This window comes from Petromyzon marinus, chromosome 65, assembly GCF_048934315.1.
Source record: "Petromyzon marinus isolate PM22_M1 ecotype Great Lakes invasive population chromosome 65, UKy_Petmar_22M1.pri1.0, whole genome shotgun sequence".
Classification (NCBI taxonomy): domain Eukaryota; kingdom Metazoa; phylum Chordata; class Hyperoartia; order Petromyzontiformes; family Petromyzontidae; genus Petromyzon; species Petromyzon marinus.
The window spans coordinates 6,077,208-6,149,296 of NC_133731.1; the positions used below are offsets into that span (position 1 = coordinate 6,077,208).

Sequence of the window (72,089 nt, forward strand, 5' to 3'; positions counted from 1 at the left end):
TTCGCCGGCCTAGCTAGCCAGCTGCCGGAGTTACAAATGTGTAAAAAAAAAGCAAGCACAACATTCGTTATAATCTTGATCTTAAGCTCTCGTGACTGAAGGAATCCATACTCTTTGGTTAATTTGGTAAACTCACGTAGGTAGAAAAATAATAATAATAATAATACATCACGACGTTTCGATCGCCACGCGAGCAATCGTACTCAGGTCTCGATCGCCACACAAGCAATCGTCCTCAGGTGATAACACAAGCAATCGTGCTCAGGTGACGACACAATCAATCGTCCTCAGGTGAGGACACAATCAATCGTCTTCAGGTGACGACACGAGCAATCGTGCTCAGGTGACGACACAATCAATCGTCCTCAGGTGAGGACACAATCAATCGTCCTCAGGTGAGGACACAAGCAATCGTGCTCAGGTGAGGACACAATCAATCGTCCTCAGGTGAGGACACAATCAATCGTGCTCAGGTGAGGACACAAGCAATCGTGCTCAGGTGAGGACACAATCAATCGTCCTCAGGTGATGACACAATCAATCGTGCTCAGGTGAGGACACAAGCAATCGTCCTCAGGTGAGGACACAATCAATCGTCCTCAGGTGAGGACACAATCAATCGTGCTCAGGTGAGGACACAATCAATCGTCCTCAGGTGAGGACACAATCAATCGTGCTCAGGTGAGGACACAATCAATCGTCCTCAGGTGAGGACACAATCAATCGTCCTCAGGTTTCGATCGCCACACAAGCAATCGTCCTCAGGTGAAGGCGATTTGCTTGTGTGGCGATCGAAACGTCGTGATCTATTATGTTTTCTACCTACGTGACTTTACCGAAAGAACCAAAGCGTAAAGATTCGTCATTCGAAGAAAACAAAACATAATACAGAATGAAGTGGTCAAAGAAGACGATATCAAAACGATACATGTTGCCGTCTCAAAGTTTAAACTTACAAATCGACCACGCCCCCTGCCCCCCACCCCCACCCGCATCAGCCCTATCTGAAGTGAAGAAGACACAGTCTGGGTAAGAGTTAAACATCGGTAGGCTTTACAGAAACATATTCAACTGCGGGATAGGGTTACCACCCGTCCCGGTTTTTTCCCCCTCCCCCCACCCCCCCACCCCGGATCGTCATCGTACTGTGACGTCAGCCACTGCTGTCACAACGTTGCTGACAGTTGTGCAACAACACCAACAACAACAATAATAATAATAATGGCGATAATACCCCACTCAATGCAATGACTTATCGCGCCGTTCTCTCCCCACTGTTCGTGAGACTGTCATCATCGCCACCGTCGTCACGAGCATCATCGCTCTCTCGTGACGTGTCCACGTGTTGTTGTCGGAAGCCAGAAAGGTGGCAACCCCATGGTGGGTTCTAGATTTAAAGCTTTCGTGACTGCTAGGATCCATACTCTTTGGTTCTATTGGGTAAAGTCACGTAGGTAAAAATAAAAAAAACAAAAAATCACGACGTTTCGGCCACAACACAAGCGGCCTTCATCAGGCGAAGGGACGAGACTGTCTGGAGGACAGCGCTGGAGTGGAAGAAGCCACGCTTAGATCACGACCTTTAAGCTGTGTGAGAAGAAAAAGACCACGCGCCTTGACAAAGGAATTAGCATATAATTTAGCATTGAAATGGCTCATTGAAATAGCTAAGTTAAAGTATACACATCCGCAGAGGTACCCCTTGACAAAGGAATTAGCGCTGGAGTGGAAGAAGCCACGCTTAGATCACGACCTTTAAGCTGTGTGAGAAGAAAAAGACCACGCGCCTTGACAAAGGAATTAGCATATAATTTACATTGAAATGGCTCATTGAAATAGCTACGTTAAAGTATACACATCCGCAGAGGTACCCCTTGACAAAGGAATGAAACACAGCACGGCAGTTTGCGTTGCCATCACCGAGGGGCTTGGAACATCGGCGCACATCCGCGGGGCGTGATAAAATCACGCGTTTTTTTTTTTGCACATCGAGTTGTCATTTGTACGGCAAGTTTCCGTGGGTACGAATGCAGGGGTAGGTTCCACAGCTCAGGGGTGGGGTGGGGTTGGGGGTTGGGGGGGGGCGGTTTAATGGGAAAATATTTTCAGGAGCTCGGGGCCAAGACGGATTTCGTCTGATATGAATTCCCGTTCTCTCCGAGTTCATTTTGTTGCAGCAATTTTCAAAGCAACGAGATGCGTTAATTCATTTTAAAATGTTATTTTCCTTTCTGAGCGATGTTTTTCTTTTTTTACCAAAACAAAAACAACGTACATTTAAAAAAGGTACAAATTGTGAGATTATAAATATTTTTATATAGTCTATTATATTATAAAAGAAGCGGTGGACAATTTCAGCAAACACTCTGACGATCCATTGTGGTCGATCTGAAACGATCTCCTCTGCTGTCAACCATCGGAAACGGAAAATCTACGACCATCAATTACTCACGGGCATTGTTAACGTTCCAGTTACCACGAAGTTCCGTGTTGAGATTAATTTGAACTTCGACATTAACGGTATGGATGTACTGATGTTTTATTGTATTCACTCTATTCAGTCGCATTTTTGTTCGTCTCGTTATGTTCAATTTAATTAAGCGCCGAATATTGGACGTTATTTACGCCTTCGGGACAGGGTTAATGTGACGCAACGTTTTCACTTTCTCCCACACAAACACAGCACCGGGCAGAACCTCGCTAAGCAATCAGAGCGAGCGCTGATCGAATCAGGGGGTCGTCAAGATATCACCGTGTGTGTGTGGTGTGAAATGAAAATGAGAATAGGTGTTTACCCTTTCTGGCAATAAAACAGGTGTTAAGATGTTCAAACCTCGAATAGAAGCCTTTCGCGAGGAATCATGTCTGCATTCACCGCACACACCGGTACTTGTGGTGAACATTCAAACACACATGGCTCTGATAATAATTTCTGGGCATTGTCTTTGACACTGATTGGCCCACAGCAGAGGCAGCTACAGCCTCCTTCAGGGCCCAGTCTCACCACCAGTGTCAGACCAGAGAACGACGCATGAAGACGACCAGTACAGAGACAATGCCACTATCAGAGGTATTTATAGCTCCGTTACGATGCCATATTGCGACCAAAGACCTAGCGCCATCTGTTGGGTACGAATTATTATTGTTGTTTTATTTTATTTATGAACGTACGAATTCTTAGCCTTGAGATTTTTTTTGTGGCAATTTTAAAAAAAAATTCGCATGAAACGTGGGGGAAAGCTGTTGTCGGCTTACGGCTGTCATGATTTTCCCCCGAGAACCACAACTCAAAGAAACCCATGCGCTCATCCACCCGTGGAACAATGAGTCACGGCACAATAAAGTTTATTTTTAATTTTCTTTCGGCGTTATATCGCGTGAATGTATAATTGTTTTTTTTAAAGTGGGTTAACCACACATTTATATTTACGCGTAAAGCCATTGCATTTTTTTCGAATTTTGCGGGGGGAATGATCGCTTATTTTGCTTACGTTTGAGTTTGACAAAGTGGACTAGATAAAAAACAAATCTAAATGCGTGTGTGTGAAACCACAGTGTAAGGACTAACGCACACACACACACACGGCACGGCACGGTTCCGCTGGTCAGCGCAACATTGCCACCAAGGTGGAAAAACTGGTGGAGATCACGACCACGAACCCGGCCATTCGCCACTAAGTGACGGTGATGCCACCATGGCGCCTGTGCCAGGCTAGGTGCATTTTGAGGCTGCCACGTGAAGTGTCGAAGGCCTCGCTGCTGACGGGGGGGGGGGGGGGAGGTCACGGTGCAGACCCTGCAGGTGCCACGGGTCGACCGACTGAGATGACTGGTAGATGCACCACCAGCTGTACCCCCTTACTGTGCCAGGCTAGGTGCAGCAGGTCTTGGGACAGACCCTGCAGGTGCCACGGATCGACTGACTGAGATGACTGGTAGATGCACCACTAGCTGTAGCCCCTACTGTGCCAGGCTAGGTGCAGGAGGTCACGGGGCAGACCCTGCAGGTGCCACGGGTCGACCGACTGAGCATGACCGAGAGATGCACCACCAGCTGTACCCCCTACTGTGCCAGGCTAGGTGCAGGAGGTCTCAGAACAGACCCTGCAGGTGCCACGAATCGACTGACTGAGCATAACCGGTAGATGCACCACCAGCTGTACCCCCTACTGTGCCAGGCTAGGTGCAGGAGGTCACGGGGCAGACACTGCAGGTGCCACGGGTCTACCGACTGAGATGACCGGTAGATGCACCACCAGCTGTACCCCCTACTGTGCCAGGCTAGGTGCAGGAGGTCTCAGAACAGACCCTGCAGGTACCACGGGTCGACCGACTGAGCATGACCGGGAGATGCACCACCAGCTGTACCCCCTACTGTGCCACACACACACACACGACACGGTCCCAATGGTCAGCGACACATTGGTACCGAGGTGGCAACGGGTGGAGTTGCCGACCTTTTAGCTTCCACTCAGCACAACAGCCACAATAATAACAACAACAACAGCAGCAGCCCAGACGGGGTCGTTTGTCATCGACTAATTAACGAGCTGCTGGTTTTGTATTATTATTGTTGTTGTTGTAACCTTACACAATGGCCGTGGTGACAATTATATTGATGATGATGATGAAGTCAGAGATGTTATTGATTCTTATGATGATGATGACGATAGCTAAGGCCGATGATGATGATATTGATGAAGGCGACGATGCCGCTCCTCCGTGTGATGGAGAAGCCAAAGATGCTGCCGCTTATGATCTTGATGATGATATCATAATGATGGTTAATCATGATAATCGATCACGATCAACGATATTGGCAGTGATGATGATTTAGGGTTATGTTGTATTCGTATAAAAGGAGGGGGGGCATCCCCTGCATGCCCCCCCCCCCCACCGGTGGTTGTCAAGGGAGTCTACCTTGACAACCACCGGGGTGGGGGGCGTGGTGGGGGGCATCCCCTGTGTGTATGTGTGGTGTGTGTGGTGTGTGTGGTGTGTGTGTGTGGTGTGTGTGTGTGTGTAAGTCGTGTGTGGTGTGTGTATGTGTGGTGTGTGTGGTGTGTGTATGTGTGGTGTGTGTGTGTTAGTGGTGTGTATGTGTGGGGTGTGTGTGTGGTGTGTGTGTTATTGGTGTGTGTTAGTGGTGTGTGTAGTGTGTGTGTGTATGTGTGATGTGTGTAGTGTGTGTATGTTAGTGGTGTGTGTGGTGTGTGTGTGTGTTAGTGGTGTGTGTGGTGTGTGTGTATGTGTGGTGTGTGTAGTGTGTGTGTAGTGTGTGTGTGGTGTGTGTGTGTTAGTGGTGTGTGGTGTGTGTATGTGTGGTGTGTGTGGTGTGTGTATGTGTGGTGTGTGTGGTGTGTGTGTGTTAATGGTGTGTATGTGTGGTGTGTGTGTGGTGTGTGTGTGTGTTAGTGGTGTGTGTGGTGTGTATGGTGTGTATGTGTGGTGTGTGTGGTGTGTGTGTGTTAGTGGTGTGTATGTGTGTATGTGTGGTGTGTGTGGTGTGTGTGTTAGTGGTGTGTTGTGTGTGTGGTGTGTGTGTGTTAGCTGTGAGTGTAGTGTGTGTGTGTTAGTGGTGTGTGTGTATGTGTGGTGTGTGTGGTGTGTGTATGTGTGGTGTGTGTGGTGTGTGTGTGTTAGTGGTGTGTATGTGTGGTGTGTGTGTGTGGTGTGTGTGTGTTAGTGGTGTGTGTTAGTGGTGTGTGTAGTGTGTGTGTGTATGTGTGGTGTGTGTAGTGTGTGTGTAGTGTGTGTGTGGTGTGTGTGTGTTAGTGGTGTGTGGTGTGTGTATGTGTGGTGTGTGTGTGTTAGTGGTGTGTGGTGTGTGTATGTGTGGGGTATGTGGTGTGTGTATGTGTGGTGTGTGTGGTGTGTGTGTGTTAGTGGTGTGTATGTGTGGTGTGTGTGTGGTGTGTGTGTTAGTGGTGTGTGTGGTGTGTGTGTGTTAGTGGTGTGTATGTGTGTATGTGTGGTGTGTGTGGTGTGTGTGTTAGTGGTGTGTTGTGTGTGTGGTGTGTGTGTGTTAGCTGTGAGTGTAGTGTGTGTGTGTGTTAGTGGTCTGTGTGTATGTGTGGTGTGTGTGGTGTGTGTGGTGTGTGTGTTAGTGGTGTGTGTGGTGTGTGTGTGTCAGTGGTGTGTGTGTGTGTATGTGTGGTGTGTGTGGTGTGTGTGTGTTAGTGGTGTGTGTGGTGTGTGTCTGGTGTGTGTGGTGTGTGTGTGTTAGTGGTGTGTGTATGTGTGGTGTGTTAGTGGTGTGTGTGGTGTGTGTGGTGTGTGTGGTGTGTGTGTTAGTGGTGTGTGTGGTGTGTGTGTGTTAGTGGTGTGTGTGGTGTGTGTGTTTGTGGTGTGTGGTGTTTGTGTGTGTGTGTGTGTGTGTGTGGTGTGTGGTGTGTGTGGTGTGTGTTAGTGGTGTGTGTGTGTTAGTGGTGTGTGTGTGTGTTGTGTGTGTGTGTTAGTGGTGTGTGTGGTGTGTGTGTGGTGTGTGTAGTGTGTGTGTTAGTGGGGTGTGGGTGTGTGGTGTGTGTGTTAGTGGGGTGTGTGGTGTGTGTGTGGTGTGTGTGTTAGTGGTGAGTGTAGTGTGTGTTAGTTGTGTGTGTGTGTTAGTGGTGAGTGTAGTGTGTGTTAGTGGTGTGTGTGTGTTAGTGGTGTGTGTGTAGTGTGTGTGTGTGTTAGTGGTGAGTCTAGTGTGTGTGGTGTGTGTTAGTGGTGTGTGTGTGTTAGTGGTGTGTGTGTGTTAGTGGTGAGTGTAGTGTGTGTGTGTGGTGTGTGTGTTAGTGGTGTGTGGTGTTTGTGTGGTGTGTGTGTTAGTGGTGTGTGTAGTGTGTGTGTAGTGTGTGTGTGTTAGTGGTGTGTGTGTAGTGTGTGTGTAGTGTGTGTGTTAGTGGTGTGTGTGTAGTGTGTGTGGTGTGTGTGTGTTAGTGTAGTGTGTGTGTTAGTGGTGAGTGTGTTAGTGGTGTGTGGTGTGTGTGTGTTAGTGGTGAGTGTAGTGTGTGTGGTGTGTGTGTTAGTGGTGTGTGTGTGTGGTGTGTGTGTGTTAGTGGTGTGTGTATTAGTGGTGTGTGTATGTGTGTGTGTGTGTTAGTGGTGAGTGTGTGTGTGTGGTGTGTGTGGTGTGTGTGTGGTGTGTGTGGTGTGGTGTGTGTGGTGTGTGTGTTAGTGGTGAGTGTGTGTGTTAGTGGTGTGTGGTGAATATGTGTGGTGTGTGTATGTATGGTGTGTGTGTGTTAGTGGTGAGTGTGTGTGTTAGTGGTGTGTGTGGTGAATATGTGTGGTGTGTGTATGTATGGTGTGTGTGGTGTGTGTGTTAGTGGTGTGTGTGTGTTAGTGGTGAGTGTAGTGTGTGTGTGGTGTGTGTGGTGTGTGTGTGGTGTGTATGTGGTGTGTATGTTAGTGGTGTGTGTGTTGTGTGTGGTGTGTGTGGTGTGTGTGTGTGTTAGTGGTGAGTGTAGTGTGTGTGTGGTGTGTGTGGTGTGTGTGTGGTGTGTATGTGGTGTGTATGTGTTAGTGGTGTGTGTGTTGTGTGTGTGGTGTGTGTTAGTGGTGTGTGTGTGTGTGTGTGTGTGTGTTAGTGGTGAGTGTAGTGTGTGTGTGGTGTGTGTGGTGTGTGTGTGTGTTAGTGGTGAGTGTGGTGTGTGTGTGTGTTGTGTGTGTGGTGTGTGTTAGTGGTGTGTGTGGTGTGTGTGTGTTAGTGGTGAGGGTGGTGTGTGTGTGGTGTGTGTTAGTGGTGTGTGTGTGGTGTGTGTTGTGTGTGTGTTCGTGGTGTGTGGTGGGTGGGTGTGGTGTATGTGTTGTGTGTGGTGTGTGTGTGGTGTGTGTGTGGTGTGTGTGTGTTAGTGTGGTGTGTGTGGTGTGTGTGTTAGTGGTTAGTGTGGTGTGTGTGTGGTGTGTGTGGTGTGTGTGTTAGGTGTGTGGTGTGTGTGGTGTGTCTGTGTTAGTGGTGAGTGTAGTGTCTGTGTGTGGTGTGTGTTAGTGGTGTGTGGTGTGTGTGGTGTGTGTGTAAGTGGTGAGTGAATGTGGGTGTGTGTGGTGTGTGTGAGTGGTGTGTGTTAGTGGTGTGTGTGTGTGTTAGTGGTGTGTGTCTTAGTGGTGTGTGGTGTGTGTGTGTGTGTTAGTGGTGTGTGTGTTAGTGGTGTGTGGTGTGTGTGTGTTGTGTGTGTGTTAGTGGTGAGTGTAGTGTGTGTGTGGTTTGTGTGTGGTGTGTGTGTGTGTGTTAGTGGGGTGTGTGTGTGTGGTGTGTGTGAGCAACTTAACTCCACGTGCCCACTGGGTGGCAGGCTACCGCATGGGCGATACGAACCGATGAACCTGACCGGGTCCTGAAGTCGGGCTGCGTTGTGCTGTGAGCTGCTGCTACTGCTGTGGATCGTACAGGCTCCTGTTGCCGATAATGTTAACTACCTCGCCTGGTATACAGGAGGTCGTGGGTTCGATCCTGATCCTGACGCCTGCTGCTGCTGTATATTTGGAGTTTGCGTCTCTCATCATCATCACGGTGGCTATGAGATGTTAACTACCTCGCCTGGTATACAGGAGGTCGTGGGTTCGATCCTGATCCTGACGCCTGCTGCTGCTGTATATTTGGAGTTTGCGTCTCTCATCATCATCACGGTGGTCTAGGAGATGTTAACTACCTCGCCTGGTATACAGGAGGTCGTGGGTTCGATCCTGATCCTGACGCCTGCTGCTGCTGTATATTTGGAGTTTGCGTCTCTCATCATCATCGCGGTGGCTAGGAGATGTTAACTACCTCGCCTGGTATACAGGAGGTCGTGGGTTCGATCCTGATCCTGACGCCTGCTGCTGCTCTATATTTGGAGTTTGCGTCTCTCATCATCATCACGGTGGCTAGGAGATGTTAACTACCTCGCCTGGTATACAGGAGGTCGTGGGTTAGATCCCGACACTGACGCCTGCTGCTGCTGTATATTTGGAGTTTGCGTCTCTCATCATCATCACGGTGGCTAGGAGATGTTAACTACCTCGCCTAGTATACAGGAGGTCGTGGGTTCGATCCGGACCCTGACGCCTGCTGCTGTATATTTGGAGTTTGCGTCTCTCATCATCATCATCACGGTGGCTAGGAGATGTTAACTACCTCGCCTGGTACGCAGGAGGTCGTGGGTTAGATCCCGACCCTAACGCCTGCTGATGCTGTATATTTGGAGTTTGCGTCTCTCTCTGTGGATTTTCCTCTGGGTCTTCCACTCTCCCCCCCCCCCCCCCCTACAAATTTAGACTCAACAACTTCACGCGTTTCTGAGTGTTTGGCTGCTGCTGCTGCTATAAATTTCCACGCGACGATCATGACGAAGATGATGATTACACTCCGTTGAGCTCTCCGTGTGCGATAAGCCAGCCGCGTCGCCTTACCCGAAAAAAACTAAAATAGTTCCGTTTAAAAATCATCCCCCCCCAAAAAAACAACAATAAGACGTGGATTTTTAGCCGCACCTAATCATGATGTGGTGGAGTGTCCCTTCGCTATATCTAAACAAAATTGGGGGGGGGGGGCGGGGTGGGTGAGGAGTGGTTGGGGGTGTCGAAGCCACGTCTAATTGTGGGTGTCTCTTAGCCGCGTCTAAAATATTTTCGCGGGGTATCTCTTATCCAGATCTAAAAGTGTTGGGGCAGGAGGTTGTTTGGTGTTTGGTGGTGGTGGGGGAATTGGGGGGCGGGTTATCCGGACACACACGCTACCCCTGTAGTGGCTGCGTCTCTGGGTGATCGCCACACTGCTCCGGTTTCATTGCCCGCTCGCCTGAGCGATTGGATTCATCGGTGACCCCAAAGTCTCGGAGGCCACGGTGGGTGGGTGGGTGGGTCGCCTCGCACCGGTGGCGTGGCGTCGCGGGGCAGTGCCGGAATATCCCAGGAGCAAAAGTAGCCACAACATATGTTGTAGTAGCTACTACATATGTGGGGAGCGATAGTGTAGCGGTTATCGCGCTGCGCTATGAACCTGGCGACCCGGGTTCGATTCCCGCTCACGGCCAACACCAATGACGATTATCTGAACCGGTCCCGGGCCTCCCCTAGGTCGACTCAGCCTCAAATGAGTACCTGGTGCGGTGTGTAAACATCGTCACTAGGGAGACAAAGGCGGTCGGGCGTGGTGCTGGCCACCCACCCCCTCGTGTACCGTTCCGGCCTTCATAGGTGCTCGCTAACAGCACTTGCCCCTACAGTCTGTTAAGGCTATACGGGGGATCTTTGTCTTTGTTGTTTGTGTGTCAGTGTGTGTGTCAGTGTGTGTGTGTCAGTGTGTGTGTGTCAGTGTGTGTGTGTCAGTGTGTGTGTGTCAGTGTGTGTGTGTCAGTGTGTGTGTGTCAGTGTGTGTGTGTCAGTGTGTGTGTGTCAGTGTGTGTGTGTCAGTGTGTGTGTGTCAGTGTGTGTGTGTCAGTGTGTGTGTGTCAGTCTCTACGCTTGCGAAACGTGGACCCCCCTAATGGAACATCTTCGCCGGTTAGAAACATTTAGGCTGGCCTGCCTACGATCCATCCTGGGTTTAACCAGCCTGGATTGTGTGAGGAGCTCACAAATCCTTGAAAGATCTGGGCAAGGTCCCATCGGTGAGCTCCTCCGGCGGGGAAGGCTGCGATGGCTGGGTCATGTAGCCCGCATGCCCAGCCACCGCATGCCGAAACAGCTTTTGTTCGGCCGGATTGAGGGGCTAAGCGGGCGCGGCACGGGCTAGAGAAGAGATGGAGTGATGTGGTACAGGAGGACGTGGAGCTGAATGGACTTGCCGATGACTGGTACCAGCGGTGTCAAGATCGGCCTCTGTAGAGGAGGCTCGTGAAGGACGCTACTGGGCAGTTGGAGGTAGTCGCCCTCCAACAACAACGGAGGGCGGAGGAGCGACGCTCAGAGCAACGAGCGGAGCGCCGGGTGGCTAAAGCACAGCAGGTTGGCACAGTAGGGGGCACAGGTGGTGCATCAGCCAGTCATCTCAGTCAGTCGACCCGTGGCACCTGGGTCTGCCCCGTGACCTCCTGCCAGCGGGCGTTCGACACTTCACGTGGCCTCAGGGTGCACATAGCCTGGCACAAGCGTCGTGGTGACGTCACCGCCACTTAGTGGCGCATGGCGGTTGTTGTTGTTGTGTGTCAGTGTGTGTGTGTCAGTGTGTGTGTGTGTCAGTGTGTGTATGTCAGTGTGTGTGTCAGTGTGTGTGTGTCAGTGTGTGTGTGTGTCAGTGTGTGTGTGTCAGTGTGTGTGTGTCAGTGTGTGTGTGTCAGTGGAGGTGGTGGTGGATGGTGGTGATGGTGGTGGTAGTGGTGGTGGTAGAAGTGGTGGTGGTCGTGGAGGTGGTGGTGGTGGTGGTAGAAGTGGAGGTGGTGGTGGAGGTGGTGGAGGTGGTGGTAGAAGTGGAGGTGGTGGTGGTGGTGATGGTGGTAGAAGTGGAGGTGGTGGTGGTGGTAGTGAAGGAGGTGGTGGTGGTGATGGTGGTAGAAGTGGAGGTGGTGATGGTGGTGGTGGTAGAAGTGGTGGTGGTGGTGGTGATGGTGGTGGTAGTGGTGGTGGTAGAAGTGGTGGTGGTCGTGGAGGTGGTGGTGGTGGTAGAAGTGGAGGTGGTGGTGGAGGTGGTGGAGGTGGTGGTAGAAGTGGAGGTGGTGGTGGTGATGGTGGTAGAAGTGGAGGTTGGTAGTGGTGGTGGTGGTAGTGAAGGAGGTGGTGGTGATGGTGGTAGAAGTGGAGGTTGGTAGTGGTGACAGCACCGGCGACGAAACCGACGGTAGCTGGTGGCGAGCCAGGTCGGTTTTTTGTTTGATTTTGCCGTCCTCCCTTTCGCGAGCATTTGGAGCGAAATAAAAACGGGTCACGCGAGCGCCAAACAAACATCCCCAATCCCCCCCCCCCCCCACCTGTATAGCCACAGCAGACTGTTGGAGCACAAGCGCTAGTTCGTAGCTATGGGAGACGTGGAGTCAAGAAGGAGTCGAGGAAGGGACGCCACTGTGGGAGACGTGGAGGGCGCGTATTAAACTGTTCCATCGTTTCCACCCTTCCAAAGACAAACTAAGATCGATCCCCGTATAGCCTCAACAGATTTGTTTGGGGTGCGAGTGCTGTTAGTAGCGAGTAGCACCCCCCCCCTCCACCCACCCACTCTCCCCCCACCCTCCACCCACCCACCCTCCCCCCACCCTCCACCCACCCACCTTCTCGCGGGTGCAAGTTTCGCGATCGCCACTCTCGCTCAGGCTCGTCCAAGAGAAACGGAAATCGAAACGTGGAGCACGCGCGAAATCTGCGACAGATCTTGGGCTCCCCCAATCCCCCCACCACCACCACCACCCGAACCCCCCACCCCCCCCACCACCCCCCACCCCCCACCACCCTCGCCTTGGCCGCCCGCGAGATTCCGTCTTGAAATAGGGAATGGTGCCACGCGATTTACGGCCTCTGCGTCGTCTTGAATGGCCCGCACGCGGTGAGACGTGGGGTCGACGTGGAGTCGAGGAGGAGGATGGGGAGCCACGGTGGGAGTTGTGGAGTCGACGTGGAGTCGAGGAGGAGGATGGGGAGCCACGGTGGGAGTTGTGGAGTCGACGTGGAGTCGAGGAGGAGGATGGGGAGCCACGGTGGGAGTTGTGGAGTCGACGTGGAGTCGAGGAGGAGGATGGGGAGCCACGGTGCGAGTTGTGGGGTCGACGTGGAGTCGAGGAGGAGGATGGGGAGCCACGGTGGGAGTTGTGGAGTCGACGTGGAGTCGAGGAGGAGGATGGGGAGCCACGGTGGGAGACGTGGAGCGCGAGGTTCCCCGCATGGCCCGCGCACGCATGCACGTTGAACTCTTACGTACGGCGTGAAAGAAGTTCAACGCACACACACACATACACACACATACAACAACAACCGCCATTCACCACTAAGTGGCGGTGACGTCACCACGACGCTTGTGCCAGGCTATGTGCACCTTGAGGCCACGTGAAGTGTCGAACGCCCGCTGGCAGGAGGTCACGGGGCAGACCCAGGTGCCACGGGTCGACTGACTGAGATGACTGGCTGATGCACCACCTGTGCCCCCTACTGTGCCCCCTACTGTGCTTTAGCCACCCGGCGCTCCGCTCGTTGTTGTGAGCGTCGCTCCTCCGCCCTCCGTTGTTGTTGGAGGGCGACTACCTCCAACTTCCTAGTAGCGTCCTTCACGAGCCTCCTCCACAGAGGCCGATCTTGACACCGCTGGTACCAGTCATCGGCAAGTCCATTCAGCTCCACGTCCTCCTATACCACATCACTCCATCTCTTCTCTAGCCCGTGCCGCGCCCGTTTAGCCCCCTCGATCCGGCCGAACAAAAGCTGTTTCGGCATGCGGTGGCTGGGCATCCGATGGGACCGTGCCCAGATCTTTCAAGGATTTGTGAGCTCCAGCCTGGTTAAACCCAGGATGGATCGTAGGCAGGCCAGCCTAAATGTTTCTAACACATACACACACATACACACACATACACACACATACACACATACACAAAGATCCCCCATATAGCCTTAACAGACTGTAGGGGCAAGTGCTGTTAGCGAGCACCTTACACACACACATACACACACACATACGCACACACATACACACACATACAACAAAGATCAAAGATCCCCCATATAGCCTTAACAGACTGTAGGGGCAAGTGCTGTTAGCGAGCACATACACACATACACACACACATACACACACACATACACACACACATACACACACACATACGCACACACACACATACATACACACACACATACACACACATACATACACACAAGCCGTGTGGTGTAGACGTGGGACCTTTACCTTCACTGGGGGAGCCGAACCCGACTGTCGGGCAGCGACGCATTGAACAGCGCTCGGCGTTATTCGAATCTCAGTGACAAAAGTCGGCCGTGGCAAAACGCGGCGCCTCTGATTCCTAGCCCAATGAAGGACACGTGGCGACCTCGGGCGATACGGCGACAGCTCAACAACGATGTGCGATGTTGCTCTGAGCGGTGGTTGTCCGGTGGTCGATGGTTAAGGCCCGGTCCTTGCCATAGGAACGTGGAGTTTCCACCTGTAAGGTGAGGCTCATCCGACTCTCAGCAGTCGTTGGCCGGTGGTCAATGGACAGACTCGGTCCTTGCCATAGGAACGTGAAGTTTCCACCTGTAAGGTGAGGCTCATCTAACTCTCAGCAGTCATTGGCCGGTGGTCAATGGACAGACCCGGCCCTTGCCATAGGAACGTGGAGTTTCCACCTGTAAGGTGGGGCCGATCTGACTCTCAGCAGTCGTTGTCCGGTGGTCGATGGACAGACCCGGTCCTTGCCATAGGAACGTGGAGTCTCCACCAGTAAGGTGGGGCCGATCTGACTCTCAGCAGTCGTTGGCCGGTGGTCAATGGACAGACCCGGCCCTTGCCATAGGAACGTGGAGTTTCCACGTGTAAGGTGGGACCGATCTGACTCTGAGCAGTGGTTGTCCGGTGGTCGATGGACAGACCCGGTCCTTGCCATAGGAACGTGGAGTTTCCACCTGTAAGGTGGGGCCGATCTGACTCTCAGCAGTCGTTGGCCGGTGGTCGATGGATAGACCCGGTCCTTGCCATAGGAACGTGGAGTTTCCATCACACATGCACCAGCCCTTCCTTCCCGACCTGGCGAGTTGATGATGGATTGTCGTTATTATTAATTATTACGTATTATTATTAATAATTATTATTAATTATTATTATTTAACTCTTACAATCAGTGCACTTTGCCGGCAGTGACACACGGATTGGGGAGACGCAGGCACGGCGTAGGGAACACGGAAAAATCGTGGAGAACGCGAGAGAGAGAGAGAAGAGAGAGAGGAAGGGAGGAGAGAGATTCATAATCACAATCACGCTGCCAGACAGAGGCACGCACAGACCAGTGAGTCAACACAAAGGAGAGACATCGCGTTCACCGTGGATGGATGTGTGCGCGTGTGTGTGTTGAACTTTGTGGGGAGCGGTAGTGTAGCGGTTTACGCGCTGCGCTATGAACCTGGCAACCCGGGTTCGATTCCCGCTTCATGGCCAACACCACGGTGACGATTATCTGAAACCGGTCCTGGGCCTCCCCTAGGACGACTCAGCCTGAAATGGGTACCTGGTGCGGTGTGCAGTAAAGATCGCCGCTGGGGAGACAAAGGCGGTCGGGCGTGGTGCTGGCCACCCACCCCCTCGTGTACCGTTCCTGCCTTCATAGGTGCTCGCTAACAGCACTTGCCCCTACAGTCTGTTAAGGCTATACGGGGGAATCTTTGTCTTTGTGTTGAACTTCTTTCACCGCGCCTTTTCAGACGCACTTCTTTGGCCGCCTGGAACGCTGCTTCCTGCCATTACTCGGAAGCCACAGAGAGCTACACACTGTTAAATCAACGTCTAGATTGACAAACTCATTTCGAGAGAACGATTTTTTGTGTTTGGTTTGTTCTCATTACGCCCCGCACCTCCGATTAGCACGGTCGGCTAAGTACGGGGCGAAAGAAGTTCAACACACATACAGAGAGCCATATACTCGCACAGAGACCCATAGACTCACACAGAGACCCATATACTCACACAGAGACCCATAGACTCACACAGAGACACATAGACTCAAACAGTGACTCATACACTCACACAGAGACCCACAGACTCACACAGAGACCCATAGACTTGCACAGAGACCCAAAGACTCACACAGAGACCCATAGACTCACACAGAGACCCATAGACTCACACAGAGACCCATATACTCACATAGAGACCCATAGACACACACAGAGACCCATAGACACATACAGAGACCCATAGACACATACAGAGACCCATAGACACATACAGAGACCCATAGACTCACTCAGAGACCCATATCCTCACACAGAGACCCATAGACTCACACAGAGACCCATAGACTCACACAGAGACCCATATACTCACACAGAAACCCATAGAGACACAGAGACCCATAGACTCACACAGAGACCCACAGACTCACACAGAGACCCATAGACTCGCACAGAGACCCATAGACTCACACAGAGACCCATAGACTCACTCAGAGACCTAAAGACTCACACAGAGATCCATAAACTCACACAGAGACCTAAAGACTCACACAGAGACCCATAAACTCACACAGAGACCCACAGACTCACTCAGAGACCCATAGACTCACACAGAGACCCACAGACTCACTCAGAGACCTAAAGACACACACAGAGACCCATAAACTCACTCAGAGACCCAAAGACTCACACAGAGACCCACAGACTTGCACAGAGACCCAAAGACTCACACAGAGACCCATAGACTCACACAGAGACCCATAGACTCACACAGAGACCCATATACTCACATAGAGACCCATAGACACACACAGAGACCCATAGCCACATACAGAGACCCATAGACACATGCAGAGACCCATAGACACATACAGAGACCGATAGACTCACTCAGAGACCCATATCCTCACACAGAGACCCATAGACTCACACAGAGACCCATAGACTCACACAGAGACCCATATACTCACACAGAAACCCATAGACACACAGAGACCCATAGACTCACACAGAGACCCACAGACTCACACAGAGACCCATAGACTCGCACAGAGACCCATAGACTCACTCAGAGACCTAAAGACTCACACAGAGATCCATAAACTCACACAGAGACCTAAAGACTCACACAGAGACCCATAGACTCACACAGAGATCCATAAACTCACACAGAGACCTAAAGACTCACACAGAGACCCATAAACTCACACAGAGACCCACAGACTCACTCAGAGACCCATAGACTCACACAGAGACCCACAGACTCACTCAGAGACCTAAAGACACACACAGAGACCCATAAACTCACTCAGAGACCCAAAAACTCACACAGAGACCCAAAAACTCACACAGAGACCCATAGACACACACAGAGACCCATAGCCACATACAGAGACCCATAGACACATGCAGAGACCCATAGACACATACAGAGACCGATAGACTCACTCAGAGACCCATATCCTCACACAGAGACCCATAGACTCACACAGAGACCCATAGACTCACACAGAGACCCATATACTCACACAGAAACCCATAGACACACAGAGACCCATAGACTCACACAGAGACCCACAGACTCACACAGAGACCCATAGACTCGCACAGAGACCCATAGACTCACTCAGAGACCTAAAGACTCACACAGAGATCCATAAACTCACACAGAGACCTAAAGACTCACACAGAGACCCATAAACTCACACAGAGACCCACAGACTCACTCAGAGACCCATAGACTCACACAGAGACCCACAGACTCACTCAGAGACCTAAAGACACACACAGAGACCCATAAACTCACTCAGAGACCCAAAAACTCACACAGAGACCCACAGACTCACACAGAGACCCATAGTTTTTTTGTCCCCCCCCCCCCGCGCACCTCCGATGAGCACGGTCGGCTACGTACGGCGCGAAAGAAGTTCGACGTACATACCCGAGAGAACTGCGTTGACACCCGGGGTTAGTGGTGGTGGGTGGGCTGGGGGGGGGGGGGGGTTCGGCTGAGGCCCTCACTCATTATTCTCAACGCTGCCAAGTGCCCGGGTCACCGGGACACGCGGCGCGGGGTCAATCTGCGAGATTTCGCTGCGCTTTCAAATCTCACGAAAAGGTGCAGCGGAGGGTTTGAATTATAATTAAGGGTCGCCCTTACCTCCCCCCCCCACTCCCCCCCCCCCAAACCCACCCACCAACCCCTCTCAACTCCTCCAGCGATTGCAATGAATTTAGAAAGGATCAATCCCAGGCAAGCCCACTCTCAGTCCACCCATGGACGCAAGGCCCTCACCATGGCGGGAGATGGGGTGGCAGTGGCGGTGTTGCCCCCATGCTCCACCACGCTGGTCGGTGCAGGCTTGGTGGACGGGGCCGGAGGAGTGGGGCCGGTTGTTGGTCCCCGCCGCTGACGTTGGCCGTGGGCTGCGATCTGACCTCGGGGTTTCCCCGCGCCGCGTTTCTGACCGCTGCGCCGCCGCTCAAATTGACGCGACTCCGGGGTGTTGCGATCAGAGTCAAGAATATATATATATTTTTTATGACAGCGCTACCCGCGAGCGCCTGCTAGGGTGGCGGATGCGAACCGGTTACACGGAGCCACTGCGAAGCCGGCAACAACAACAAAAAAAACATCTGAGTTTGACTCCAGGCCACGGACAACATCGGTGGCGAGTGATGATCTGGACCGGTCCTAAAGGGGGGGGGGGGCCTTCCCCAGCTATCTCCACCCCCCACCGACGAGAGCGGTGAAGTAAGGTCAAACAACCTCGGTGATCGACGCGGTGCCCAGATGGCTTTAATGGAGCAGTGGATTGACAAATAAAGCATCGCATGATATCATTGTTCTATTTAAATGCAAGCATTCGCGTCTACACTTAAAATTTGTCTCAATGTACAACAGATAAAACCCGCGCATCGCTGCACACAGAGGTCGGCATCGTAAATATAAATAAAACATTCATTCGTAAACCACGTATTTGTTTACATGGGAAGGCTTAGGTGAAAATCAAGATTATTTTTGCACGAGGGTGCTGCTACTTTGTGACGTGTGGCCAATAATATTTGTATGAATATATTTACATATATATTTTTATATATAACGAGTGGCGGCTTTTGTTGTTGTTGATGTGACGTGAAAGAGATCTGTGGAATCCCGGGGAAAAATATCAACGCGCACATGAGCAGTAAGTTCGTCTTGGGCCCAGGACGCTTCGTTAAGAAGGGCCGAAGATGGCTGATCGTCCTGACCATCAACCATATGATGGGCAGGACGAAGCGACCCTGGACATCACAAATGATGTGCTCAACGAAGTGGGCTTAGCGTCAAGTGGACATTTATAAGCGGCCAAATAATCGAAACTCACTTTGGTTCGAAATGTGAAGGGGGAAAAAAAGCGGAGGACCCGGAAAAAAATCCACGCGACCACGGAGAGAGAGACACACACGCGCACACACAAACTCCAAATATACAGCAGCAGGCGTCAGGGTCTGGATCGAACCCACGACCTCCTGTGTACCAGGCGAGGTAGTTAACATCTCTCGCCAACGTGACGCAGTGGTCCTGCGTCGCTGAGACGGAGCGGATTTTTTTTTTTACATCGCAGGATCGTGAGAGGTGGCAGCAGCTTGCGGGAGGGAGGCCTTCATCCGCCGGTGGATTGATCAAGGCCGACGATGTTAATGACACTGGTAGACGACACTCGAAGGTCACCTGGGCCCTCTTCCCACGAGGGCACAGGTGAGCTCCCATGCGAGAGAAGAGAGCTGCCGATCGCAGGGAGGGGAGTACGCAAACCACGCTTCAGTTCCTGGGCTCTTTCAGTTTAAATAGCCCCTGGGTTGACTCTTGATTTAACTGAAATCATCCTCATCATCATCATCGATGTCATCTTTGCCATTGTCATCGTGAGCATTATCTTCGTCATTGCGGATGGACCACATCATCGCCGATATCTTCACGGTTCTCACGTCCGCCGCCCCCCCCTCCCCTCGATGAAGATTCCTCTGTAATGAGAAGCACACACACGTCACACACGTGTCATATACGTCACACACACGTCACACACGTGTCATATCCGTCACACACACGTCACACACGTGACATACACGTCAAGTACACGTCACACACGTCTTAACCACGTCACACCCACGTCACACACACGTCACAAATGTCACACACGTGACCGCGTAGCGAATGCCAAGCACGAACATGCAAGCAGGTTCGGCGCTCTCCGCGAAAACGACACTCATTTCCAGACAAAAATATAAAAAAAGACTAATTAAAAAAAACGGATGTTATCAACGTATTTCTTTAAACGATCTTCGTCTTGAACTCCGTGCGGTGTGCGACTCTGCTGCTGCTGCTGCTGCCACGCTTGTTCAAGTGGAGACTTGAGACCCCACTGCACAGAGCTACTTTATTAGTTTCAGACACTCGATCGCTGTGTTCCGATCGAGCATCTGAAACTAAACTTTTCAACCAGGTAAGGCCCACCGGGCTATATAAGCAGCTCTTCTTGCACAATGCGACCTGGCAGTCACAAATGACAGCCCAACGAAGCGCCCTTATCATCACGTGGTGGTTTAGAGCAGCCAACCACTCTGAACGCGCGACGTTCATTCTAGATCTTGGAGGGAGAAAACCAAAACGCCGGGAGGACCCGGAGAAAAATCCACGCGGCCACCACAGGGAGAGAAGGAGAGACGTAAACTGCAAATATACCACGCGCATCAGGGTCAGGATCAAACCCACGACCTCCTGGATACGAGGGCGAGGTAGTTAACATCTCCTGGTCACCGAGGAGGAGGAGGAGGAGGAGTGAACTCACCGGATTGTTTCTCCCATCCCTACTCCCCACGGGGCATTTATCTATTCACGAGAAGATGACGCCATGAGGGTCGTCTTTGTAAGGACGCCGCGTGGCTCGATTGGGGCGTTGATTTGCGGCGTTGATTTGCGGCGAGCCCGAAAACTAAAACAGGACGCGTGGTGTTGGCAGGACGACGTCGCTCGGCTGGCCTGGGAATACCGCCAGGGAGAGCTAGAGTTTGTGCATAGTGTAGTGTATAGTAGTGTAGTGTATAGTGTAGTGTATAGTAGTGTATAGTGTAGTGTATAGTGTAGTGTATAGTGTAGTGTATAGTAGTGTATAGTGTAGTGTGTAGTGAAGTGTAGTGTATAGTAGTGGTGTGTATAGTGTAGTGTATAGTGTAGTGTATAGTGTAGTGTATAGTAGTGTAGTGTATAGTAGTGTATAGTGTAGTGTATAGTAGTGTATAGTGTAGTGTATAGTGTAGTGTATAGTGTAGTGTGTAGAAGTGTGTAGTGTAGTGTATAGTGTAGTGTATAGTGTAGTGTATAGTAGTGTAGTCGTGTATAGTGTAGTGTATAGTAGTGTAGTCGTGTATAGTGTAGTGTATAGTGTAGTGTATAGTGTAGTGTATAGTAGTGTAGTCGTGTATAGTGTAGTCGTGTATAGTGTAGTGTATAGTAGTGGAGTCGTGCATAGTGTAGTGTATAGTGTAGTGTATAGTGTAGTGTATAGTGTAGTGTATAGTAGTGTAGTGTATAGTGTAGTGTATAGTGTAGTGTATAGTAGTGTAGTCGTGTATAGTCGTGTATAGTATAGTAGTGTATAGTGTAGTGTATAGTGCAGTAGTGTATAGTGTAGTAGTGTATAGTAATGTATAGTGTAGTATATAGTAGTGTAGAAATGTATAGTAGTGTAAAGTATGGCAGTGTATAGTGTAGGAGTGTATAGTGTCGAAGTGTATAGTAGTGTAGAGTGTATAGTAGTGTACAGTGTATAGTAGTGTATAGTGTATAGTAGTGTATAGTGTAGTATATAGTAGTGTATAGTAGTGAATATAATAGTAGTGTATAGTGTATCGTAGTGAATAGTGTAGTGCATAGTGTAGTGGTGTATAGTAGTGTATAGTGTAGTAGTGCTGGAGTCTGTCGCCAGAGAAAGGGAGGTGTGGACCGCCACTACTCAACACGCTGCTGTAGTGTAAAGTGTAGTGTATAGTGTAGTGTATAGTGTAGTGTGTAGTGTAGTGTATAGTAGTGTATAGTAATGTAGTGCTGGAGTCTGCCACCAGGGAGAGGGAGGTGTGGACCGCCACCACTCAACACGCTGCTGTAGTGTATAGTGTAGTGTATAGTGTAGTGTATAGTGTAGTGTATAGCGTAGTGTGTAGTGTAGTGTATATTGTGTAGTAGTGTATAGTGTAGTGTATAGTGTAGTGTGTACCGCCACCACTCAACACGCTGCCGCCGCGACCCTCACCAGGACAAGCGGATTGAGACACGAACGAATGGATATATGATGAAATGCGTTTTTTTTACCACCTCATTAATCTCAAGGGGAACATTCATGGGGGAATGAGAGAGATCGTGCGGGCACTCTCGCAATTGAAACCTTGACGGCTCCCACGTGATTTGGGGATGCATCGCTTGAATGTTGTCCATACTCATATATATGTTGAACTTCTTTCACACCGTTCGTAGCCAACCGCGCTAATCGGAAGTGTGGGGGAAGGACGGGAAACGATGGGTTTTTGTGTGAGTCTATGGGTCTCTGTGTGAGTCTGTGGGTCTCTGTGTGAGTCTAGGGTCTCTGTGTGAGTATATGGGTCTCTGTGTGAGTCTATGGGTCTCTGTGTGAGTATGTGGGTCTCTGTGTGAGTCTATGGGTCTCTGTGTGAGTATATGGGTCTCTGTGTGAGTCTATGGGTCTCTGTGTGAGTCTATGGGTCTCTGTGTGAGTCTATGGGTCTCTGCATGAGTCTATGGGTCTCTGTGTGAGTCTATGGGTCTCTGTGTGAGTCTATGGGTCTCTGTGTAAGTCTATCGGTCTCTGCATGAGTCTATGGGTCTCTGCGTGAGTCTATGGGTCTCTGTGTGAGTTTACGGGTCTCTGTGTGAGTCTATGGGTCTCTGTGTGAATCTATGTGTCTCTGTGTGAGTCTATGGGTCTCTGTTTGAGTCTATGGGTCTCTGTGTGAGTCTATGGGTTTCTATGTGAGTCTATGGGTTTCTATGTGAGTCTATTGGTTTCTGTGTGAGTCTATGGGTCTCTGTGTGAGTCTGTGGGTCTCTGTGTGAGTCTATGGGTCTCTGTGTGAGTCTATGGGTCTCTGTTTGAGTCTATGAGTCTCTGTGAGTCTATGAGTCTCTGTGTGAGTCTATGGGTCTCTGTGTGAGTCTATGGGTCTCTGTGTGAGTCTATGGGTCTCTGTGTGAGTCTACGTATGTATGTTAAAACTTCTTTCGCACCGTCCGTAGCCAACCGCGCTAATCGGTTCGCCGGGTTCGTAGTGCAGCGCTAACCGCTGCATCACCGCTGCCCACACACAGACAAGACACACGCAGACACACACACAGACAGAAACACACAGACACACACACAGACAGAAACACACAGACACACAGAGACACAACACGACCCCACTGCTTTGCTCCCGTGTACAATATTTACGCGAAACGACCGGGCGGTGTTTTTTTTTAATAAACGGCGACGTGACGCGCCAATCAAAGTGCGCAGCACGAGGGAGGGGGGCGTGGTCTGGGGTGCTCAGTCTGTGACGTGGCCTATACATCACATGCGTAACCGCGTGGTTAATTGATGCAGACTCGATAGTCTTATGAGGTGAGGGGGGGGGGGGGAGTTAACGCGTCGTACGAGCAGCAGCAGTAGGTGGAGGATGATGAAGCTTTCGAGACCAAATGTAACCGCAATGGAGGTATGTATCTTTTTTAGATCGCGTAAGTTTAAATCCACTTCGTCCACGCGTCTGTCGCGCCCGTGCGGAGCGCTCCGCTCTCCTTGCCAGCCGCTTCTCCACGCCGGTCCAGTCCAGCGCCATCTCTCTTCCCCGCTCCTCTGGCCACCACGGACCGATCGCACCGCATCGCCCCCCCCCCCCCCTCTCCGCCACGACCTCTCCCCAACCCAACCCACCTCTTCTCCTTCCTCTTCTTATCGCCTTCTTCCTCGTCACCTTCCGACCCATCTCTCGACATGACAAGAAGCACGCCAGCCTTTTCACTCTCTCTCTCTCTCACTCTCTCTCTCACTCTCTCTCTCTCACTCTCTCACTCTCTCTCTCTCACTCTCTCACTCTAATTATCTCACTCTCTCACTCTCTCTCTCACTCTCATTCTCTCACTCTCTCACTCTCTCTCTCACTCTCTCACTCTCTCTCTCACTCTCTCACTCTCTCTCTCACTCTCTCACTCTCTCTCACTCTCTCTCTCTCTCACTCTCTCTCTCACTCTCTCTCTTACTCTCTCTCTCTCACTCTCTCACCCTCTCACTCACTCTCTCACTCTCTCACTCTCTCACTCTCTCTCACTCTCATTCTCTCACTCTCTCACTCTCTCTCTTACTCTCTCTCTCACTCTCTCACTCTCTCTCTCACTCTCTCTCACTCTCTCACTCTAATTATCTCACTCTCTCACTCTCATTCTCTCACTCTGTCACTCTCTCTCTCACTCTCTCACTCTCTCACTCTCTCTCTCTCTCACGCTCTCACTCTCTCTCTCACTCTCTCACTCTCATTCTCTCGACTTCTCCGCGTAAATATGAATATAGTTTGTCGTTAAAGCTGCGGCAGCAGCAGCAGCAGCAGCAGGGGGATTTCTCCACAACTCTGTAGCTGTCCGTCCTGATGATGCTGCTGGCTGTTGTTGCTGTTGTTGCTGTTGTTGTTGTTGATGTTGTTGTTGTTGTGATTACCGGCGAAACGTCGCGGTGCTCGAATTGTAAATGTTGTAGTGGTGTTTACTCTCCAGCACACAACCAGCGTGGTGTTATACTAGTATACTACACTATACACTACACTATACACTACACTATAATTGTAAATGTTGTAGTGGTGTTTACTCTCCAACACACGACCGGTGCAGTGCTGTACTAGTATACTACACTATACACTACACTATACACTACACTATACACTACACTATACACTACACTATACACTACACTATACACTACACTATACACTACACTATAATTGTAAATGTTGTAGTGGGGTTTACTCTCCAACACACAACCAGTGCAGTGCTGTACTAGTATACTACACTATACACTACACTATACACTACATTACACTATACACTACACTATACACTACACTATACACTACACTATACACTACACTATACACTACACTATACACTACACTATAATTGTAAATGTTGTAGTGGGGTTTACTCTCCAACACACGACCGGTGCAGTGCTGTACTAGTATACTACACTATACACTACACTATACACTACACTATACACTACAGTATACACTACACTATACACTACACTATACACTACACTATACACTACTATACACTACACTATACACTACTATACACTACACTATACACTACACTATACACTACTATACACTACACTATGATTGTAAATGTTGTAGTGGGGTTTACTCTCCAATATACGACCGGCGTGGTGTTGTACTAGTATACTACACTATACACTACACTATACACTACACTATACACTACACTATACACTACACTATACACTACACGATCAATGTAAATGTTGTAGTGGGGTTTACTCTCCAACACACGACCGGCGTGGTGATGTACTAGTATACTACACTATGCACTACACTATACACTACACTATACACTACACTATACACTACACTATACAATACACTATACACTACACTATAATTGTAAATGTTGTAGTGGGGTTTGCTCTCCAATACACGACCGGTGCAGTGCTGTACTAGTATACTACACTATACACTACACTATACACTACTATACACTACACTACTATACGCTACACTATATTACACTATATACTACACTACTATACACTACACTATACACTACACTACGATACACTACACTATACACTACACTATACACTACTATAGACTACACCATACACTACACTATACACCACACCATATGCTACTATACACTACACTAAACACTACACTATAATTGTAAACATTGTAGTGGGTTTGCTCTCCAATTAACAGCCGGTGTGGTGCTGTACTCGTAACGAACTGGCCACGTTTTGTGAACGTGAGGCATCCTTACTAATTGGCCGTGTCGGGTGGTGGCGAGTTTCACGACACAACATTCATACTTACTCCATCTAACAAACAAAACTCCCCTCCATTATGGATCCATGTTTGGTGTTGAAATATCTTAACACCTCTTGCTTTATTGCCAGAAAGGGGTTAAAACATCTTCTTCATTTGTTTTGCATATTGTGGCAAAACAAAAGTCCCATACGATAACGGCAATAATTGACATCTGTAAAGTGGCTCCTATTAATCTTAGCGGGTCTCGCCCTCCCCCCCCCTCCCCCACGGGACAGCGGTCTCGTCGAGGCCGCTGATTGATTTGATCGATTTTCCCACTGAGGCCGTCCATAAATGACGTCACACGATTTTTGACGATTCTTGACCCCCCCCCCACCTCGTCATACGGCGTCACAAAAAGTCAGACCCCGCCCCCCTCAAATATGACGTCACAAAGCTCTGCCCCTCCCCCCTCCCGTCAAAATGAAAACACGCTTCAAATCGCTTTAAACTATTGCCAATTGTAGTGCGTATTTAATGTGGCGCTGCACCTGCACTCTGATGCTGTAGGAGAAAACATTTATGAAAAAAGTATATTTAATTAAGTAGAACGTGTTGTCTATATTTATTTAAAGTTTGCCCATTCTGATGTGACGTCACATTTCTCAAACACCTCCCCCCCCCCCCCTCATCACACATCGTCACAAATGTCTGACCCCCTCCCCCCCTTAGTTGCGTGACGTCATTTATGGGCGGCCCCACAGTCCCTCCCGACTACGTTCATTCACGAGTTGCCTTTCTCCGATGTCACAGCGTCGTCGCAGCAGCGAAGACGACAAGAGGGCGAGAGAGAGAGAGATCGATTGATCGCCTATCTCGCACGTAAACATGTTGTGTGTATCGGAATCCCTCGGTAAGGAACAGGGGGGGAGGGGGAGGGGAGCTTTAAACTACCGCACCGTGAAATCGGCAAATCGAACGGCAGACCGCAGATCTTACACAGAGACCGTCTGGAATGCGCTCGTCACAGGCTCCTCTGTGGTGGTGGTGGCATCCGTCTCAGGGTCAAGGAAGGAGGCGGGCGGGCGGGCGGGGGGGCGGGGGGGGGGAGAGGTGGGGGGCTCATTGGATGAGATTGCTTGAGGCGATATTATTTGGCCGCGGGAAGATGTCAACGTGAAAAGCCACTTTTGTAGAGACGTCGATTTGCCATTTGCTTGGGTGGCTTCTGCAAAATAAGTCGGTGCCTCGGTGCGCTCTACCTTGGTAAGATGCAAACCAAAAATGATGTTGAGTTTTTTTGTTTTTAACTTGTGTGTGAGTTTTCAGTGATTCCATTAACCCTGCACTCCTATCGGTTGGTTTGGTGGTGTTTGTTGGTGTAACGTTCTGACCACGTGCCCCCTCTACTGGACATCTGGTGGTGGGGGAAAAGAAAGAGCTTTATAGCTCATCGGATTCCTCCTACCAGCACAAATAAATAAGTTAGCCGACGGGCGGCAGGGAGAAGGGTAAAAGATGAATTCCCAAAGCAGGAGCTCGACTCGGGGCTCTATGTTTTTTTATGGATCTATGTTGGTGTTTGACCATCTTAACACGATCCTGTGTTATTGTCAGAATGGATTAGCACCTTCTGTTATGGATCTATGTTGGTGTTTTAACATCTTAACACCACCTGTGTTAGTTTCAGATAAGATTAGAAGCTTATGTTATGGATCTATGTTGCTGTTTGACCATCTTAACACGATCCTGTGTTATTGTCAGAATGGATTAGAACTTTCTGTTATGGATCTATGTTGGTGTTTTAACATCTTAACACAACCTGTGTTATTGTCAGAATTGATTAGAACCTTCTGCTATGGATCTATGTTGGAGTTTGAACATTTTAACACAACCTGTGTTATTGTGAGAATAGATTAGAACCTTCTGCTATGGATCTATGTTGGAGTTTGAACATCTTAACACAACTTGTGTTATTGTCAGAATTGGTTAGAACCTTCTGTTATGGATCTATGTTGCTGTTTTAACATCTTAACACCACCTGTGTTATTGTCAGAATGGATTAGAACCTTCTGTTATGGATCTATGTTGGTGTTTTAACGTCTTAACACCATCCTGTGTTATTGTAAGAATGGATTAGAACCTTCTGTTATGGATCTATGTTGGTGTTTTAACGTCTTAACACCATCCTGTGTTATTGTAAGAATGGATTAGAACCTTCTGTTATGGATCTATGTTGGTGTTTGAACATCTTAACACCATCCTGTGTTATTGTAAGAATGGATTAGAACATTCTGTTATGGATCTATGTTGGTGTTTGAACATCTTAACACCATCCTGTGTTATTGTCAGTATTGATTAGAACATTCTATTATGGATCTATGTTGGTGTTTGACCGTCTTAACACCATCCTGTGTTATTGTAAGAATTGATTAGAACCTTCTGTTATGGATCTATGTTGGTGTTTGAACATCTTAACACCATCCTGTGTTATTGTAAGAATGGATTAGAACCTTCTGTTATGTATCGATATCTCTCTCTGCACGACCCCTCCCCAACGTGTCGCAGCCGCGTGCATTCGTTGTTGTTGTTGTTGTTGACATTGTTCGGCACAATGTCCGGCGTTAACGGTTCCATCGGCGCCGGGGGAGCCTCATTCGGTATCTAGGCAGAAGCTCTCCGATGCGAACCGTCGGACAACGGTGCGATAACAACGCGCACGGAGCGCTGACACATTCCTGCCGTGCTTCGCCTCCGCGTCCGATTCTCTCACGCCACCTTCCTCTTTGTTTTGGCTACGAACCCGGCCTCCCCCTAGGTCGACTCAGCCTCAAATGTGTCCACCTTGTGCGGTGTGCAGCATAAGCGTCGCCACTTGCGGGAGACAAAGGCGGTCGGGCGTGGATGCTGGCCACCCACCTACCCACCACCATCACGTGTTCCCTTGCCGGATGGGCAGCTCGAGTACCAGCAACTTGCCCCCAAAAGTCTGTCGAAGGCTGCACGGGGGCATCTTTGTCTTTACCTGTTGTTTTGTTTTTAATGGGTTTATGGATGCGGAAGCTGTGGGGGGAGGAGAAGGAGGTGGGGGAGGCGGTGGGTGGTGGGAGGGTGGTGAGGGGGAGGGGGGGCAGGGGGCGAGCCCCTCCGGTGAGGGATGACCCCCCCCCCCTCAATCTACCCCCCCACATCCCCCAAACCACCCACACCCACCCCCCTGCGAGACAACTGCCGGATGTGACCGCGATGGTGTTCGCTTGACGAGCCATCTCCATCAACACAAACACGGGAGGGGGTGGGAGGGTGTCACCCCCCTCCCCCTTCCCCACCCCCCTCCCCGCTCGACCGAGATTTAACCCAGCAGCAGCATCGCATCCAAGTTGGAGAGCTGAACTCCGGATAAGGGGCCGTCCATAAATGACGTCACGCGATTTTGGACAATTTTTGACCCCCTCCCCTCGTCACACGGCGCCACAAAAAGTCAAATATGACGTCACAAAGCTCTGCCCACCCCCCAAAAATATAAAACACGCTTCAAATAGCTTTAAACTATTGTCCTTGTAGTGCGTATTTAATGTGGCGCTGCACTCTGATGTTGTTGGAGAAAACATTTATTTAAAAGTCAATTTAATTAAGTAGAACGTGTTGTCTATATTTATTTAAAGTTGCCGCATTTTGACGTGACGTCACATTTCTCAACCACCCCCCCCCCCCACGTCACACATCGTCACAAATGTCTGACCACCCCCCCCCCCTAGATGCGTGACGTCATTTATGGACGGCCCTTAAGGGGGAAGTCGCTGGCTATCGGGAGCGTGTTTGCAAGTGCCCAGCTTTCAACATATTCCGGGATGAGTAGTGACGAGGTGTTGGCTCCCTTGCCTGATTTGCGGGAGGTCGTGGATTTGATCCCGACCCTGACGGCGCCTGCTGTATATTTGGAGTTTGTGTGTGTCTCTCTCTTTCTTCATCACGGTGGCTAGGAGATGTTAACTACCTCGCCTCGCATGCAGAGGGTCGTGGGTTCCCCGGTTCCCATCGGTTGTAGATGCCACTGGTTCTGCACGTTCTGCAGATGTAGATGCCACTGGTTCTTCACGTTCTGCAGATGTAGATGCCACTGGTGCTTCACGTTCTGCAGATGTAGATGCCACTGGTTCTTCACGTTCTGCAGATGTAGATGCCACTGGTTCTTCACGTTCTGCAGATGTAGATGCCACTGGTTCTTCACGTTCTGCAGATGTAGATGCTACTGGTTCTGCAGATGTAGATCCCACTGGTTCTTCACGTTCTGTAGATGTAGATGCCACTGGTTCTTCACGTTCTGCAGATGTAGATGCCACTGTTTCTTCACGTTATGCAGATTTAAATGCCACTGGTTCTTCACGTTCTGCAGATGAAGATGCCACTGATTCTTCACGTTCTGTAGATGCCACTGGTTTTTCATGTTCTGTAGATGCCACTGGTTCTTCACGTTCTGCAGATGTAGATGCCACTGGTTCTTCACATTCTGCAGATGTATATGCCACTGGTTCTTCATGTTCTGCAGATGTAGATGCCACTGGTTCTTCACTGCAGATGTAGATGCCACTGGTTCTTCACGTTCTGTAGATGCCACTGGTTCTTCATGTTCTGCAGATGTAGATGCCACTGGTTCTTCACGTTCTGCAGATGTAGATGCCACTGGTTCTTCACGTTCTGTAGATGCCACTGGTTCTTCATGTTCTGCAGATGTAGATGCCACTGGTTCTTCACGTTCTGTAGATGTAGATGCCACTGGTTCTTCACGTTCTGTAGATGCCACTGGTTCTTCATGTTCTGTAGATGCCACTGGTTCTTCATGTTCTGTAGATGCCACTGGTTCTCCACGTTCTGTAGATGTAGATGTCACTGATTCTTCACGTTCTGTAGATGCCACTGGTTCTTCATGTTCTGAAGATGCCACTGGTTCTTCATGTTCTGTAGATGCCACTGGTTCTTCATGTTCTGCAGATGTAGATGCCACTGGTTCTTCATGTTCTGTAGATGCCACTGGTTCTTCATGTTCTGTAGATGCCACTGGTTCTTCACGTTCTGTAGATGCCACTGGTTCTTCACGTTCTGCAGATGTAGATGCCACTGGTTCTTCATGTTCTGTAGATGCCACTGGTTCTTCATGTTCTGTAGATGCCACTGGTTCTTCATGTTCTGTAGATGTAGATGCCACTGGTTCTTCACGTTCTGTAGATGCCACTGGTTCTTCATGTTCTGTAGATGCCACTGGTTCTTCATGTTCTGTAGATGCCACTAGTTCTTCATGTTCTGTAGATCCCACTGGTTCTTCATGTTCTGTAGATGCCACTGGTTCTTCATGTTCTGTAGATGCCACTGGTTCTTCACGTTCTGTAGATGCCACTGGTTCTTCATGTTCTGTAGATGCCACTGGTTCTTCATGTTCTGTAGATGCCACTGGTTCTTCATGTTCTGTAGATGCCACTGGTTCTCCACGTTCTGTAGATGTAGATGCCACTGGTTCTTCACGTTCTGTAGATGTAGATGCCACTGGTTCTTCACGTTCTGTAGATGCCACTGGTTCTTCATGTTCTGTAGATGCCACTGGTTCTTCATGTTCTGTAGATGCCACTGGTTCTCCACGTTCTGTAGATGTAGATGTCACTGATTCTTCACGTTCTGTAGATGCCACTGGTTCTTCATGTTCTGAAGATGCCACTGGTTCTTCATGTTCTGTAGATGCCACTGGTTCTTCATGTTCTGCAGATGTAGATGCCACTGGTTCTTCATGTTCTGTAGATGCCACTGGTTCTTCATGTTCTGTAGATGCCACTGGTTCTTCACGTTCTGTAGATGCCACTGGTTCTTCACGTTCTGCAGATGTAGATGCCACTGGTTCTTCATGTTCTGTAGATGCCACTGGTTCTTCATGTTCTGTAGATGCCACTGGTTCTTCATGTTCTGTAGATGTAGATGCCACTGGTTCTTCACGTTCTGTAGATGCCACTGGTTCTTCATGTTCTGTAGATGCCACTGGTTCTTCATGTTCTGTAGATGCCACTAGTTCTTCATGTTCTGTAGATCCCACTGGTTCTTCATGTTCTGTAGATGCCACTGGTTCTTCATGTTCTGTAGATGCCACTGGTTCTTCACGTTCTGTAGATGCCACTGGTTCTTCATGTTCTGTAGATGCCACTGGTTCTTCATGTTCTGTAGATGCCACTGGTTCTTCACGTTCTGGTTCTTCACGTTCTGAAGATGTAGATGCCACGACCGCCGTGTATTATAATGGGTGACGTCTCAGACAATTGCCCTTCAATTTTGTGCCATGAAGAAGGGGCATTTCCCGAAACGTCGCCTATGTATTTTCCTTTTAAGGACACACACACACGCGCGCAGTGTTGCTATGGACGAATGCGTCGGATTCTCGAGCGAGAATTCATGCATCATGCATGAATGTTAATGTAAGTCACTTTTAACACGTGTTGTAAATAAACAGGAAGACCCTATGTGATAAATAAATTAAATAACTCTTTGTGTCCTGACTTTTAGGCCACCCTGCATATATATGTTACTTACAATATTTTAGTTTTTTTTTAAGTGGCAGACATCATCGTTGCTATTATCATTATTCATATATCGATTACATTTAAGGGTGCTGCTACTGCCGCAATGGTGGTGTAAATGGTCACCAGTGCCACCGTGGAAGAGTAGGCCAAATACACTCGGCGGGGGGGGGGGGGGGGAGATGGAACGTCTCGTTCGCCAGGGTGTCCAGCAGCAGAGCGAGAATATTAATTGCGGGGCTCCACCTCTATCTGTGGTTATTTTGTGAATGTACACGTTGGGTCTATAGACATGCTGTGTACCGTGTATGTGTGGTGGTGGGTGGTGGTGGTGGGTGGTGGTGGTGGTGGGTGGTGGAGGGTGGTGGTGGGTGGTGGAAGGGGGTGGTGGTGGTGGTGGTGGGTGGTGGTGGTGGTGGTGAGTGGTGGTGGTGGTGAGTGGTGGTGGTGGTGAGTGGTGGTGGTGGGTGGTGGTGGTTGGTGGTGGGTGGTGGTGAGTGGTGATGGTGGGTGGTGATGGTGGGTGGTGATGGTGGGTGGAGTGGTGGTGAGTGGTGGTGGGGGGTGGTGGGTGGTGGTGAGTGGTGATGGTGGATGGTGGGTGGTAATGGTGGGTGGTGATGGTGGGTGGTGGTGGTGGTGGGTGGTGGTGGGTGGTGGTGAGTGGTGATGGTGGATGGTGGGTGGTGATGGTGGGTGGTGATGGTGGGTGGTGGTGGGGGTGGTGGTGGGTGGTGGTGGGTGGTGGGGGGTGGTGGTGGGTGGTGGTGGTGGGTGGTGGGGAGGTGGTGGTGGTGGGTGGTGGGGGGGGGGGGTGTTGGTGGGTGGTGGTGGGGGTGGTGGTGGGGCGAGGGCGGGGGTGGATGGGTGGGTGAAATGCGAAAAATAATTAATTAATGATGTAACCGTAACAACAACACAAATCATTGGAAGACGCGAGGGACTGCAACAAATGTAACGAGGAGGAGGAGAGAGTCAAAGGTCGCGCGTCTCAGAGTGGGGGGGGGGGGGGGTTACCTCCCTGTGACCCCCCCCCCACCCAAAGACGAAGCTCCACCGTATAGCCTTCAACAGATGTGTTGGGGCAAGTGCTGTTAGCACTCAGACCGTCATCGAACAATGACGGTGACGGTCATAGACTCACACAGAGACCCGTAGACTCACATAGAGACCCATACACTCACACAGAGACCCGTAGACTCACACAGAGACCCATAGATTCACACAGACACCCACAGACTCACACAGAGACCCGTAGACTCACACAGAGACCCATAGACTCACACAGACACCCAAAGACTCACACAGAGGCCCGTAGACTCACACAGAGACCCGTATACTCACACAGAGACCCGTAGACTCACAAAAAGACCCGTAGACTCACACAGAGACCCATAGACTCACACAGAGACCCACTGACTCACACAGAGACCCATAGACTCACACAGAGACCCATAGACTCACAAAGAGACCCGTAGACTCACACGGAGACCCATAGACTCACACAGAGACCCACTGACTCACACAGAGACCCACTGACTCACACAGAGATCTGTAGACTCACATAGAGACCCGTAGACTCACATAGAGACCCGTAGACTCAAATAGAGACCCACAGACTCACACAGAGACCTGTAGACTCACACAGAGACCCGTAGACTCGCACAGAGACCCGTAGACTCACACAGAGACCCGTAGACTCACACAGAGACCCATAGACTCACACAGAAACCAATAGACTCACACAGAGACCCGCAGACTCACACAGAGACCCATAGACTCACACAGAGACCCGTAGACTCACACAGAGACCTGTAGACTCACATAGAGACCCATAGACTCACACAGAGACCCATAGACTCATACAGAGACCCGTAGACTCACACAGAGACCCATAGACTCACACAGAGACCCATAGACTCACACAGAGCCCCATAGACTCACACAGAGACCCATAGACTCACACAGCGACCCGTAGACTCACATAGAGACCCGTAGACTCACACAGAGACCCATAGCCTCACACAGAGACCCACAGACTCACACAGAGACCCGTAGACTCACATAGAGGCCCGTAGACTCACACAGAGACCCGTAGACTCACACAGAGACCCACTGACTCACACAGAGACCCACAGACTCACACAGAGACCCATAGACTCACACTGAGACCCATAGACTCACACAAAGACTCATAGACTCACACAGAGACCCAATGACTCACAGAGAGTCCCACAGACTCACACAGATACCCGTACACTCACACAGCGACCCACAGATTCACATAGAGACCCCTAGGCTCACAAAGAAACCCGTAGACTCACATAGAGACCCGTAGACTCACACAGACACCCACAGACTCACACAGAGACCCACAGACTCACACAGAGAACCACTGACTCGCACAGAGACCCAAAGACTCGCACAGAGACCCACAGACTCACACAGCGACCCACAGACTCACACAGAGACCCGTAGACTCACAAAGAGACCCGTAGACTCACACAGAGACCCGTCGACTCACACAGAGATCCGTAGACTCACATAGAGACCCATAGACTCACACAGAGACCCATAGACTCATACAGAGACCCGTGGACTCACACAGAGACCCACAGACTCACACAGAGACTCATAGACTCACACAGAGACCCATAGACTCACACAAAGACCCGTAGACTCACATAGAGACCCGTAGACTCACACAGAGACCCGTAGACTCACACAGAGACCCATAGACTCACACAGAGACCCACTGACTCACACAGAGACCCATAGACTCACACAGAGAGCCATAGACTCACACAGAGACCCACAGACTCACACAGAGACCCGTAGACTCATATAGAGGCCCGTAGACTCACAGAGAGACCCGTAGACTCACACAGAGACCCAAAGACTCACACAGAGACCCACAGACTCACACAGAGACCCATAGACTCACACAGAGGCCCATAGACTCACACAAAGACTCATAGACTCACACAGACACCCACAGACTCACACAGAGACCCACAGACTCACACAGAGACCCACAGACTCGCACAGAGACTCAAAGACTCGCACAGAAACCCACAGACTCACACAGAGACCCGTTAGACTCACACAGAGACCCACAGACTCACACAGAGACCCGTAGACTCACACAGCGACCCACAGACTCACACAGAGACCCGTAGACTCACAAAGAGACCCGTAGACTCACACAGAGACCCGTCGACTCACACAGAGATCCGTAGACTCACATAGAGACCCATAGACTCACACAGAGACCCATAGACTCATACAGAGACCCGTGGACTCACACAGAGACCCACAGACTCACACAGAGACTCATAGACTCACACAGAGACCCATAGACTCACACAAAGACCCGTAGACTCACATAGAGACCCGTAGACTCACACAGAGACCCGTAGACTCACACAGAGACCCATAGACTCACACAGAGACCCACTGACTCACACAGAGACCCATAGACTCACACAGAGAGCCATAGACTCACACAGAGACCCACAGACTCACACAGAGACCCGTAGACTCATATAGAGGCCCGTAGACTCACAGAGAGACCCGTAGACTCACACAGAGACCCAAAGACTCACACAGAGACCCACAGACTCACACAGAGACCCATAGACTCACACAGAGGCCCATAGACTCACACAAAGACTCATAGACTCACACAGAGACCCGTAGACTCACACAGAGACCCAAAGACTCACACAGAGACCCGTAGACTCACACAGACACCCACAGACTCACACAGAGACCCACAGACTCACACAGAGACCCACAGACTCGCACAGAGACTCAAAGACCCGCACAGAAACCCACAGACTCACACAGAGACCCGTTAGACTCACACAGAGACCCACAGACTCACACAGAGACCCAAAGACTCACACAGAGACCCACAGACTTACACAGAGACCCGTAGACTCACACAGCGACCCACAGACTCACACAGAGACCCGTAGACTCACAAAGAGACCCGTAGACTCACACAGAGACCCGTCGACTCACACAGAGATCCGTAGACTCACATAGAGACCCATAGACTCACACAGAGACCCATAGACTCATACAGAGACCCGTGGACTCACACAGAGACCCACAGACTCACACAGAGACTCATAGACTCACACAGAGACCCATAGACTCACACAAAGACCCGTAGACTCACATAGAGACCCGTAGACTCACGCAGAGACCCGTAGACTCACACAGAGACCCATAGACTCACACAGAGACCCACTGACTCACACAGAGACCCATAGACTCACACAGAGAGCCATAGACTCACACAGAGACCCACAGACTCACACAGAGACCCGTAGACTCATATAGAGGCCCGTAGACTCACAGAGAGACCCGTAGACTCACACAGAGACCCAAAGACTCACACAGAGACCCACAGACTCACACAGAGACCCATAGACTCACACAGAGGCCCATAGACTCACACAAAGACTCATAGACTCACACAGAGACCCGTAGACTCACACAGAGACCCAAAGACTCACACAGAGACCCACAGACTCACACAGATACCCGTAGACTCACACAGCGACCCACAGATTCACACAGAGACCCCTAGACTCACAAAGAGACCCGTAGACTCACACAGAGACCCGTAGACTCACACAGACACCCACAGACTCACACAGAGACCCACAGACTCACACAGAGACCCACAGACTCGCACAGAGACTCAAAGACTCGCACAGAAACCCACAGACTCACACACAGACCCGTTAGACTCACACAGAGACCCATAGACTCACACAGAGACCCACTGACTCGCACAGAGACCCAAAGACTCGCACAGAAACCCACAGACTTGCACAGAGACCCACAGACTCACACAGAGACCCACAGACTCACACAGAGACCCATAGACTTGGATATCACAAATGACAGCTCAACGAAGTGGACTCATCATCATCCTCGTCGTCTTCGTCATCATCGTCGTGTGGAAATTTATGGCAGCGGCCAAACACTCCGCACGCCGCGACGTCGACTCCGAACGTGGAGGGAAAAAACCGGAGAGACCCGGAGAGAGAGAGACACGTAAACTCCAAATATACAGCAGCAGCAGGCGTCATTGTTCGGGACCGAACCCACGACCTCCTGCGTGCCAGGCGAGGTAGTTAACATCTCATAGACACCGCGGCGAGAGGTCTCGGGAGTTCTGCCATCGGCGCGACTTGCTGCGGGGATTCTTTGCGGGAGAGGCAGTACACCAAGCTCCGGTTGATGCAACAGCACTGATCCTAACGCGCTGCCACGTCTGTGCTGCCCGCCATCGCCACAGTACGCACGTGACCGTCGTGGTGAAGTATGGTCAAATACAACCGCCCCCCCCCCCACCCACCACCACCACCGCTAGCCCCCCAACGGAACCCACAAGGCGCGTGTTGGAGGGCCGTCATCCAGCAGTGGATTACCACGAGGGCTGTCTGTGCGTGTGTACAGGATTGGTTCTGTCCGGGGACATTCATTTCATTTTGGAGGACTTCATAACGCGCTGGGGAGAAATTTCTAAATGTGCTTTCAAACACGACACGCAGCGGCACGCGCGGACTGATAGCAACTGACATTCAATTTAATATCCATAATAATGACGCCAGTATAATTGACCAGAAGACATGGACTTGTCGCTATGGTTTATCATCTCCAGCCCGATAAATATTGCAAGGCCATCACAAAAACAACAAAACAAAAATCCACCCGTGTAGCCTGTAACAGACTGTAGGGGGCAAGTGCTGTTAGCGAGCACCTGTGAAGGCCGGAACGGCACACGAGGGGGTGGGTGGCCAGCACCACGCCCGGCGGCATTTGTCTCCACAGTGGCCATGATTTAACACACCGCACCAGGTACTCATTTGAGGCTGAGTTGACCTAGGGGAGGCCCAAGACCGGTTCAAATAATTGTCACCGGTATGGGCCGTGAGCGGGAATCGAACTCGGGCCGTACGGATTCGCAGCGCAGCGCGCTAATCGCTGCACCACCGCTCCCCAACACACACACGCGCACACACACACTGACACATTGACACAACAACAACAATAACCGCCATTCGCCACTAAGTGGCGATGACATCACCACGACGCTTGTGCCAGGCCATGTGCACCTTGTGGCCACGTAAAGTGTCGAACGCCCGCGGGGCTGACCCAGGTGCCACAGGTCGACTGACTGAGATGACCGAGATGACTGGTTGACACACACACTAACACACACACACATGTACATACCGAGCAAACGAAAACCACCCTACTACCAAGCAAACAAAAATTCGAAATCAAATTAAGAAGTGGCACAAATATCATTGACACAAATACCCCATCCGAACCCCTGTGGTTATTGTATCTTTGCCTTGTTCCAAATCCCAGAAACCCCCGCACGACGGAACACATCCACATATTGGAAGGTCATCACCACCACCAGCATCACCACCACCATAATCAGCTGAATAAAAGTCCCCATCATCATCATCACCACGAACAGACAACCGCCGTTCGCTGAAAAGTGGCGGTAACATGATCCCCACGGCGCTTGTGCCAGGCTAGGTGCACGTGCAAGGCTGTTGATGTTGACAGGTGGTCACGGGACAGAGAGTCCCAGGTGTTACGGGTTGTGTTGACTGAAATGCTCCCCCGCCGTGCCGTCCCTACTGGAGATCTGTGTTAAAAAAAGAGCTTCATAGCTCATCGGATTTCTCCAGGATAAATAAATGTTCAGATTTTGATGCACAACATCATACATTATATATATATTTATATCCCGGGTGGCCTAAAGAGACTGTTGGGGCAAGTGCGTTCAGTGAGCACCTTTTAAGGTCGCCTCCACCGGCTACCTCTGTTTCCTCAGCGCTGATGTTTACACATCACACAAGGTACTGATTTAAGGCCGATTGGACCTAGGGGAGGCTCAGAACCAGCTCTGATATTCGCCCACTGAAGTTCTGCGAGCGGGAATCGAACCTGGATTGCGGGTTTTTGTAGCGCCGTGCGCTAACGGCGATGCCGCCGTTCCCCATGTTGTCGTTAACGCCATCATTGCCACCAGTAACAATAGCAACATCGGCTGCATCATCACTGCCACGGTCATCGCCGTCACCAGCATCTCTAATACCGCTATCGGCTGCAGCGTTGTCACCATCGGCTCTGGTATCATCACCACCACCACCACCGCCACCAGTCATTAATGTCTCTGGAATACCACCACCATCATCATCACCATCATCATCATCACCACAATGCCTCGCTGATCTCGTCACGGAGCACAACCTGCGGTCTTTTGGCTGCTTTTGGCTGAGCCATCGAACGAAGGCGGCGGTGATCATCGCATCGCGCGACGCTTTCAGATGCGATTCTGCTGCCGTCTGGAACGCTCTCTCCCTACCGATGTTAGGAAGCCTACGGGAAACTGTGCGCTTTCAAAACTCATATCTTAAGAACTGCTTGTTGTAATAATAGGGGTTTTCCCCTTTTTTCTGGCAACAAAACTGAAACCTTTTTTTTTACAAGGAATCATGTTTTAAAGCTATCGTGACTGCAGGGATTCATATTCTTGGTTCTTTCGGTAAAGTCACGTAGAAGGGAAACAATAAAATATGAAACAATACAATTCTCACGACGTTTCGACTGCAACACAAGCGATCATCATCAGGTGTGAAAACCACAACAGATTTTTACTTGTTGTGGTTTTCACACCTGATGATGATGATTGCGTGACTTTACCGAAAGAACCAAGAATAAGGAATCATGTGTGCATTAACCACAACACTTGTGGTCAAAATGCAAAGAAAAAACACGCCGTGATAATCAATGCATTGTCCTTGTGTTTTTTGTTTGCATTTTGAGCACAAGTATTCTGGTTAATGCTCACATTATTCCTTGTAGAAAAGGTTTCAAGAAGGGGGGGAACCCTTTTATTATATTTTGGTACTGGCAAATGAGGTCTAATGATGTAACAGATTGTTGTCTTTAATTTGTTGTCTTTACCCCCCCCCCCATCCCCCCGCACCTTCGATTAAAACACGGTTGGCTACGTACGGTGCGAAAGAAGTTCAGCATGCACAGACGTACACGCACCACCACCATCACAATGGCAACAATTCGCGCGTGTGCAGCGCTGTAAGAGGATACAATTAATCCGCCACAGAATATATGATAGATTATGTTAATGCAGAAAGAAGCCAATCAGCGTTCGAGCATGGATCAAGCTGATAGATTTCATACACGTGCCTATGTGTTCGAGCATGGATCAAGCATGGGTCAAACTTTGCATCGTTAAATCGGTCGATTCCCGTTTAATCGAGCATCGGATCGATACAAAAAACGTCGATTCCCGATCCAGTATTCCTTATTACGGCAAAGTCACGCCTAATTACCGCACATATGGGCCAAAAGCACGGACATAATCGATCGATCATTCATTCTGTCGCACATTCATTTCATCCTCTTGCAGCGCCCATAACGTAACCGACATCTCACATCGCAGATTTTTTTGTTTCGGTTTTTTTTTGTTTTAAGCCTAGGGGAGCCTCCGCTGGACAGCTGTCCCCCTCCCGTATGGAACAAGGTGACGAGCGCGCAATGAACAGTGGGAAATCACCGTGGGGCTCACTCACCTCGCTCGGCTCGCTCGGCTCGTGGTGGGTGCAAGTGGCGGCGTGGATGGGTCGCGGGACGATCCGCCGTCCCACGCCTATCCGAAAGCCAACCCTCGACCCGAACCGACTGCTCGCCCAGCGGAATTGCGCAACTTCGACTCCTCCGCGTGTCGAACAAGTCCAGTAGACTCGTAAGTTAGGGAGTAATAGAGTAATCGGTGCCAGAGACCGGTGGTCTGAAATAAAAAGGCGAATACATTTGTCACAACGGAGCGGCGGGCAATGAACGGCGCGCCCCTGCGTGGAGACGGAGCGGTGAAACGAGGTCACGTGCAGCTGACAATGTGGAGTCGTTGCATCGCAGCATCGGAGATTTCGTCCGTCTGGAAGGCGTTCGTCCGGCCGTGGACTTCACCGTGGCCATCCCTCCCATCCCACGGCGGTGAAAATAGCCAAAGGCGTGCCGGGGTCGCTGCGATTTTGACCTCTTCACTGCCGCGTGGCCCCGGCCAGGACTCAAAACGTCTCGCTGGATATGCCCGGTTGTCCGCTGGTAGGCTGTAGTAGGTGGCGCACCTCTTCGTCAGCCACGGAGACAATCCACGTCGAGTTGAATTACCTTGACGGGTGATTTTTTTTTTGGTCTTCTATTTCTGGTTCTTTCGGTGAAGTCACGTAGAGAGAGTGTGAAAATATAAATTAAATTAAAAATAATGAAAGCAAAAAAGCCACGACGTTTCGATCGCAACACGAGCGGTCTTCTTCAGGCGGAGAGAAAAGAGGAGCCCTTCTATCTACGTGATGACTTTACCGAAATAACCAAGAATATGAATTCCTGCAATCACGGAAGTTAAATTTTTTAGTTTGCCGTCGTGGGTCTACAGGGCCCATCAATTGATTTTCCTCCTCCTCCTTATCCATCCAACGGGCTATTTACTATTTTTTTTAATCGAATTGTGTTTTTTTTACACCACGTGTATGATAAAGTCGGAGCGCAAGAAAGAAAAACGAAATCCGATCTTCTCATCTCAACGAGATGTCATACGGCGGCGGCTTTTCCGAGACTTATATGTTTTTTTTACGGGCAATTATATAATTGTGACGGAGGGCGATAATATGATTTGAAGATGAACAATTGGGTTATTGTGAGCGGTGGCGTAGTTTTGATGGCAGTCAAGCAAGAGGGATTGGTAAGGAAGAATTTAGAGGGTGGGAGGTGGGGGTATAGGGCCTGATCGTAGCTGCGGGCGACTGAAAGCTGGGGAGCTTAAAAATAATCAGCAATAAATAACTCTACTCTTTGATTATTTCGGTAAAGTCACGTCGGTATAAAATAAAAACGATTTTACCGAAAGAACCAAAGAGTATGGATTCCTGCAGTCACGAAAGCTTCAAATCAATACAAAACTAACCAACAACGCATGTTTTGTCAACGTTACGCAGGGCGCTTAGCAAAAAAAAAATGCTTGTTATTTCTATCACTTCTGAGAATTTGCAACAAACAGCACGAGAAAATGCGCTCCGCCCGGGGGTTCTGCATGAGAACAACTCGAAAAGATTCCAGGCGACGCCTTGAGAATGATGGCGAACAAGTGGGAGACTCTTTGAAGCAACCAACATACATTTGTTATCACGTGACAGTCTATTGTTAGCCATTCTTTTTCACATAAAAAAAAACGATGGTCGCATATAAGTGTTCAAAAAAATGCGAAGCGCCATGTGTCCATGTATGCGGTTGGCGCGCTGCGCTACGAACCCAGCCACCCGCTCACGGCCAACACCGGTGACGATCATCTGAACCGGTCGTGGGGCCTCCCCTAGGTGGACTCAGCCTCAATTGAGCACCCGGTGCTGTGTGTAAACATCGCCACTGGGGGAGACAAAGGCGGCCGGGCGTGTTGTTGGCCAACCACCCCGTCGTGTGCCACATTGCCGGCCATCATAGGTGCTGCTCGCTCACAACAGTCTCTGTTCAGGCTATACGGGTGGATCTTCGTCTTGTGTGTGTGTGTGTATGCGTGTGAGTGAGTGAGTGAACGTCAGCGTGCGTAGGAACGGCCAATTTTGGTGGGCCCAGGGTTATTCGAGAGGCTAAAGGCGCAGACCCTGCAAGGTCTCCAGAGGCAAGGCCCCAGGGCTTTTGCAGAAGCGACCTTCGCCTAAACATTTCGAGGAGGCGATTTTAGAGATTCATCCAACACCAGCTCGGCACGCGGTCATCGGACGGAGTTCGTTTCGCAAACCCTCCCCCCCCCAAATCATCACGCGTTGAAATCACAAAGGGGTGAGGCGGGGGGGGGGGAGAGATTGTCTTTTTGTTTGAGACCATGTAGCTACTAGTCACGTACTATTACAGTATTATTATAATATTTTGGGGAATTGTCATTCTTGGAATTTGTCGAAATCTTGATTTAAAGCTTTCGTGACTGCAGGAATTCATGCTCTTTGGGTCTTTCGGTAAAGTCACGTAGATAAAAAAATAATAATAATAGATCACGATGTTTCAATCGCAACACAAGCAATCGTCATCAGGTGGGACAACCACAGCAAGAAAAAGCCTACTTCATCAGTTTTTTCTTGCCGTGGTTGGTAATAATAAGTAATTAATAAAACAGCATTAACTTTTTTTATTAATTATTTATCGTTATTAATAGTTAGTAATAATAATCACTACTATAGTATAATAATTAGTTTGACACGTAGGATTTGGCGACCAATATTATTCATGATAGAGGGGTTTTTTTATGGGTTAGATCACTTAAATTTATTAACGCAATTACCGGCGAAACGAAAATGGTACTCGAATTGTAAATGTTGTAGTGGGTTTACTCTGCAACACACAACGGGTGACTGCTGTACTAGTATACTACACTATACACTACATTATATACTACACGATACACTACTATACACGACACTACTATACACTATACTACAATACACTACTGTACACTACACTATACAGTCCACTATTATTGTAAATGTTGTAGTGGGTTTACTCTGCAACACACAATGGGTGACTGCTGTACCAGTATACTACACTATACACTACATTATATACTACACGATACACTACTATACACGACACTACTATACACTATACTACAATACACTACTGTACACTACACTATACACTACACTATAATTGTAAATGTTGTAGTGGGTTTTGCTCTCCAACATACAACCGGTTAGTGGTGTACTAGTATACTACACTATACACTACACGATACACTACACGATACACCACACGATAAACTACTATACACAACACTATACACTACACTATACACTACTATAGACTACACTACTCTACACTACACTATACACTGCACTATCATTGTAAATGTTGTCGTGGGTTTTACTCTGCAACACACAACTGGCGTAGTGCTGTACTAGTACACTACACTGAACACTACACGACTATACACTACACTATACACTACTATAGACTACACTACTATACACTACACGACTATACACTACAGTATACACTACTATAGACTACACTACTATACACTACACTACTATAGACTACACTACTATACACTACACTATACACTACAATACACTACATTATACACTACTATAGACTACACTACTATACACTACACTATACATTATACACTCATATAGACGATACTACTATACACTACACTATACACTATTATACACTATACTATACACTACTATAGACTACACTACTATACACTACACTATACACTACTATAGACTACACTACTATACACTACACTACTATAGACTACACTATACACTACACTATACACTACACTACTATACACTACACTATACACTACACCATACACTACACTATACACTACACTATACACTACTATATACTACACTACTATACACTACACTATACACTACACTATACACTACACAATACACTACACACTACTATAGACTGCACTACTAATTGGCTGTGCCGGGTGGTGGCGGGTTTAACGACACATTTGTATTTACGCGATCTAACCCAACAACAACAACAACCACAACAAGCCTCTATTACGGAGCACAATAATTATTATTTCACAACCATTAAAGCCTACGTGTTCATAATTGTCCCTAGACATGAAGACGAGACGAATGATGACCTCAGCTCCACATTACCCTCCACCCTTTTCCACCTTCCACAATTTAGAAACACGCGTTGAGATTATTTTGATCATTTTCACACGTAGGCTTTCGCGACAAATATTAATCATAATAAATGTTTTTTGGGTTAGATCGCGTTATTTATAAATGTGTCGTAAACCCTCCACCACCCGACACGGCCAATCAGCAAAAAAAAGTGTCACGTTGACAAAAGACAATTAGTTCACTTACTTTAGCCCACCGGTGTGTTGAAGAGTGAATCCACAACATTTACAGTTTGAATACGCCGTATTCTTTTGTCAACGTGACATTTTTTTGTTTGCTGATTGGCCGTGTCGGGTGGTGGAGGGTTACGACACATTTATGAATAACGCGATCTAACCCAAGTACCTTTATTATGAATTTGATCATTTTGTTTGTGGGGGGTGGTGGTTGGCCACTTTGTTGAGCGGCAATCATTTGCGGTGGGCAGGTCGCTTCTGACAAACAAGTTAATAGCCTGAGTGGGGCTTTGCCTGGCAGGATGGCGGGATGGATTCGTGTTGTATTTGTCTGTGTCTGTGGGTGATTTCTTTATCCGTCTTGTACTTTGCAATCCTGTTGTGTGTGTGTGTTTTTGTCATTTTCTTGTTGTTGCAACGTTCTAAGTCCGTGCTCCCCGACTGAAACATCCGTGAGAGAAAAAAAGAGCTTTATAGCTCATCGGATTCCCCAAAAAAATATCCTGCAGAGAGATAGAGGCGGGGGGGGGGGGAAGTGGAGATTGTTGGGATGGATTCTAAAATGTGCAACATCGGGACAGCTGCGATGCCTTCCCTTGATGATGTCTGCATCCAGACGATGGATCGAGCAACGATTGAAACCTTTCACGATTTCAAGTCCTCGCTGTTAACGGACACTTGGGTATCAGTCTCGATTAGACGTTTTCGTTACTGCAGGGCTCCGCATACTCTTTGTTTCTTTCGGTAAAGGCACGTAGGTTATGAAAGAAACAAAAATTAAATCACGACGTTTCGGGCGCAAAGGCAAGCGTCCGTCATCAGGTGGGACAACCACAGCAAGATACAACTGTGGAGGCGGGCGAACGTCGTGATTTAAAATGTATTTTGTTTTACATCTACGTGACTTTACCGAGATAACCAAAGGGTACTCGGTATCAAATCCTCCCTTCCCCACCTCCTCCCCACCCACCGCTCGTCTTCGACCCAAAAAAAACTAAATTATCGACTAATTTGCATCCAAATCCTTGGATGGAAATCCGTGTCCGCGTTTTGCCTTCGCGCCCGACTCCACCGCGATCCCGTCGGAGACGCAGTTCCATCAAATTTACAGCAGCAGCAGCGGCAGCAGCGGCGGCAGCAGCAGAAGGCTTCATTGTGTTTCCCTCCCCACCCAGTAGCACGAAACGACATTAATAAAAACACACACAAAAGATGATCAAGCCGCCTGTCCGTTCAGGTCCATCCCCACACCCCGAACGCGGCATTCCTAGTTCCAAAACGAGTTTGATGGGGTTCGCAAAAAATATATATTCCAGAGCCGTATCGATAACTCGTGCTAGTTCCTCGCGCCTGTGTGTGAGAGAGTGTGAGAGAGTGAGTGTGAGAGAGTGAGTGTGAGAGAGTGAGTGTGAGTGAGTGTGAGAGTGTGAGAGTGTGTGAGAATGTGAGTGTGAATGAGTGTGAAAGAGTGTGTGGGAGTGTGTGAGAGTGTGTGAGTGTGTGTGTGAGAGTGTAAATGAGTGTGAGAGTGTGAATGAGTGTGAGAGAGTGTGAAAGAGTGTGTGAGTGTGAATGAGTGTGAGAGTGTGAAAGAGTGTGTGAGTGTGTGAGTGTGTGTGAGTGTGAGAGTGTGTGAGTGTGAGAGTGTGTGAGAGTATGTGAGAGTGTGTGTGAGTGTGAGAGTGTGTGAGAGTGTGTGAGAGTATGTATTAGTGTGTGAGTGTGAGGGTGTGTGAGAGTGTGAGAGTGTGTGAGAGTGTGAAAGTGTGTGAGAGTGTGTGAGAGTGTGAGAGTGTGTGAATGAGTGTGAGAGTGTGTAAGTGTTAAAGAGTGTGTGAGTGTATATGTTAGTGTGAGAGTGTGTGAGTGTGAGAGAGTGTGTCTGATAGTGTGTGTGAGAGTGCGTGTGTGAATGAGTGTGAGAGTGTGTGAGTGTGAAAGAGTGTCTGAGAGTGTGTGAGAGTATGTGAGTGTGTGAGAGTGTGAGAGTGTGTGAGAGTGTGAGAGTGTGTGAGAGTGTGAGAATGTGTGAGAGTGTGAGAATGTGTGAGAGTATGTGAGAGTATGTGAGAGAGTGTGTGAGAGTATGTGTTAGTGTGTGAGAGTGTGAGAGTGTGAGGGTGTGAGAGTGTGTCAGAGTGTGTGAGAGTGTGTGAGTGTGAGAGTGTGTGAGAGTATGTGAGAGTGTGTGTGAGTGTGAGAGTGTGTGAGAGTGTCAGAGTGTGTGAGAGTGTGAGCGTGTGTGAGAGTATGTGAGAGTGTGTGAGAGTGTGAGAGTGTGTGTATGAGTGTGAGAGTGTGTCAGTGTTAAAGAGTGTGTGAGTGTATATGTTAGTGTGAGAGTGTGTGAGTGTGAGAGAGTGTGTCTGAGAGTGTGTGTGAAAGTGATAGTGTGTGTGAGAGTGCGTGTGTGAATGAGTGTGAGAGTGTGTGAGTGTGAGAGAGTGTGAAAGTGAGAGTGTGAGTGTGTGAGAATATGTGAGAGTGAGAGTGTGTGAGAGTGTGTGAGTGTGAAAGAGTGTGTGTGAGTGAGAGTGTGTGTGAGAGTGTGTGAGTGAGTGTAAGTGTGTGAGAGTGTGAGAGTGTGTGTAAGTATGTGAGTGTGTGAGAGTGCGTGAGTGTGTGAGAGTGTGTGAGAGTGCGTGAGTGTGTGAGAGTGTGAGTGTGTGTGAGTGTGTGAGAGTGTGTGAGAGTGCGTGAGTGTGTGAGAGTGTGAGTGTGTGTGAGTGTGTGTGAGTGTGTGAGTGTGTGTGAGTGTGTGTGAGTGTGTGAGAGTGTGTGAGTGTGAAAGAGTGTGAGTGTGTGTGAGTGTGTGTGAGTGTGTGTGAGAGTGTGTGAGTGAGTGTAAGTGTGTGAGAGTGTGAGAGTTTGTGTAAGTAAGTGTGTGAGTGTGTGAGAGTGTGTGAGAGTGTGAGAGTGTGTGTAAGTAAGTGTGTGAGAGTGTGTGTAAGTGTGTGAGTGTGTGTGAGAGTGTCTAAGTGGGGAGCGGTGGTGTAGCGGCTACCGCCCTGCACTACGAACCCAGCCGCCCGAGTTCGATTCCTGCTCAAGGCAAACACCAGTGACGATTATCTGAACATGTCCTGGGCCTCCCCTAGGTCGACTCAGCCTCAAATGAGTACCTCGTGCTGTGTGTAAAAAAACAAAAAAACATTGACACAGGGGAAACAAAGGCGGTCGGGCGTGGCGATGGCCATCCACCTCCTCGTGTGCCGTGCCGGCTTTCATAGGCGCACGCTAACAGCACTTTCCCCAACAGTCTGTTGAGGCTATACGGGGGAACTCTGTCTTTGTGAGACCAAATATTTGTAACCATATTATCACCGGGCACACGTGTTTTTTTTTTTTTGGGGGGGGGGGTGCATCGAACTTTCCAGAGCACCTTAAAGAGTCGGGAGAAGACACGTTCACGCGGAGCGCGGCGAAGCCGATTGATTTTTCTTCTTCAATCAACAGCGTGAAAGTTTATCGGCGAAACGATTAAAAAAAAAACTTGCAGCTCTCCGTCTCAATGTATTTCCTTGGATTATAAACGGGCGCGATTTGCACGCAAGCTTGTTAGCTCACGGCACTTGCCCCAAAAAATGTAGGCTTTAAACTTTCGTGACTTGAGGAATTCATATTCTTGGTTCTTTCGATAAAGTCACGTAGATAAAAAAAAATAATGAAAAAAATAATTATAATAAAAAATATAACAAAAATATATTAATTGAAAAGAATAAAAGCTTTGATTATAAATAAAAATAATGAATAGAAAAAAATAAAAGCTTTCGGGACCAATATTATTCATAATAAACGTTTTTGGGTTAGATCGCGTTATTTGTAAATGTGTCGTAAAAATAGTTCACTACTTTAGCACACCGGTGTGTTGAAGAGTGAATGCACAACATTTACAAATTAATTTTTATAAAATTTGTGTTGTTTTTATGAATTTATATATGTTTAATGTGGCTGCGCCCCTGTTATCCAGCACCTACTAAGGCCGGCACGGCACACGAGTGGGTGAGTGGCCAGCAACACGCCCGGCCGCCTTTGTCTCCCGAGTGGCAACTTTTTTTTTACAAATAGCACTCGGTACTCAATTGAGGCTGAGTCGACCTAGGGGAGGCCCGGTTCAGATACTCTTCATCGGTGTTGGCCGTGAGCAGGAATCGAACTCAGGCCGCCGGTTTCGTACCCGCAGCGTAGCGCTAACCACCACACCACCGCTCCCCACCACAGACAAAGATCCCCCTATAGCATTATCAGACTGTAGGGGCAAGTGCTGATAGCGAGCACCTGCCGACACACACAAAGATCCCCCATATAGCCTTAACACACTGTAGGGGCAAGTGCTGTTAGCGAGCACCTATGAAGGCCAGAACGGTACACGAGGGGGTGGGTGGCCAGGACCACGCCCGACCGCCTTTGTCTCCCCAGTGGCGATGTTTACACACCGCACCAGGTACTCATTTGAGGCTGAGTCGACCTAGGGGAGGCCCGGGACCGGTTCAGATAATCGTCACTGGGTGTTGGCCGTGAGCGGAAATCGAACCCGGGTCGCCAGGTTCATAGCGCAGCGCGCTAACCGCTACACCACCGCTCCCCACACAGACACACACAGACACACACACACATTACACACACAAATCACACCCACCCCCCCCCAATGAATATTCCTTTGCCCCCCACCGCTGCCACCCCACCGATGATCGCGACGCGAGATCGTCGTCACACGTCGGTTCTAAACCCAGGGTGCTCGGGCAGGTGACTCGCCACGTGCGTGCCGAGTTCCAGTCTCTTGTTGAACGACAGCTCGTCACCAGAGGCGGCGCCTCTCTCGCTCTGCAGGCTCATCTCGCTGCTCGCGCGCTTCAAGAAGTCTCCACCGTCGTCGTCATCGTCTCGTCCTCCTGCTCCTCCTCCTCCTGCTGCTGCTGCTGCTGCTCCTCCGTTGACGTTGAAGCTGGACACGTGCGAGTACTGCCCCAGGTCCTCACCGTCCGTCTCGCGGTGGTAAAAGTAGTTGAAGTTGGAGACGATCACGGGCACGGGCAGCGCGATCGTGAGCACGCCCGCGATGGCGCACAGCGAGCCCACGATCTTCCCGCCCACGGTCTTGGGCCACATGTCGCCGTAGCCCACCGTGGTCATCGTGACGACGGCCCACCAGAAGGCGTGCGGGATGCTCGTGAAGTCCGTGTCGGGCTCGTCCGTCTCGGCGAAGTAGACTGCGCTCGAGAAGAGGACGACGCCGATGAAGAGGAAGAAGACGAGGAGGCCCAGCTCGCGCATGGACGCGTTGAGGGTCCGCCCGAGGATCTGCAGCCCCTTGGAGTGTCGCGACAGCTTGAAGATCCTGAAGACGCGCACGAGGCGGACGACTCGGAGGATCGCGAGCGACATCGTCTGCTGCCCGTTGCCCTGCTGCTCCGCCAGTTCGGTGCCCAGCGTGACGAAGTAAGGCACGATGGCCACGATGTCGATCACGTTCATGATGTTCCTGAAGAAGGCCGGCTTGCTGGGGCACGCCGCGAAGCGCGCCGTGAGCTCGAAGCTGAACCACACGATGCAGACGGTCTCGATGATGAAGAAGGGGTCGGCGAACGAGCCGACAGAGTCCGCTCCGCTCGTCCCGTTGTTATTGTTGTCGTTGTTGTCGTTGTTGCTGTTGTCGAGCGGAGACGCCTCCGCCTCCTTCTCGTCGCGGAACTCGGGCAGAGTCTCGAGGCAGAAGACGATGATCGAGACGAGGATGACGACCACCGACACGATGGCGATGCCGCGCGCCGCACCCGAGCTCTCGGGGTACTCGAAGAGCAGCCACACGCGGCGCTGGAACTCGCTCGACGGCATGGGCCTCTCCCCCTCCTCCTCCTCCCTCGCGTAGCCCTCGTCCTCGCGGTAGCGCACCATCGCCTCGTCGCCCAGCTCGTAGAACCTCACCTCCTCGGCGAAGATGTCGAAGGGGACGCTCGCCGGCCTGCGCAGCCTGCCGCCCGACTGGTAGTAGTAGAGGATGGCGTCGAAGCTGGGTCGGTTGCGGTCGAAGAAGTACTCGTTGCGCAGGGGGTCGAAGTATCGCGACCGCCTCTCCGCGTCGCCCAGCAGCGTGTCGGGGAAGTTGGCCAGCGTGCGCAGCTGCGTCTCGAAGCGCAGCCCCGACACGTTCACGAGCACGCGCTCGCAGCCTTCGTGATGGTGGTGGTGCTGTTGCTGCACGCCCGATGCTTCTCCGACACCGTCACCAACAACATCATCATCATCATCACCACAGCAACCACAACCGCCTCCTGCTGTTGCTGCTGATGCTGTTGCTGCTGCTGCTGCTGCTGCTCCCGCTCCTCTGCACGACTCCGCGTCGCCGTGTCTCGGCTCCATGCTCTCATCTCCCGCATCTCCAAGCTCAGCGCTGCCTCGCTCCTCCCGTCGCTCGCGTCGCTGCGGATGCTTCTCTCCCCTCGTCCGCTCGTCCCGTTGGCACGCTGAGACCCCCCCCCCCCGAGCTGATGTGACGCTGGGAGGCGGTGGCATCTGCGTCGATAGCAGCAGGCGCGGCATTCACGACGGCCGTGCTGGTGGATAGAGCGGAGTCGTCGGAGCTGCCCCTCCTCTGTCTCCTCCCCCTCCTTCTCCTCCTCCCCCCACTCCTCCTCCTCCTCTCGCCATCGTTGGCTCCTGCTGTCCTTTGTTACTGCTGCTCCTGCTGCTGCTGCTGCTCGTGCGGTTTGTTTGGATGCGAGATGACGGGAGAGGCGAGAGAGATTGACGGAGCGCAGCAGACAGACAGCCCGCGCTGGGTGGCTGTGGTTGTTGTTGTGGTTGTTGTGCTGCTGCTTCAGCTTGGTGGTGGTGGTGGTGGTGATGGTGGTGGTGTTGTTATATTCAAGTGGTGGATCCAAGGTGGGGAGGAGGGAGAGGGGAGGGGGTGATGGGGCGATGGCTGCCCCCCCACACACACACACAGGTTGAGACACCACCAAAAACAATATTTAGTTATATTAATATTTAACAGAGAAAATACATTGACTGTGGGTTTTTTTCGTATTTACTAATGCAGGGCTCTTATTTTTTGAACCTTTAAATGTAGGGGTAATCCCCCCCCCACCACCACGAGCCTCCACCCCGACCCTCTGACATCCCCTCGAGAGGAGCCGCTCCGTCTCCACCCGGGGGTCGCCCCGAACCTCGCACGTGGAGACGGAGCGACTTTTCGATCCCGGAATCGCCGCTCGCGCAGCCGCGACCCGCCACGATCGTGGGAGGCGGCTGTGGCTGACCCCCACCCCCAACCGCAACCAGCCCTTCATCCAGCAGTGGAGTGATTGATCGCAAGGATGATGATGATGGTCGTGGTGGTGGTTGTTGTTGATGGGGAGGGAGGAGGAGGAGGAGGGAGGGGGAGCGGTGGCGCAGCGGTTAGCGCTACGCAGCGTTACGAACCATGCAACGCCGAGATCGAGTCACGCAACACGGCCACCAAGACCGGCAGTGACGATTTATCTGAACCGGTCCCGGGCCTCACCTAGGTCGACTCAGCCTCAAATGAGTACCCGATGCGGTGTGTAGTAAAAATCGCAACTGGGGGAGACAAAGGCGGCCGGGCGTGGTGCTGGCCACCCACCCCCTCGTGCGCCGTGCCGGCCTTTAAAGGTTGCTACTCGCTGTAGCAGCACTTGCCCCTACAGTCTGTTGATGCTATACACGGGGGGGGGGGGGGCTCTTTTGTATTTGTACGTTGAACTTCTTTCGCACCGTACGTAGCCAGACCGTGCTAATCAGCTGTGAGGTGGTGTGGTAGCAGGACATCAGAAATTTAAACAAAGAAAAGCAGTTCACACGAAACGAGCTGGTCGGGCACGAGCGGTGTGGTCAAGTTTGTGGGGGGTGGGGGGGGTTACTTCCACCTCTTCCGAAATTGTTTTAAGCGAGCGCTGAAGAGGAGGCGAAAGAATCGGTCGAGGCACTCGAGTCTAAACGTCTCCTGGAAGGCTCCCTCTGGCTGACGAGGGCCTCTTGCGAGACATCTCGGAGACCCATAGAGACATCACAGGAGATGCACCGATGCACAGGTGGACAACATTTAAAATGACGAAGAAGATAAAAAAGACGATGATCTGGAATTGAAGCTTTCGTGACTGCAGGAATCCATGACTCTTCGGTTCTTTCGGTAAAGCCACGTAGGTATAAAAAAAATAAAATAAAACATAATACATATCACGACGTTTAGATCGCAACACAAGCAAGCGGTCGTCCACTGGCGGAAAAAAAAATCGAGCAGTGGAACTGCTGGACCAGGAAGTGACACAGCGAGAGAGCTGTTACGACAAGAGGCTGTGTATGTGGTGGCGGCGGTGGTGGTGGTGGTGAGCGACTATGGTCAACTCAGAACAGAGCATCGAGACGCCCCGATGCTGCAGGCCACGAAGGAGACATCGCGGCTACGCCACCGCTGCTCGAGACGCGGCCACAGAGATTCAGAGTCACAGAGACGCGCAGAGACTCAGAGACTCGCAGAGACCCATTTCGATATCGCGGCGACACCACCGCTCCGCCGCTGCTCGAGACGCGGCCACAGAGATTCAGAGACACAGAGACGCGCAGAGACTCAGAGACTCGCAGAGACCCATTTCGATATCGCGGCGACACCACCGCTCCGCTTCTCCCGACCTGGTTGTCTGACTCGACCACCTGAATGTGAAATTGTAGTTTGCTGCTCTGCGATCGACATCAGCAACCGTACGGAAGAAGAAGGGACTCGTAGATGCCCATAGAGATGCAGACTCATAGAGACGTCACAGAGACCCATAGAGACGTCACAGAGACTCATAGAGACGTCACAGGGACCCGTAGAGACATCTCAGAGACCCATAGAGACGTCACAGGGACTCAAAGAGACGTCACAGAGACCCATAGAGACATCACAGAGACCCATAGAGACATCACAGAGACCCACAGAGACATCACAGAGACCCATAGAGACATTACAGAGACCCGTAGAGACACCACAGAGACCCATAGAGACACCACAGAGACCCATAGAGACATCACAGAGACCCATAGAGACATTACAGAGACCGATAGATACATCACAGAGACCCATAGAGACATCTCAGAGACCCATAGAGACTCACAGAGATGCAGACTCATAGAGATTCAGACTTATAGAGACCCACAGAGACCCATAGAGATGCAGACTCATAGAGATTCAGACTTATAGAGACCCACAGAGACCCATAGAGATGCGAACTCAAAGAGACCCACAGAGACCCACAGAGATTCAGACTTATAGAGACCCACAGGCACCCATAGAGATGCAGACTCATAGAGATTCAGACTTATAGAGACCCACAGAGACCCATAGAGATGCAGACTTATAGAGATTCAGAATTATAGAGACCCACAGAGACCCATAGAGATGCAGACTCATAGAGATTCAGACTTATAGAGACCCACAGAGACACATAGAGATGCAGACTCGTAGAGATTCAGACTTATAGAAACCCACAGAGACCCATAGAGATGCAGACTCATAGAGATTCAGACATATAAAGACCAACAGAGACCCACAGAGATGCAGACTCATCGAGATTCAGACTTATAGAGACCCACAGAGACCCATAGAGATTCAGACTCATAGAGGCTCACAGAGACCCATAGAGATTCAGACTTATAGAGACCCACAGAGACTCATAGAGATTCAGACTTATAGAGACACACAGAGACCCACAGAAATGCAGACTCAGAGATTCAGACTTATAGAGGCTCACAGAGACCCATAGACATACAGACTCGTAGAGACGCACAGAGATTGAGAGACTCACAGAGACCCATAGAGACATCACAGCGACACCACCGCTCCGCTTCTCCCGCCCTGGTTATCTGACTCGACCTACCCGGACGAGAGTGTGTGTGGAGTTTATTGCTCCGCAATCCACATCATTGCAGGTGCTGTCCCCCTTTATATTCCCTTGCACGACGAAAGCCCACCGAACTCTTCTTTGTAGATGGCACGGAGAAGTGGGGGGGGGGGCGGAGTGTGGGGGCGGGAGAGACAGAGACACCAACAGGCTAGGTTAGGGGTGTCAAGGACCTATAAACCATCGTCACGCCAACTCCGGTACCATCCTGGCAGCAGCAGCAGCGGCGGCGGCGGCGGCTTTTGGTTGACGAACAAAAGCGGTGGTCACCGCGTCGCGCGTTTTCAGACGCGCTCGCTTCTGCGGCCGTCTGGAACGCTCTTCCCTCCGATATTAGGAATCCACTGGTTGCTGCGCACTTTCAAAATCATCGTCCAGATTGACGAACGCACTTCTTTAGAACTGCTTGTTGTTTGTCCTTAGTTCGTCCGATTAGCACGGGTTGGCCACGTACGGTGCGAAAGAAGTCCAACATACATACTGTGCATACAACCGTGTATCTCTGTTTGTCCATATGCGCTCTCCTCCTCCATGGATGTGAAAGCCGGACAATTTCAAAGACCCCCCCCACCACCACTAAACTACCGCTTTTATTTCACCATGTAAGGCCCCACTGAACTACATAGCCAATTTTCTCGATTAAAAACTCATTTCTGTAGAGCTTATTTTTTGTGTTTAGTTTGTTCTCCTTCCCCCACAGCCATCCCTGTCACCCCCTTATCAGTGCCCTAGCTCATTACAGACCAATTCTAGAGCTTATTGGTCACCCCGTGCCCCTTATAAATCCCAACGTCCCATCCTACGAAGTCCCATCAGAAGGGAGAAACACAAACACATAGCCACTCACCACTAGCACACTCGCCACTACTACACTCACCACTAGCACAATCACCACTATCACAATCGCCACTAGTGCACTCACCACTAGTACACTCACCACTACACTCACCACTAGTACACTCACCACTACACTCACCACTAGTACACTCACCACTACACTCACCACGAGCACAATCACCACTAGCACACTCACCACTAGTACACTCACCACTAGTACACACATTCACCAATAGTACACTCACCACTAGTACACTAACCACTACACTCACCACTAGTACACTCACCACTACACTCACCACTAGTACACTCACCACTACACTCACCACTAGTACACTAACCACTACTACACTCACCACTAGCACACTCACTACTACTACACTCACCACTACACTCACCACTACTACACTCACCACTACACTCACCACTAGTACACTTACCACTACACTAACCACTAGTACACTCACCACTCGTACACTCACCACTAGTACACTCACCACCACTCACCACTAGTACATTCACCACAAGCACACTCACCACTACACTCACCACTACACTCACCACTAGTACACTCACCACTACTACACTCACCACTAGTACACTCACCACTAGTACACTCACCACTAGTACACTCACCACTACACTCACCACTAGTACACTCATCACTACAAACCTGTCAACCCCTTATCAGTGCCCTACCTTATTACAGACCAATTCAGACCTTATAGGTCACCACCGTGCCCCTTATAAATCTCAACGTTCCATCCTACAAAGTCCCATCACAAGGAAGGGAGAAACACACAGACAAATGCACACAACTCATCATTTTTGCCCGTATTGAAACGGCTCTACGCCGTCTGGAACCTGAAAAACTCAATTCCCCTGCACACGAACGCGGGCTAAACCGTGATGGGTCGATAGCTACGGGCACCGCCAATGAGCGCGGTGAGCCACGTACGGTGCGAAAGAAGTTCGACATACAGTAACGCACGTACAGGCTCGTCCAGTGGCACGCGAATTAGCCCTGACGTGTGGAGCTGCGTCTGCCGACGCTCGCCCCAAAGCGCTTTGTGTTTCATGTCGGAGTCAACCTTGGATACGACCCGAGGCACGGTATGGGGCCGTCCATAAATGACGTCACGCAATTTTGGACGGTTTTTGACCCCCCCCCCCCCCCCTTGTTCGTCACACGGCGTCACAAAAAGTCAGACCCGCCCCCTCAAATATGACGTCAAAAAGCTCTGGTTCTTTCGGTAAAGTCACGTAGAAGGGAAGCAATAAAATAATAAAAATGTAAAACAATAAAATTCTCACGACGTTTCGACTGCAACACAAGCAATCATCGTCACGTGTGAAAACCACAACAAGAAAATTTTATTGTTTTATATTTTTATTATTTTATTGTTTTTACGTGACTTTACCGAAAGAACCAAGAATATGCTTCAAATCTCTTTAAACTATTGTCATTGTATATTCTTGGTTCTTTCGGTAAAGTCACGTTGAAGGGAAACAATAAAATAATAAATAAAATAAAGTCACGTTGAAGGGAAACAATAAAATAATAAATAAAATAACCATATATATTTTATTATTTTGTTGTTTCCCTTCAACGTGACTTTACCGAAAGAACCAAGAAAAAGAATCACTGCGGTCACGAAAGCTTTAAATCAAAATTTATTGTCATTGTAGTGCGTATTTAATGTGACGCTGCACTCTGATGTTGTAGGAGAAAACATTTATTTTAAAAAAAGTCTATTTAATTACAGTGAGGGAAAAAAGTATTTGATCCCCTGCTGATTTTGTACGTTTGCCCACTGACAAAGAAATTATCAGCCTATAATTTTAATGGTAGGTTTATTTGAACAGTGAGAGACAGAAAAACAACAACAAAAATCCAGAAAAACGCATATCAAAATTTTTATAAATTGATTTGCATTTTAATGAGCTAAATAAGTATTTGACCCCCTCTCAATCAGAAAGATTTCTGGCTCCCAGGTGTCTTTTATACAGGTAACGAGCTGAGATTAGGAGCACACTCTTAAAGGGAGTGCTCCTAATCTCAGCTTGTTACCTGTATAAAAGACACCTGTCCACAGAAGCAATCAATCAATCAGATTCCGAACTCTCCACCATGGCCAAGACCAAAGAGCTCTCCAAGGATGTCAGGGACAAGATTGTAGACCTACACAAGGCTGGAATGGGCTACAAGACCATTGCCAAGCAGCTTGGTGAGAAGGTGACAACAGTTGGTGCGATTATTCGCAAATGGAAGAAACACAAAAGAACTGTCAATCTCCCTCGGCCTAGGGCTCCATGCAAGATGTCACCTCGTGGAGTTGCAATGATCATGAGAACGGTGAGGAATCAGCCCAGAACTACACGGGAGAATCTTGTCAATGATCTCAAGGCAGCTGGGACCATAGTCACCAAGAAAACAATTGGTAACACACTACGCCGTGAAGGACTGAAATCCTGCAGCGCCCGCAAGGTCCCCCTGCTCAAGAAAGCACATATACATGCTCGTCTGAAGTTTGCCAATGAACATCTGAATTATTCAGAGGACAACTGGGTGAAAGTGTTGTGGTCAGATGAGACCAAAATGGAGCTCTTTGGCATCAACTCAACTCGCCATGATTGGAGGAGGAGGAGGAATGCTGCCTATGACCCCAAGAACACCATCCCCACGTCAAACATGGAGGTGGAAACATTATGCTTTCGGGGTGTTTTTCTGCTAAGGGGACAGGACAACTTCACCGCATCAAAGGGACAATGGACGGGGCCATGTACCGTCAAATCTTGGGTGAGAACCTCCTTAACGCAGCCAGAGCATTGAAAATGGGTCGTGGATGGGTATTCCAGCATGACAATGACCCAAAACACACGGCCAAGGCAACAAAGGAGTGGCTCAAGAAGAAGCACATGAAGATCCTGGAGTGGCCTAGCCAGTCTCCAGACCTTAATCCCATAGAAAATCTGTGGAGGGAGCTGAAGGTTCGAGTTGCCAAACGTCAGCCTCGAAACCTTAATGACTTGGAGAAGATCTGCAAAGACGAGTGGGACAAAATCCCTCCTGAGATGTGTGCAAACCTGGTGGCCAATTACAAGAAACGTTTGACCTCTGTGATTGCCAACAAGGGTTTTGCCACCAAGTACTAAGTCATGTTTTGCAGAGGGGTCAAATACGTATTTCCCTCATTGAAATGCAAATGAATTTATAACATTTTTGACATGCGTTTTTCTGGAATTTGTGTTGTTATTCTGTCTCTCACTGTTCAAATAAACCTACCATTAAAATTATAGACTTATCATTTCGTTGTCAGTGGGCAAACGTACAAAATCAGCAGGAGATCAAATACTTTTTTCCCTCACTGCACTGTAAGTAGAACGTGTTGTCTATATTTATTTAAAGTTGCGTATTTTGATGTGACGTCACATTTCTCACCCCCCCCCCCTCGTCACACATCGTCACACATCGTCACAAATGTCTGACCACCCCCCCCCCCAGGTGCGTGACGTCATTTATGTACGGCCCCTAAGGAATTCACTTGTCGCCAGCGGGCAACGGGGGTTCAGGGCGGTAGTGTTTTCCAGAGCACAGCCCCAGACAGCTCCAGATGAAATCAAGCGCTGCTTCAGTCAGTAAAGTTACATTCGTGGTGGCCACGTGGTAGCGGTGTAGCGTGTCAACACAACGACAAAATAAACTCAATATTTATTTTTTATTTTACAAAGTAAGCTCAACAAAGTGGCCTTGTCTTTGGGAGATTTATAGCACCAAAACTCGAATCTAAATAATAATCTCAATGTCCGGTAGGGGCGGATCAGAAAGTTACAACAATAAACAATACACACAACAACAACAACAAAACACACACACGATAGGAGTGCAAAGTATACGTAAGGTAATAAAATAACTAAAAATAAACTCTTGTATATTCTTGGTTCTTTCGGTAAAGTCACGTAGAAGGGAAATAATAAAATAATACAAATAAAACAATACAAATCTCACGACGTTTCGATTGCAACACAAGCAATCATCATCTGGTGTGCAAACTGCAGCAAGAAAATTAGAAAAAAATTGACGTTTTTTTACAAATTTTCTTGATGTGGTTTTCACACCCGATGATGATTGCTTTTCACACCTGATGATGATTGCTTGTGTTGCAATCGAAACGTCGTGAGAATTGTATTGTTTTATATTTTTATTGTTTTATTATTTCCCTTCTACGTGACTTTACCGAAAGAACCAAGAATATGAATCCCTGCAGTCACGAAAGCTTTCAATCGAAATAAACTCTTTTTATTTTTTTTTACCAGGTAAGGCCCCACACTGTGCTATTTATCTATTTTTAAGACGCGACCTGCCCATCACAAATGACAGCACGACGAAGTGAGCGGCTTCTTATCATCCCGTGGAAATCCAGAGCAGCCAAAGACTCTAAGCGCGTGTCGTTCATTCTAAATGTGGAGGGAAAACCCGGAGGACCCGGAGAAATATCCACGCGACCACGGGGGGAGAGAGAAAGACACCGCAAACTCCAAATATACAGCAGCAGCAGGCGTCAGGGATCGAACCCACGACCTTCTGCATACCAGGCGAGGTAGTTAACATCTCATAGCCACCGTGATGATGATGAGAGACGCAAACTCCAAATATACAGCAGCAGGCGTCACAAGGTCAGGATCGAACCCACGACCTCCTGTATACCAGGCGAGGTAGTTAACATATCCTAGCCATCGTGATGATGATGAGAGACGCAAACTCCAAATATACAGCAGCAGGCGTCACAAGGTCAGGATCGAACCCACGACCTCCTGTATACCAGGCGAGGTAGTTAACATCTCCTAGCCACCGTGATGATGATGAGAGACGCCTGTCCGTGAGGCTGCTGCTACTTTCGCATTGTGCTTCGAGCAGTTGCAGTAGTCACCTTATATCTTGTTGAATGTTTCACGTTTCTCTACAGTCGTGAAGAAGAGCAATTGCCCGAAACATCGCTTATCATATACACGTTACTTTTAAGTCCACACACACAGTTGTTGTTGTTGTTGTTGACAAACGCGTTGAGTTTGTTGTTGTTGTTGTTGGCTGTGCATCGCAGCAACAGCAGCAGCAGCATCGCCACCAGGATTACTTTTTCAGAATATTCAGTAAAAGTTTTGACGAAGGTGTGGTGGCACCTGCGGTCTTGGCCACAACGACGATGGCGACGATCACAGTAATAATGATGATGATGACGATGGAATCTTGATGATATTCTCCGCCAAAGATAATTTTCGAATTTTCGCGCGAAGGAATCCTGCCGCGCAGATAACAGGAGTCGTTAGCGTTTAGATTATTGATGTCTTCCCGTGCTTTAAAGCCTCTCCTCTCATTGATGTGAGCCAGCTCCCGGCATCCTTCTCGGAAGCTCGCGACGGGACACAACGGCGGACGGATTGGTCCCGTGCCCTCCCTCTGTGTGTGTGTCTCTCTCTCTCGCGCTCTCTCGCGCTCTCTTTACCATGAATTAGCTCCATCCTTAAATGAGTGTCGCGCGGTTGTGCGTCCGTGACGACTCAAGTCTAATTCCTATCATGCCAAAAACTACAATGGTTTTTTTATGTTACCAGGTAAGGGCCACTGTATGTATGTTGAACTTCTTTCGCACCGTTCGTAGCCAACCGTGCTGATCGGATGGTGCAGGGGAAGGACAACAAACTATGGGTCTCTGTGTGAGTCTGTGGGTCTCTGTGTGAGTCTATGGGTCTCTGTGTGAGTCTATAGGTCTCTGTGTGAGTCTATGGGTCTCTGTGTGAGTCTGTAGGTCTGTGTGTGAGTCTATGGGTCTCTGTGTGAGTCTATGGGTCTCTGTGTGAGTCTGTAGGTCTGTGTGTGAGTCTATGGGTCTCTGTGTGAGTCTGTGGGTCTCTGTGTGAGTCTATAGGTCTCTGTGTGAGTCTGTGGGTCTCTGTGTGAGTCTATAGGTCTCTGTGTGAGTCTGTGGGTCTCTGTGTGAGTCTATGGGTATCTGTGAGTCCATGGGTCTCTGTGTGAGTCCATGGGTCTCTGTGTGAGTCCATGGGTCTCTGTGTGAGTCTATAGGTCTCTGTGTGAGTCTATGGGTCTCTGTGTGAGTCTATGGGTCTCTGTGTGAGTATATGGGTCTCTGTGTGAGTCTATGTATGTATGTTGAACTTCTTTCGCACCGTACGTAGCCAACCGTGCTGATCGGAGGTGCAGGGGAAGGACAACAAACTATGGGTCTCTGTGTGAGTCTACGGGTCTCTGAGTGTTTGGGTCTCTATGTGAGTCTTTGGGTCTTTGTGTGAGTCTGTGGGTCTCTGTGTGAGTCTGTGGGTCTCTGTGTGAGTCTATAGGTCTCTGTGTGAGTCTATGGGTCTCTGTGTGAGTCTATGGGTCTCTGTGTGAATATATGGGTCTCTGTGTGAGTCTATGTATGTATGTTGAACTTCTTTCGCACCGTACGTAGCCAAGCGTGCTGATCGGAGGTGCAGGGGAAGGACAACAAACTATGGGTCTCTGTGTGAGTCTACGGGTCGCTGAGTGTTTGGGTCTCTATGTGAGTCTTTGGGTCTTTGTGTGAGTCTGTGGGTCTCTGTGTGAGTCTGTGGGTCTCTGTGTGAGTCTATAGGTCTCTGTGTGAGTCTATGGGTCTCTGTGTGAGTCTGTGGGTCTCTGTAAGAGTCTATAGGTCTCTGTGTGAGTCTGTGGGTCTCTGTGTGAGTCTATAGGTCTCTGTGTGAGTCTGTGGGTCTCTGTGTGAGTCTATGGGTCTCTGTGAGTCCATGGGTCTCTGTGTGAGTCCATGGGTCTCTGTGTGAGTCCATGGGTCTCTGTGTGAGTCTATAGGTCTCTGTGTAAGTCTATAGGTCTCTGTGTGAGTCTATGGGTCTCTGTGTGAGTCTATGGGTCTCTGTGTGAGTCTATGGATCTCTGTGTGAGTTTATAGGTCTCTGTGTGAGTATGTGGGTCTCTATGTGAGTCTATGGGCCTCTGTGTGAGTATATGGGTCTCTGTGTGAGTCTATTGGTCTCTGAGTCTATTGGTCTCTGTGTGAGTCTGTGGGTTTCTGTGTGAGTCTATGGGTCTCTGTGTGAGTCTATGGGTCTCTGTGTGAGTCTATGGGTCTCTGTGTGAGTCTGTGGGTCTCTGTGTGAGTCTGTGGGTCTCTGTGTGAGTCTATGGGTCTCTGTGCGAGTCTGTGGGTCTCTGTGCGAGTCTATGGGTCTCTGTGGTGAGTCTATAGGTCTCTGTGTGAGTCTGCGGGTCTCGGTGTGAGTCTATGGGTCTCTGTGTGAGTCTGTGGGTCTCTGTGTGAGTCTATGGGTCTCTGTGTGAGTCTATGGGTCTCTGTGTGAGTCTATGGGTCTCTGTGTGAGTCTGTGGGTCTCTGTGTGAGTCTATGTATGTATGTTGAACTTCTTTCGCACCGTACGTAGCAAACCGTGCTGATCGGAGGTGCAGGGGAAGGACAACACACTATGGGTCTCTGTGTGAGTCTATGGGTCTCTGTGCGATTATATCGGTCTCTGTGTGAGTCTATGGATCTCTGTGTGAGTCTATGGGTCTCTGTGTGAGTCTGTGGGTCTCTGTGTGAGTCTATGGGTCTCTGTGTGAGTCTATGGGTCTCTGTGTGAGTCTATGGGTCTCTGTGTGAGTCTATGGGTCTCTGTGTGAGTCTATGGGTCTCTGTGTGAGTCTGTGGGTCTCTGTGTGAGTCTATCTATGTATGTATGTGGAACTTATTTCGCACCGTACGTAGCAAACCGTGCTGATCGGAGGTGCAGGGGAAGGACAACAAACTATGGGTCTCTGTGTGAGTCTATGGGTCTCTGTGTGAGTCTATGGATCTCTGTGTGAGTTTATAGGTCTCTGTGTGAGTATGTGGGTCTCTATGTGAGTCTATGGGCCTCTGTGTGAGTATATGGGTCTCTGTGTGAGTCTATTGGTCTCTGAGTCTATTGGTCTCTGTGTGAGTCTGTGGGTTTCTGTGTGAGTCTATGGGTCTCTGTGTGAGTCTATGGGTCTCTGTGTGAGTCTATGGGTCTCTGTGTGAGTCTGTGGGTCTCTGTGTGAGTCTGTGGGTCTCTGTGTGAGTCTATGGGTCTCTGTGCGAGTCTGTGGGTCTCTGTGTGAGTCTATGGGTCTCTGTAGTGAGTCTATAGGTCTCTGTGTGAGTCTGCGGGTCTCTGTGTGAGTCTATGGGTCTCTGTGTGAGTCTGTGGGTCTCTGTGTGAGTCTATGGGTCTCTGTGTGAGTCTATGGGTCTCTGTGTGAGTCTATGGGTCTCTGTGTGAGTCTGTGGGTCTCTGTGCGAGTCTGTGGGTCTCTGTGTGAGTCTATGGGTCTCTGTAGTGAGTCTATAGGTCTCTGTGTGAGTCTGCGGGTCTCTGTGTGAGTCTATGGGTCTCTGTGTGAGTCTGTGGGTCTCTGTCTGAGTCTATGGGTCTCTGTGTGAGTCTATGGGTCTCTGTGTGAGTCTATGGGTCTCTGTGTGAGTCTGTGGGTCTCTGTGTGAGTCTATCTATGTATGTATGTTGAACTTATTTCGCACCGTACGTAGCCAACCGCGCCAATCGGAGGTGCGGGGGAAGGACAACAACCTGAACACAAACAGCAGTTCTAAACAAATGAGTTTCCATGGTGCAGCGTCGCGGGCAGTGGCTCCTAACCTTGACAGCAGCCTTGCCATCCCTTTGCTTCTCAATGGTTCAAAGCGTATAATGTTAATAGACACATGTGTTTGATGAAACAAAGTAAGCTGTACGTACTTGCCTGTGCTTAATTTGCGTTTTCGATTATTTTCCTTCAAAGAAAATCTGTCCGCGTCTCGCACGCCCCCCCCCCCGAAAGGGCTTCTCGCACCCCCAGGGGATGCGAAATGCCCCCCCCAGGGTTAAGAACCAAAAAGTTTGGATTCCTGCAGTCACGAAAGCTTCGAATCAAGATAAGAACCACCGGTCTAGGCTGTTCAAGGTGCAGCATGCAAGGCAGGAGGATGTGGACTTGCTGATGACAGATACCAGCGGTGTCAAGATCGGCCTCTGTGGAGGAGGAGACTCGTGAAGGACGCTGCTGCTACTGGGCTAGTTGGAGGCAGACGACCTCCAGCAACAGCGGAGGATGGAGGAGCGACCCTAGGCGCACCTTGAGACACTTTAAATGAATTTCGATTTAAAGCTTTCGTGACTGCAGGGATTCATATTCTTGGTTCTTTCACCTGAGGACGGCTGCTTGCGTTGTGGCCGAAACGTCGTGAGAATTTCATTATTTTATTATTACACTTTAAATGCCTCAAGGTGCACCAAGCCTGGCACAACAGCTGCAGCGACGTCACCACCAACCACTGCGTGGCGAACGGCAGCTGTTGTTTGTGTTTGTGGAGTGTTATACATTACTGTTGACTGCGACTCAGTATTAATATAGAATGGCATATGGATTGGCAAACAAGAGTGTGTATATCATTAAATTACACCGCTATTCTTAGTAACGCCAGCAGCACCAACAGTGGCATCACCAGCAGCGTCATTATCTGTATCACCGCCACCACCATCGGTAAACTTCTCAACACGGTTACCACCACCGTTATTAATGGCAACATCGACCACCAACATCACGTATCATCATCATCATCATCGCCACCACCTAAATTACCATCGTAACCTTTTGGGTTCTTTCGGTAAAGTCACGGTGAAAGCAAATCAATTAAGCAATAGAGTACCACGTTTCGATTGCAACACAAGCAGTCGTCATCAGGTAGAAAAAAAACCTAGTGAACTGAGAGTCGGCCAACACAACAGTCAACACCCCACCTGGTTGATTACGTTCTTCCAGAGATTGCTAAATTTGAGAGAGAGAGAGAGAAAACATAGACACGGAGACACACAGACAGACACACAAGCAGAGAGAGAGAGACAACACAGAGACAGACAGAGAGAGAGACACACAACATAGACACACAAGCAGAGAGAGACAACACAGAGACACAGAGAGAGAGACACACACAACATAGACACACAAGCAGAGAGAGACAACACAGAGACACACAGAGAGAGACACACACAACATAGACACACAGACAGACACACACGCAGAGAGAGACAACACAGAGACACAGAGAGAGAGACACACAACATAGACACACAGACAGACACACAAGCAGAGAGAGACAACACAGAGACACACAGAGAGACACACAACATAGACACACAGACAGACACACAAGCAGAGAGAGACAACACAGAGACACACAGAGAGACACACAACATAGACACACAGACAGACACACAATTAGAGAGAGACAACACAGAGACACACAGAGAGACACACAACACAGACCCACAGACAGACACACAAGCAGAGAGACACACACAGAGACGCAGAGAGAGACAAACAACATAGACACACAGACAGACACACAAGCAGAAAGAGACACACAGAGAGACACACAACATAGACTTACAAGCAGAGAGAGACAACACAGAGACACACAGAGAGAGACAACACAGAGACACACAGAGAGAGACACACACATAGACACACAAGCAGAGAGAGACAACACAGACACACAGAGAGAGAGACACACAACATAGACACACAAGCAGAGAGAGACAACACAGACACAGAGAGAGAGAGACACACAACATAGACACACAAGCAGAGAGAGACAACACAGACACACAGAAAGAGACACACATCACAGACACAGACAGACACACAAGCAGAGAGAGACACACACACAGACACACAGAGAGACACACAACATAGACACACAGATAGACACACAAGCAGAGAGAGCGACAACACAGAGACACACAGAGAGAGACACAACACAGACACACCGACATACACACAAGAAGAGAGAGACAACACAGACACACAGAGAGAGACACAACATAGACACACAGACAGACACACAAGAAGAGAGAGAGAGACATCACAGAGATACACAGAGAGAGACACAACATAGACACACAGACAGACACACAAGAAGAGAGAGAGACAACACAGAGACACACAGAGAGACACACAACATAGACACACAGACAGACACACAAGAAGAGAGAGAGACATCACAGAGACACACAGAGAGAGAGACACACAACATAGACACACAGATAGACACGCAATCAGAGAGAGACACACACAGAGACACACAGAGAGAGAGACACACAACATAGACACACACAGACACACAAGCAGAGAGAGAGAGACAACACAGAGACACACAGAGAGAGACACACAACATAGACACACAGACAGACACACAAGCAGAGAGAGACAACACAGAGACACACAGAGAGAGACACACAACGTAGACACACAGACACACATCACAGACACACAAGCAGAGAGAGACACACACTGTTGTGTTAGCCGACTCTCTGTGCTGGACTGCATTGTGTTTCTAAGTTTACTGGGTTTAAATTTCGATTTAAAGCTTTCGTGACTGCAAGGATTCATCTTCTTTGGTTCTTTCGGTAAAGTCACGTAGAATGAGAATAAAATAATAAATTGATAAAATAAAATAACACAATATTCTCACGACGTTTCGGCCACAACACAAGCGGCCTTCATCAGGTGAAGGGACGAGAGAGCTCCAGCGCTGTCCTCCAGACAGTCTCGTCCCTTCACCTGATGAAGGCCGCTTGTGTTGTGGCCGAAACGTCGTGAGAATATTATTGTGTTATTTTATTTTATCAATTTATTATTTTATTTACTGGGTTTGTTTTCTACCCGATGACGATTTATTGTGTTGCTATCGAAACGTCGTATTCTATTATTTAATTTATTTTCTTTCTACGTGACTTTACCGAAAGAACCAAAGAGTTATTCCTGCAGTCACGAAAGCTTCAAATCAAGTTTCACCCTTTTGCATCAGCAACAGGTATCACAGCGCGGGGCGATGATTGCTGTGTTTTCCAAAGAATTGAGTACTATATTTCTGGTACAGCACAACAATAACTTTACATTTTAAATGGAAAATTCGTGATGACAGCACGCATGACCCCCATCTCTTTTGGAAGACCATCACTGGGTCCGGAACGTCCACCGTGGTGCAGATGGCACGTAGCGCATACACGTGACATCGTATATATATATTTCTTACGGATAATATACCACCGCAGTATTAACCAGGGCGGCCGCGTGGTGCGTACCGCGGACCTTTGCAACGAGTGGCGAACGCGTTAACAACGATGGGCCGTGTAAATGCCCCCGTGTATGTGAACTTTAACAATGCCCTCCACCCAGTACGCGCACGCGCGTGTGTGTGTGTGTGCGTGCGCGCGTGTGCATGTGTGTGTGTGTGCGCGCGTGTGTGTGTGTGTGTGCGCGCGCGTGCGTGTGTGTGTGTGTGTGCGCGCGTGTGTGTGTGTGTGCGCGCGCGCGTAGGTGAACTCACCTTGTGCAACGTAGGCCACCAGACGGCCAGGGGCTTGGGAGCCCGTGCATTCCAACCACCCCCGGTCCGAACAGCTCCCTCCGACGACCCTCGTTGAATTCACAGCCCCCCTCCCCCCCAAACAACAGCTGAGCGCGTAATAAATAACGGTGCATCCGTTGGAAGGTTTCGTGGGAATTCACGGCATTCTCTTCAGAACAGGCATACAAGGCACAAGCTAGCTCGCTCGCTCGAGACCACGTTCCGTTGCACATTCCGAGGTGGGGGGTGGTAGGCACGGCCTTGCCCGTGTAACCTTTCTTTCTGACTTTCTCTCTCTCTCTGACCTCTCTACTCATTTGCTATGAAGAGAGGGGGGGCATTGCCTGAAACGTCGCCCACTGTAGACTTGTCCTCGTACGACGACACATCAGACGCAGTGTCCGCCGGTGAATTGCGTTGAGGTTTTTGTGGGTGGGTGGGGGGGGGGGGTTTGTCCGTTCGTGTCGTGTCGTTTGTCCGAGCGAGTGCACTTTGAGAGCGAGAGAGCGAGCGAAGTGATGTGAGCTACCGCTAACAATTGTTTTTTTTGTCTGGCCTCTTGGAGTGGCCAGAATACCCTTTGGAAGGGTGGACAGCCAGACGAGTCTTCAAAGCGTCTCTCTCTCTATATATGTCCGGTCCGGCTTTGTCCATTCGCAACAATAGCTGACGACCTTTGACGTTGCTGCTGTTATCATCATCATTATTGTTATCATCATCATTGTTATCATCATCATCACCATCATCATCGGCCGTAAAGTTCAATTCAACCCGTAAGTCCATCGCAATCGCGAATCGATCCAACCTTGTGCCACACGTCGAAACTGAATGTCGGTTTGGCTCACAAGTAAGCTAATTAAGATCTTGAAGTATGCAGTGTTAATCTTTGGTAGGGTCTCCGTTATTTTCTTTTTTTCTCTCTTTCTCTCTGTTGCCGCAGCCCCCCCCCCCCCTAAAAAAAAATTGTGTCCATTCAATTGGATTACAGCAAAAAACACAATGCAGGTGTGTGGACCCACAATGAGATTGGTGGTCGTTGGGTTAAATCTGTTTGTTTACGGTAGTGGCGGAAGTCCGCACTACGGGAGTGGTGGTAGCAGCAGTAGTGTGGTTATCTTAGCAAGGTAAAATGAACGGACAAAACTCAACGCATTCGTCAATAGCAATATATGCTGTACCGCGTGGCAACGTGTATAGCAGGCAACGTTTCGGGCAATGGCCCATTTTTATGAGCTCTGAAGAAATGGCCATTGACTTAAACACGTCGTCGATTTTACATACATTCTTTTTATCTCTCTCCCAATTTTAAAGCCACACAACACAGTGCTACTATTGACGAGGGTGTTGACATATTGTTTAAGTGGTGCCACTGCCAACGCAGCAAAGACGGTGGTGGGCCAACCGCATCGTCGCGCGGCGCTTTCAGTACGCGCTGCTTCCGCGGCCGTCTGGAACGCTCTCTTCCCTTCCGATACCAGGAAGCCACTTGGAGCTGTGCAATTTTAAATCATCTAGATCAGTGGTTCTTGACCCTTTCACTGGAGCCTTGCACCCCTTTGGTTTCTCAATCGTCGGAACAGACGTAACGATGTTAATAACTACTTACGTTGCCCCGCACTTAATTTTTGCTTTCGATTATTTACCTGCGAAATAAAATAAAATCTGGTCACGTCTCGCATCCCCGGAAAGGGCATCTGGCACCCACCAATGGGTGCGTGATGCACCCCAGGCCAAGAACCACTGCAGTCCGGTCCAGATTGACAAACTCATTTCTTGACGACTGCCCCTCTCTTTTTTTGCGTTCAGTATGCTGCCCTTCGACCCGCACCTCCGATTATCCACGGTTGGACTGCGTACGGCGGTGCGAAAGAAGTTCAACATACACACACAGCGGCAGCAGCAGCAGCAGCAACATCACCACCATCAGCACTAAATATTTTGTTTATAGAAGTATCGCAAAATGGCAAGCGCATGCGTGACAGCAGGAGAGGCAGACCACAACGGAGGGGGAGGGGGATGTGGCTCGCTCCTTCCATGGCCCAGTAAAACAACAACAACAACACACTAAAGCACATGCACAAGCACCCCACCCACAACCACCCACCCACCCGGCCCCGCTATATTAATTCAGAGCCAAAGGGTCAAAATCACTCCTCGGCAGTGGAGGGCGACTTCGTTTTGCTCGCCCGGGCCTCTTCCCTCTCTGTCCGGGTGGAGAGGGGGGGAGGCCCCATGGCCGGTTCATCAAGCCTGTCCTTGAGGCGACAGCCTAAGCCTTGCATGAATAGGCCTACTCCTGCTGCTATAACGCGGTGGACACTCTTGTGTTGGCACGGCCCTCAGGTCTGTCCGTGAGGCGATGGCCTCATCTTGCATGAATAGGCCTACTCCTCCTGCTATAACGCGGTGGACACTCTGTGTTGGCACTGCCCTCGGGTCTGGAATCAGTGAGGCAGCATCCCAACCCACCAGGAGGCCTCCTGCAATGCGGTGGCGCGTGGTGGACTCTTTGTGTCGTCACTGCCGGCAGGTCTGTGGTGAGGGTGGCGGCTTGACCTCGTAGGTTGGAGGCCTCCTCCTGCTGCTATAACGCGGTCGACTGTGCGTCGGCACTGCCGGCAGGTATGTCGTGAGGCGTGGGCTGAACCTTACAGGAAGAGACCTCCTGCTACAACGCGAGTGGAACGCGGTGGGCGTTCTGTGTTGGCTCTTCCCTCAAGTCCGTCATCAATGAGGTGACGACCGAACATCCTTCTGCTATAACGCGGTGGACTCTTTTCATTGGCGCTGCTCCTCGTAGGTCTGTCGTGAGCTAGGCGGTCTAACCCCCTTGCAGGAGGCATCACCTTGCTGCAACGCGGTGGACTCTTTTTTTTATTATTGCACGCTTTCTATTAACTCACTCTGTCTGTTGTTGTCGTTGTATCGTCAAATCTTGTAACTCAATTTTTACCCACTTCCCAATGTGCTATCGACAACAAACTTGGTATGCTTATGTCATACCGATGACAATACTGTAGTCTATCATAAAAAAAATATTTTAAAAAAAACATCTGTTCTAAAACGTTATTTTGTATATGTTATGTTTCGGCTTGGGTCTGATTGTCCACGGTCAACTGACGTTGGCTGTAAATCACCACGGGCCCCCTTACATTGTGGCAAGCTTCGGGGCAACTTCCTGGAGTCGTGGAGTTCTTCCATTACTACTACGGTACATTTCATAAAAGCGTGGTTTTAAGAAAAGTTTTGTTTTTTAATATTACTTATCTTGTTCGCACTGCCCGCAGGCGCGGGCCTCACCTTGCAGGTGGAGGCCTCATCCTTCTATAACGCGGTGGACGCCCCGTGTGGGCGCAACGTGGGGCCCTCTGTCACCTTACGCGTTTCTCACGACGGTTCGATTCTATTCTTGCGTATGGCAATACAATACTGCATATCCGATCATGGTGGTGATGATCTTGTGCTTTATTTATAGAGCACCTCGAGGCGCTTAACATAATTTAACACAGACGGTATATACAAATAAACAATTTCGATGGCCGGGGCGTTTCAGCGGACGAGAAACGGGTGATCAGGATGGAGAGGTGCAATGAAGGTCGAGGGAAAGGGGATGGGAAGGAGTGGAGGGGGAAGGAAGAGGAGGAGGAGGAGGAATGGACGGTGGAGAAGAAGTTTCAGGCTTTAAGGCAGGAACGGAAGGAGGTTAAGGAAAGGAGGGAGGGTGGGTGGGCTGCTTAATGTGATGAGGATGAGTGGATGATAGGGGCCGGCCTCATAGCACCAAACATGCTCAGCT

At 49.6% G+C, this 72,089-nt stretch overlaps 1 protein-coding gene across 1 annotated transcript; it reads right to left on the minus strand.

Moving 5' to 3' along the window:
* Positions 1–18,321: 18,321 nt before the first annotated feature.
* LOC116956485 (potassium voltage-gated channel subfamily A member 1-like) lies at positions 18,322–52,478 on the minus strand. Its single transcript, XM_076054302.1, has 2 exons — positions 40,811–52,478; positions 18,322–19,554 (listed from the first exon to the last, which is right to left on the minus strand). Exon 1 carries the CDS (start codon positions 51,667–51,669, stop codon positions 49,840–49,842), a length of 1,830 nt encoding a protein of 609 aa, XP_075910417.1. The 5' UTR covers positions 51,670–52,478; the 3' UTR covers positions 18,322–19,554; positions 40,811–49,839.
* Positions 52,479–72,089: the final 19,611 nt, after the last annotated feature.

Bases quoted from the DNA above. Each gene is read 5' to 3' on its own strand.
- LOC116956485 (XM_076054302.1), bottom strand. From the start codon at position 51,669: ATGCCGCGCCTGCTGCTATCGACGCAGATGCCACCGCCTCCCAGCGTC.